General features: G+C 41.9%; 1 protein-coding gene across 1 annotated transcript; it reads left to right on the forward strand.

The window, feature by feature from the left end:
• Positions 1-5,715: 5,715 nt before the first annotated feature.
• TFAP2D (transcription factor AP-2 delta) lies at positions 5,716-52,644 on the forward strand. The gene is made up of 7 exons (XM_001509544.4): positions 5,716-6,247; positions 9,509-9,569; positions 19,125-19,290; positions 19,453-19,571; positions 27,752-27,893; positions 39,972-40,085; positions 52,425-52,644. The coding sequence occupies exons 1-7, from the start codon at positions 5,783-5,785 to the stop codon at positions 52,642-52,644; spliced, it is 1,287 nt and encodes a 428-aa protein (XP_001509594.2). The 5' UTR covers positions 5,716-5,782.
• The last annotated feature ends 19,445 nt before the right edge of the window (positions 52,645-72,089 follow it).

The following is a 72,089-nucleotide window of genomic DNA, read 5'->3' on the forward strand; positions in this document are numbered from 1 at the left end:
TGAGGCACAGAGAAGTTAACATCACACAACAGGCAAGTTGCAGAGCCAAAATTAGAACCCAGGTCCTCTAACTCCCAGGCCCGTGTTCTTTCCCTGGGCCATTCCTTCCCCAAACTGGAGTCTGGGTTCATTAACAATAATAATAATATTTGTGGTATTTGTTAAGTGCTTACTATGTGCCAGGCACTGTACTAAGCACTGGAAGGGAATACAAGCAAATTATGTTGGATACAGTCCCTGACCAACACCGAACTCACGGTCTTAATCTCCATTTTACAGATGAGGGAACTGAGGCACAGAGGAATGAAGTGTCTTTCCCAAGGTCACACAGCAGACAAGTGGTGGAGCAGGTATGAGAACCCATGACCTTCTGACTCCCAGGCCCGTACTCTATCCACCTAGGCTATGCTCAACAAACAAACAGAAGTGAATTCTGGGTCTCTATCCCAGGAGCAGTTACAGCCCAAAATGCATGGGCCTTTTCCAGATCCTGAAGTCATTTCAGGCAGAGGGAACTATCCCGGTAAAGTCATAGTCCAGTACTAGGCTACATCGTGCATTTTAAAATTCAGCACTGTGCAATGGGAAGGGAACTTTGGACTGTGATTTTTCCATCACACTGCAATCTCACATCTACCCAATCAGAGCAAAACAGAAATATATGTTAATTTTAATGAAAAGACTAGCTTTTGCAGCCGCTAATAAAATACATTGTGATTCAGTACATTACTTTTATGGTGATCCTCATACAAACACATATACACACACTTGACTCGGCTCAAATGTTTTCTTTAAAAAATGGGAGGGGAATAGTCATGCAAAACAACAGATGGAAAGAAAACTTGATCAATATGTGCTATGGTATCAATAAATTCCCTTTTTTTTTCTTCAGAGAGATCTGGTTTTGAGAATGGCAATCAGGATCTTGGGCTAAACCCAAGAAGAACATTTAGGGCCTTCCCTTAGGTTGTCTAAGAATACCAGTGTCCACAGGAAGAGACCCTCAGGAGAAGCACTGTGGCCTAATGGATAGAGCACAGGTCTGGGAGTCAGAAGGACCTGGGTTTTAGTCTCTGTCCCTCCATTTGTCTGCTGTGTGACTTTGGGCAAGTCACTATACTTCTCTGTTCCTCAGTTCATCTAAAAAATGGGGATTAAAACTGCAAATCCCATGTGGGACGTGGACTGTGTCCAAACTGATTACTCTGTATCTTCCCCAGTGCTTAGAACAGTGCCTGGCACATAGTAAGTGCTTTAAAAATATCATTTTTAAGACATTTTAGAAGTTCCAGCCCACTATCTCCATACTACTTGTGTTTGACCTTAGGAGCTCCAGCTCTTTGGGATTGGGTCTCAACAGCAAGCACATTCTTCACCAAGGAATCTGTCTCCTAGATCTTCAGGACCTTCAGTAGGCATCCCAGCCTCTTAGGACTAATCTAGGGGCTTCGTGATGTGGAGAAAGGGAGGATGGGAAGATGAGGCTGTTTCCAGCTGAGAGCTCCCCAGCTGGTTGTTGGTTCCGCCCGGCCCTTCTCCAATAATGATAATAATCATAATATTTGTTAAGTGTTTATAAAATAATTAGGCCCCGCATGGGGCTCACAATCTAAGGTGGAGGAACATTTGAGTCCCCATTTTACAGAGAGGGGACTGAGTCACAGAGAAGTTAAAGTGACTTGCCCAAGGTCACACAGCTGGTAAGTGGCAAAGTCGGGATTAGAACCCAGGCCCTCTGGCTCCTAGGCCCAGGTTCATTCCACTAAGTCACTTTGTTTCCCTAGCAGTAGACTCCCAACTGTTTCAAAGCTGATCCACATGGACAGTCGAAGCTAGACCTTTTCTATGGAGGAAACAGTCCTGGAAGTGGGGTGGGAAGTGGAGGGAAGGAGAAGTGGTGGGGCGGGAGGTGGGGGGGAGGAAGCAGAGTCTTGGCAGATGTCTGTCTATTAGGGTATTTGCAGGCGGGTATGAACTGAATCTCCACCCAAGGAGAGTAGTTTGCTCATTTCCTCCCTTAAGTGAACATTATGAAGAACAAAAGCAAACGCCAACAGCACGGAAGCTAAAAGGAGCTCCTGAACCGTCAGGGATGCACGCTGGATCTTTCAGGGTCAAGATGATCTGTGTCCAAAGCCACCTCTCACCCCCTAGGAGTGAGAGGCTTATTCATTTTTCCAGGCTCCTTCTCTTCCTTCCAGGTCTGTCTCTCTTACTCTCTCCTTCTCTTCCTCCTCTTCTCTTCATTAGGCCAAAATGGAAAAAAAATGAATAAATGAATAACTGCCCTGCTCCGACAGAGAGGGTCTTGTTTGAGAGTTCAGAGTCCACACCCTCTCTCGCCACCTCACACTCAACCACTCCCTAAGACAACGCATTTCCATTCTTGTCTGTGTATGGATGCCTTTGTCTATTTAGAAACAGAAAAGAATCCAAGAATCTGCTTGAAAAGATAATAATAATAATAGTGGTATTTGTTTAGGGCTTACTATGTGTCAGACACTGTCCTAAGCACTAGGGTGATACAAGCAAATTGGGTTGGACACAGTCCCTGTTCCACCTGAGGCTAACAGTCTTAATCCTCATTTTACAGATGAGGTAACTGAGGCACAGAGAAGTGAAGTGAGTTGCCCCAAGGTTACACAGCAGACAAGTGGCAGATCCGGGATTAGAACACAGGTCCTTCTGACTTCCAGGCCCGTGCTCTGGCCATGTAATGAACCTCCCAAACTTGGGTCAAAAAAAGAAAAAGGCCACATGCCCGTTCTCCTGTAGCTCACTAGGAAGACCCCTTTGCAGCTCAAGCACTTTAAAAGTGCTTCCCAGACTAAGCCCCCCTTTTTCTTCAGCTCCCCCTCCTCTCCCCATCGCCCCGAATCGCTCCCTTTGCTCTACTTCCCTCCCCGCCCCACAGCACTGGTGTATATATGCACATATCTATTTATTTATAGTCAATGCCTGTTCACTTGTTTTGATGTCTATACATCTATAATTCTATTCATCTATTTTGATGCAATTGATGCCCTTTTACTTGTTTTGATATCTGTCTCCCCCCTTCTAGACTGTGAACCAGTTGTGGGTAGGGATTCTCTCTCTTTGTTGCTGAATTGTACTCTCCAAGCTCTAGTACAATGCTCTGCACACAGTAAGCGCTCAGTAAATACGATTGAATGAATGAATGAAAAGCAAAACCAATGAAATGGTCATTACCAACGGATTCCACCCCCTCCCGCCTCGGAGCGTGTCTAGCCCAGAGAGGCTGTGGTTGGAGCTGGTTGGAGCTGGTCCTCAGCTCGCTGCGGGGTAGGGGGTGGGAGTGATGCTTAGTGGCAGCACCTTTGTGGTATGAGGGAGTCAACTTAATGCCTGCTGAAAATCGACCTGCCCCTGAATAACACAGCTCCATGGGGCCGTTAGTTCCTCCCTGTCCACTCTTGGGAAAATGAAACCTGGGAATTGCCTTGCTCGGGTTATTTTAGGAAGTCCCCTAAAACCCCAGACCGACCGGATATCTGATAGGGGAAAAGGGGAAACACCAGGGAAAACAATCGGGCTGGGGGGAGGGAGACAACGTTTACCTAAACACAAGCTTTTGTCATCCACCACCAGTCTGCTTATATTGAGAAATACATATCTCGTTTACGAGTTCTTTGTGGTGGCTTGTTGGAGTTATCCATCCTTGGCTTTATTATTCATATTTATTATTTTTATTATTATTATTACCAGGATTGTTTTTAAATTTGCCCAAGAAGTCTGAACCACTGTCCTAGGCTGCCTTTGAGAAGAGGGGAAAGGGTCCAAATTCGATGTAAATAAGGAGTCAGCAGCAGCATTATCTCCACTAAGCAAAAGCAGCACCCCAAAGTGTGCTATCTGGATCTGGGGGCAGCTTGGAAAGAAGCATAACCAATCGGAACGAACACTTACCCAGGAAAAAGGACGCTTTAATCCCTAAATATCTATTTCTGGGTCTCTACAAGGGTCTGGGCTCCAGCTCCAGCTTCACAATAAAATATGTGCAAAGGTTCTCCGCCGAGATGAGTCCCCACCTCAGACTGTATAGAAAAGCATGATAAAGGTTGGGAAAAACGGATAAAAATGTTGAAAGAACCTACAGTTCCTTATTAGGCGAAGATACAATATTTATTCCTTGTCTCCTGGGATGAATCTCTCCTTCCTATTGTCCTGCCAGTACTCAGTGCTGATGCTTAATTTTCAAAACTTCTATATTACCAAGGGACCTACGACATCAGCCAAAGAAATACTCAGCAAGTACAAAATCTGTTCCAGGGAGCTGCTTTTGTGCAGAGGGAAAATTCGGTTCCTACAGGTTTTTAAGTGGGTTCGAGGCGAGGAGCTATCTAATCGGGGCAAAGCCATCGCAATTTAGAGCCCTGTCGCTAGATCTTTTTTTTTTTTCCCTTAAAAAAATTGGAAAATACAAGAAGTTTGGATTTTTTTTCCGATTCTTTTTTGGAGGGGAAAATTACATCTTAAACGTTTCGGAGAAACCCAACATGTCAACTACCTTTCCGGGACTAGTCCACGATGCCGAGGTATTATATTATTATTTTTTTTTCTTCCCCCTGCGTGTGTGTGTGCGCGTGTGGCGGGAGCGGCGGCGGTGGCGGCGGCGGTGGCAGCGGCGGCTGCTTCCCTGGCTCTAATCTATATAGGACCGTTACATTTAATTATAATCTGTCTTTCGGATAATTTAAAGAAGAAAAGGGGAGAAAGTTCGTTATGACATCTGTCGCCAGAAAGGGCAAATCACTGCCACGTTAAAAAAAAAACAGTTGCCATAACGAAAAAAAAAATAATCCTAATAATAAAGGATGGTGGGGAGGGGGGGATGGAATTAGTGAGAGAGAAGGAATGAAGTAGTTATAGCCAGAGAGACAAAGTACCGTGTCTAGGAAGGAGGAAGGTGGGCATGGGGGTGGAGAGCTGCGGTCTCTTTTGTAATGGACTTTTTCAAGGAGGGAGAGGCGAAAAGAGGGGAACAGAAGACCAGTCCCTTCCCCATTAAAAAAAAAAACCATTTAAAAGACGCAGGGAGAGTTTAGTGCTTTTCCATTTTGGGGATAAAGGGTGCTTTGAAGCGCTAGCTACCAGCCCAGTGGTCCTGGCTATCGGGGGCGGGGGTGAGGGTTGGGGGAGGTGTGTGGAGTGGAGGTTTTGGTCTGGATGAATGGTCCGGGGTGATGTGGTGACGGTGGAGAGGAGGGAAAGGGTCAGATCTGTTCAGATGTCCCGGCTGAAATAGGTCCTCGCCATCTCTGAAGCCCAGAGAGCAAGACCTGAAGCCGGAGCGCCCGGTCCCTTTGCTCACGCAGGGCCGGAGCGCATTTGGAAGGGGGAGGGTGTGGGTGCGTGTCCGGTACCTATATAGAGTGGCTAGATCGTAGACCTTGTAGGGATGCCCATTCCCCCTCTTTTAGGGCTCTCATCGGAGAGGAGGGGCCCGGCCAAGCTGGAGAAGTAGGGACGTCTTGCCTTTGACTTTCTCTCCTCGAAGTGTCGGTTGTGGGTTGATTGTACAGCTATAAATACGGGTGTGAGTGTGTACGTGAGTGTGTGTGTGCACGCACCTCCAGACACATTCTTTCTCTCACAAACACGCGCGCGCACACACACACACACACATACGCACAGCCATCCCGGGTGCCGGGGAGAAGAGTTGCTCGGTGGTGGAAAAAGACGAACCTCAAGTTTTTTCGCTCTCTTTTTTCCCCCCTCTTCCATCCAGATACGTCACGACGGATCAAACAGCTACCGTTTGATGCAGCTTGGCTGTTTGGAGTCGGTAGCCAATTCCACCGTCGCCTATTCCTCCTCCTCTCCTCTAACTTATTCTACCACCGGCACCGAGTTCGCCTCCCCGTACTTCTCCACCAACCACCAGTATACCCCTCTCCACCACCAATCTTTCCACTACGAGTTCCAACACAGCCACCCTGCAGTCAACCCCGACGCCTACTCCCTCAACTCGCTCCACCACTCTCAGCAGTACTACCAGCAGATCCACCACGGGGAACCCACTGATTTTATTAACCTGCACAATGCCCGGGCGCTCAAGTCCTCTTGCTTGGACGAGCAAAGGCGAGAGTTGGGCTGCCTTGATGCTTACCGCCGCCACGACCTGTCTCTTATGAGCCACGGTTCCCAGTATGGGATGCACCCAGATCAAAGACTCCTACCCGGACCCAGCCTGGGGCTGGCCGCCTCGGGAGCAGAAGATTTACAGGTAAATAAGCATGCAGCGGATTTTTCTCCTCCCTCCCCCCCACCTCCTCCTCCTCCCCCCACATACTGCCTCTCCACCCACCCGCCCTTAATGGATGCCCCTTCAATCGTTTTGTTGGGTTTTTTTTTCCACTTCAGGAACTTTGAGGAACTCCCTCCCTCCTTCTCTCTCCCCTTCTGTCTCCCTAACACACACACACACACACACACACGCATACACGCACGCATTTAGAGAAATTGGTCACCATTCGGAGACGAATCATTCTCTCTCATTGGACAAAGTCAGTGTCACCTGGATTAATGTCCTTCTGCCAGGGACTCAAACCATGAATTTGCATTGGTTCACCGTGATCTAGGTCCCGAAACGCGAGAGGTCTCTCTCTGCAATCTTTATCCAACACGATCCAGTAAGAAGAGATTAGCTGGTGGCCATCCATATCATTCATAGACCCATCCTTCCCTCAATTCTGGTGTGTGAGAGTGTGTGTATATGCCAACCGTCCATCAAACAAAAAAAAAAGTGGGGGGGGGGGGAGAATGAGAAAAAAAATCTGTTCCTCATGCCCTGCGTTCAAACCGGTCCAAACTGCTCGGCAAACTTAAATAGCAATCACAGCGATCTCCTGAAGCAAAAAATAAAGACCAAACCAAAAGGCTCCATAAGCGGGTCTGGATGCGCATCTATTCTCCAGACGCAGGCGCACGACCAGAGGTGGGTCCGCCTTCGTGCCTAGACACCGTGCGATTTCAGAGCCAATGCACCAGGTCTTCTGACTCTCTAGATTAGGAAAAATAAATTTGAAAAATCGGCTCTGAATCTTATCACTGCATCTAACCCTCTCGCCCATCTCCACCCCCACCCTTCTCCAGATACCCGCACTCTACATTGGGGAGTAGCAACTTAACGGCCCGGGTGTAATTCTTTCTACCTCCTCCCTTAAAACAAACAAAATATGACCTTGAAAACAGCCTCATCTTCCATAACCCGGCTGCAAGGTACCGTACTCACATCCAGTCTTTTCTTCCATCTCCACAAATCTCACCCCGGTCTCCGTTCCCACAACGAGGGTTGGAGACTCGAAAAGCTGAAGTTTGGAGACGTAGGAGAGCCCTTGTTACGCACTGAAAATCGTTTCCCCTCATTTACCTCCGAGCAAGGGATTATTTTAAAATTAAAGAAAAAGCCTTTCTAGGCCTAACAAAAGAACTTTAGCCCTTCGGTCAGCGCGAAGGGGAGCCGAGGGGGCTCCCTAAACCTTGACTTTCTACATTTAAATTCACTCAATAATTTTATACGCTCAGGGGCATTTTTACATTTTCCACAGCGATCCCCTTATGTCTCGGGGAAAAAAAAAGGTGCCATTCAACGCTTAGCTCAACTAAAACCTATTTACTCCTTTTTATAACCGCGTCTGCTGCTGATTTTTTTGTATCTGTACAAATTTTTTTTCTGTGCGAGGCACAAAGCCTGCCATTTTTCAAAAGAGGGGATTAGAACATTTGCTAGAACCAGACAAAGAGCAAATCCTGTGCAAAAGAACACCGTAGTTTATCCAATTTTCGACTTAGTGCCATTCAACTGGTCATTTATGCAATGTCATCCGACCAAACAACATGTTTTACTTATGGGGGAGAAAAAAAAAGTTTGTTAAGCAGAGGGAAGCAGATTCGCTTCTTCTTGGAAAATAAACATCTTAACAATGCGCGAGAGTGGGGAAAAAGCAGTTTGTCGATTTGGAGTCATTCCATATCCCATTACCTCGAACATGTCTTAGAGTTTGGGACCCTCATCCCCCTCCCCTCTTGTTGTAACTGCAAGTCTCCCCCATGCCTTCTGGAACGAAGAAGGGTAAATCGAGGCGAGACCCGGGAAAGCAGCAAAACCTGGGTTTATTTTTTTTTCTTTTTACCAGCAGCAAGTTCATTTGGGGCTTCTTTCCATTTTCCTGGTCTTGGTTGGCAGAATGGAGAGAGAGAGAGAGAAAATCCCAGCTACTTTTTAAAGGGTTGGGGGAGAAAAGAGGGGGGACCCGGTCTCTCTCCTTTTAATTCTTCCTTTTAAAAACATTCATCAGCAGATGCCTCATTTCAAATGCAACAAATGTAAATATACTTTTCCCTGCACAGAATTTTAAGTGAACAGGCAATAGTTTGCGGGGCGGTTTAAGTCTGCCTGACAGATGCAAACAGTCTTGGGGCTTCAGCTCCACCTTTGAGGGGCCTAAAAAGATTTGCCATGGCCAACAAAGGAAACTGTCACACCTTTTCCCATCACCGCTCTAATTTATGCCCAGGCTCCAAGTTTTTCTTTTTTCATATTGATTTGATAATCACTTTAAGGCAGAACATTTAAAATGAGAAAGAGCCCGTGAGTGGGTTGAAAAGGAAAGGGGAAAGAGGGAGGGGGGTGTCCGAGAGTGGGAAGGGGGGGTAAGGGGTGTCTTACAGGCCTGCTTCAATATGGTGAAAATGGAGAGGCGAAAAGGAGCCAGGACTGTAAAGGTTGTTTTGTAAAGTAGGTTTTTATTATGCGCTGACTCTCTCTGCATTTACTAAATTCTTCACGGGCTGTTGGGTAGGTTAACACCCTTAAGGTCTCTTTCATGTCCAATACCTCGTTTGTTTGTAAAGGAAAATGAGGCTTTAACACATTTTCATTGAGCATAAGCTTTTTTTTTTATTTTTTTCCCCGACCTAAAAATAGGTGAACTGTCCCCCGAAGTATGGCTCAAAATATTTCTAAATCGGTAGTGGATCTGAAACAGAAAATGGGCAGAGGGAATATGGGGGCGAGTCGCCTGGGTGGGGTATTTTCCTTCGAGCTACAGTCATGTAGGTATTGCTTAGCAGCGCGACATTGGCCGCGCGTCGCACGGCCTTCTGTCTGCTCCATCTGGGTGTGGGATGTGGACCGCGATGGATGGCTCAGAGGGTAGCAGTTCGGGAGCTGGAGGCCCCCGGAGAGGAATGATAGCGCTTTGAAGCGAGTTTTTACTGTAGTAATTGTTGTTGTTGTTTTCATTCCCCATCCTTAAATGCACACCTCAGTGGCAACCGAATCCTGGAATGGCCAGATCAGTTTGGATTCCCCTTTCCTATCAACGGTGTTTGGTGACGTTCATGTTCATACTGAGAAATGCTGTTCAATCCTCATCGCCCTTCAAAAAACAAAACAAAACAAAAAATAGACATGGGTATTTGGTGGGAACCGGCCCAACCAGTTTTGACATCTATCTGTGTCTGTGTTTGATTTTTATTAAAGGGATCTGTGGAAGCTCAATGTGGGCTTGTTCTCAACGGACAAGGCGGGGTGATCAGAAGAGGTAAGATTCTGCATCCTTTTTTCTCCTCTCTCCTTTGCTCTAGTTTTTTTTTTTAAAGTAAATCTTGAGATCGCTTCTTTTTCGAATCGAAAAAAAAAAGCACATCAACAGTTCACCTTCCATGTTTTTTTCTAAGCCAGGGCTTTCAATGTGGGGAAGAGGATAAGGACTACACCAAAACCCAAGCAAACTCTTAAAAACTCTGGCAAATTTGTCTGAGAGCAGAAACCAGGCTGAAGTCCGAACCTGGTTCAGGCGATTTGGGGCCGGACAAATGATTTGCCCCAAGTGCAGATCCTGGAGAGAATCGCCTCCGGCTCCCTCCCCGCACCTCTCCGGAACACTATCTTGCCAAGCAGAATTTCGAGTTTTATTAAGCTCCCAAATGTGCCAGTCACCGCCTGTATATTTGCAGGCGATGGTGTTAAGTTGAGGCTGAAAGGGTGGTAAGCAAGGCGTCCAGGAAAGCTGCAGGGGAGGCTCGTCCAAACGCCACTCTCCATCTCCTAAGTGTCCTGAACATTTCTTTCTTCAAGGGGGAGGGGAGGGGGTGGTGTTAACCGGATGGGATAAAAGCTTTCCTCCCATCTGTTAACGAAAACATCTGAATCCAGAGTTACCAAGCTCCGAAGGGAAGCTTGGTCTGGAGAGAGCTTGTTCTCTCTCCCCACACCCCCTCCAGCTTTTCTGTTCAGCCTGAATAGCTCATTCCTTCTCTGACCCGCGCCTTGAGTTCTCCATCCTGACAAAGGGGACGTGGAGAGCCATGCCGACCTAGGTGTGGCATTAGTCAAAGATCACAGCTCGCTGCACGCGTGATCCGGGCCCAGTCTGGCAGCGAGTTCAATGGTCAAACCTCAGACAAGGGAGAGAGGCCAGCTGCTACTTCATCTTCCTAACGAACATGAATCCACTCCTCCGGACTCGATGCTGCAAGGGCAGATCTACCCTCCTCAGCCGTTTTCCAACGTTATGCCCTCGTGCCATGGCACTGAAATGCAGGGAAAAGGAGCGAGTGCGCTCTTTTGTGCTTTGAGGACGGAGGCGTTGTCCTGGGTTGGGATATAATTTTCCTTCAAATGGCTGATGGGGAGAGGGCCGAACCCTGCCAAACCCAGGGAGACATTTGAGCTCCTGCTAGATTCCCTCTCTTTCCGTTAAAGATAGAAGGAAGATTTTAAAATACGCCCCTTCGGGCCCCTCCCCAGATGCAAAAGAGGAACGCGGAGGTTGGAATTAGGGGGCCAACAAGCTTTACTTTAAGGAGATAAATCCTGAAACAGATCAAAGAATGGGATCTCGTAAATCACCCACGAGAGCAAACGGTGGGGTCCGTGGGAGGGACATGAAGGAATGAAATAGAGACAGGTAAGGCGTTTAGCCTGAAACAGAGGGGATAGTGGTGTGGCATCCTGCAAGGTAAGAGCTGGGCTTCCAAGGAGTCAGCTTGGAGAGGGCAGATGGTGCTGAAGGACAGCGCCACCGATCAGATTCCTTCGCCGCTACGGAGATAAGTGACTGTTGCAGTGTTTGGCTTTTCCCTGTCCTTCCCTTATCCTCCTCCTTTAAAAAAATAAACGTTGGCAGTAAGGCCAGGGTGATATCGATCGGAGCGCATAATGCAGCCGGGCAGGAAAATTATCAGCCTGCAGGAGGTTGGGCCATTCTACTGTATGGAACTTGTGCGCTGGAGGGCCACCACTTTGTCCTCTTAAGCCAGAAAGACACGAAAGGGATTTCTCTTGGGGCGGGGGGGACTGTTTCCTATATGTCCACCTCCAGGTAAGTGCCATCCCCATAAGATACTAAGATGGAAGGGCTATTATTTGCACCTCTTAACACTGGCTTCGAAACCCTTTACCGAAGAGAGAGGGAGAAGTTGGGACTATTTGACTGGACTCTACTCCCTCCGCTCCCCACCTCTTCTCCCTTTCATAAGCGTTCTCCAATTCTTGTCCAGAGGTCCAGTTATCATCGGGACCGAATGAGGCCAAGATGAGAACCACTGGGTTGATTTTATTTATTTTTTTTTTCAGGGAGCGGGGGGAATTAGTTTGTTGGGTTTTTTGGTGGCTTTTTTTTTTTTTTTTTTTTGGTCTTGAAAGCGATCGAGGTATTTAAGGATCGACAGAGATAGAAAGCAAAGGAAAATCTAGTACAAATGGAGAAAAGCTTCTAATAGGATCCTGCCGGGCATGCTGAGACCGATTTCCCTGAGGAATCTGGTTCCCCTGCAGCCAAATGGCCTAGTGATTTCAAGTTCGGGGGAGTGTGTGGTTCGAAGAGTGCTCGTCTCCCCTCTACCCTCCAAACAGACCCTGGGACGGAAGCAACTCTTTCGGCGCACCTGGAGTGAACCGCATTAGATCACTTTTTCTTTCCTGATCTTAAATCAGTAAGAGCAGACCCAATGAAGAGTTTGTGGGGCGGGGGGGGGGGGTGGTTAAGGGATGGGGGAGAAGAATACGAGGCTTTCCCACTCTTTTGAACCGCTTAATCCCGAATTCCAGTAGCATCCATTGATTTTACTCTCCACCCACCCTCGGTCGTAAAGCAGATTCGACATCCACAATCTTAGAATTTGCACCACTTTCCTCCCCATCCTCATTACCGACCATTTGAAATCTCTAAGATCTGTAGACTTGATCTCAAGGGGTTTCCAAAGGATTCCCCCCAAGAAGAAGAAGAAAACCTCCAAAGGCGCGGGGACGGTGGGGGTGACCTTTCTTTCCAGTTTGGGGGAGGCATCTTGAACATCGAAAAGTTGATCCTTCCTCTCTCAAAGAAGAGTCAAGTGACATTTCCCTGACATAGCCGGTGCGCGGTGCAGCTCTGCTTTTAATGAGGGTCGGTTAGAGAGCGGGTGTACACGAAGGTAGAGGCGGCGGAGAGGTAATTACTAGCTAGATAAAATATTTGCTGCCGAATGGGATGCAGTGAACCCTGTGCTATCACTTTCAGTTAATGGTGTGCGAGACGTAGCCCCGAGCTCCGCCACTCTAACCATCAGAACCAATAATCTTTACTTTACCTAGTGCTCTCGTATCGATAGCTTCTCTAGCCTCGGGCGCCCGCTTTGATATGTTAATATTTCTGAGTACCAAATTCTGCAGAGATCATATTAATGTTGTACAGACAGAGGGGAGCTTTGCCTTCGTTGAATATTCAGATACTCTGTTTCAAAAGACTTCTCTTGAAGAAATGAGGCGCCTATTTACAGTAGTCGACTGTGTTTTTAATCATTAAAAAAGAAAATCCACTCTTTCTCTCTTTTTCATGAATCTTCTCAGGCTTTTTTTACTGTTAGTAGAAATTCGCTTTCTCCTGTCATGTCCCAGGGTGAGTAAATTAGGAGTAATTGTAACCAAAGCCGCAACATCAAAAGTAGATAATGATGATGATGAAGATGATGATAATGATAATAATATAACATTAGAGTACCTTACTTCCCCAGCCCCGAATGAGAGATAGATTAAGAAGCCTGCTTTGGAATGATTTTCAAGAAGGAGATATCACCTCTAAATATTTGGAATTTTAAAAGGCAACACGGTGACACATGACCCTTTGTCGTTTTATGAAATCGTGATGGCAAACTCCAAAAAAGAGAGAGAGAGCGAGAGGAAAAGAATGAAAAAGAGGGTAAAAAGCTCTTGTTTCACTTTGTGATCATTCTGCCTTCCAGCCTCAGGCTAATTTCAGAAGCTTAAATACCGCTATAGCCCCTGGGCCACGAAAAGAGAGAGAGAGGGACCCAGGCTACCGGCAACCGCTCTATCTTGATTGCCCTTGGCAACATAAAATACAAACTACTTTGAATCAAAACATTTTTGGGGAATTAATATGATCTGAACTCTGCACGTTTTAAGAGATCTTGAGTTTGTCAAATCGCTTAGAGGTGACTGACACGAGAAGGCTGAGGCATTAATGCCTCGCTACAAACATTGTCAGATCTTATTTGATTAAAACAAAAATCTTTCCTTAAAAGCAACTCAGCATCAGGTCGTCCCAAATCTACTAATAGCATCCGAGCCAGGATGCTCCCTTCCTCACTTTCCTCCAGCGCGTGGGCCACCAGTGTAGCTGAGGGTCGGTGCGGATGTAGCAGTGACCCGATTAGGTTTCTCTGGTCCCCTTTCTGTTTCAGTTACCTCCCATCGCAAGGTCAGTTAGAGATTTTCAATTCCCAAACAATGGCAAGGGATCTTAGGCGCAACCAAGCTCTGGTTAGGATATAAGTGCAATCGTACCCTATTCGGATCAACTCCCTACTTCTCCAGAGGCACCGTTTGTTCAGCCGCGAATCTGAAAGAGGAGGGGGCGGGATACGCCTCGCCCTAGTCTCCCTACCCTAGGCCACAGGCCATAGGAACAGGTTATAAAATGTGCGCGTTCCCTATTGTAGGACGAAAGGAATATACTCTTGATGGGAAGATGCCACAGTGAGTAAAACCAATCTTCCATCCAGCCTGGTATTTTCCATTAGATTATAAATTCCTCGTGGCAGGGAAATGTGTCTGTAAACATGAGGGCAGGAACTGTGTCTATTTATTCTACTGTACTCTCCCCAACACTTAACACAGTGCTCTGCATAGAGTATGCACTGATGGGTTGATTTGGCTTCTCCCAAACGCTTAGTACAATCAGTAGGGGTTCAATAAAGTCCATTCGTATGACTACTATTGCTACAGATGCTACTAGAAGCAGCTTGGCTTAGCGGAAAGAGCACGGGCTTGGGAGTCAAAGGACGTGGGTTCTAATCCCGCCTCCACCACTTGTCTGCTGTGTCGTTGGGCAAGTCTCTTCGCTTCTCTGGGCCTCAGTTACCTCATCTGTCAAATAGGGATTAAAAATGTGAGCCCCACATGGAACAACCTGATTACCCCGTAACTACCCCAACGCTTAGAACAGTGTTTGGCACATGGTAAGCGCTTAACAAATGCCATAATTATTATTACTAGTGTTGGTGGTATTTGCAGACGATCACAATGACTCCCTTCTGTCTTGAGGGTCACTCCCACGGTTAGGGGGAGACCGTTTTACATCCCTAACTTTTCCTTCAAATACCTAATAATTCATCAAAGGTCTCTGAGTCATGGAGGTATTTGACCTTCCTCGAGCCTTCTCACCTATTTAATTTTTTCTTCCTACTTCTAGTCTGAAAATCGGCTCAGACTATAAACTTGCTTTCTTGGACCCATTCACTTGCCGGCAGGGACAGAGGGAGATTAAAACGAAAACATACCACCCTCTAAGAGACCCCAATATTCCGGCACTGTTTCTTTTCTTTTGTTCTGCCTCTCGATGCTCGTCTATTGAAGACGCGCGTGTGGACCCAGTAATCCTGTAATACCTAGAATCGCGTGCCGTCCTAATGGAGCGCAATTAAAAGCGTTGTCGCCGTATCAGGGGCCTATTTGAAGTCAATTAAATCCCCCTGATTGCTGTTTAATTACAATTAATAGCCCCTGCAGTTTCCACTGAGGGTGTATGTGTGTGTGTGTGTTGGGAAGTGGGAGACAGTATAATCTCAGCTAACACAAATACCTCCCGTAAATCTAGCTGCAGAACCTACAGAGGCAGGAAACTCCAGTAATCACTTACACATTTTTAATGTCAGAGAAAACGAGAGATCACTAGAGATGAAGAAAAAAAAATCCCTGCCGCTTGTATTTCTTTCATTTGAATTGTAAACATCTGTTTGGCTGTAAGGCGAACAGAACAGTGCGTTTGCTCCCAAGATTATCTCTAATTATGTCAGCCCCGCCGCCAGCCCGGCAGAGAGGGCTGAGAACAAGCGAGGCGCTTGGAGAGCAGAAACCAGTGAGGAGATATCATTGACCCTGCCTAGGAAAGAGCAAGGATGGAATGGGATGACTTTGGAACTGGTGGGGGTTTGGGAGGGAGGGGGCCATCTCCAGGGCAAATCTGGAGAGGGTGGAGTTAAGTATATTCCTCTCCTTTTTTTCTAGAAAAAAACTTCAAGGTTCCGGGAGAGAGTGAGGGAGAATAGCATTTATTGAGCTCCGACTGGGTGAAGTACACTGTATTAAGCTCATGTAGGAAGGAGGGAAGAGAAGGCGGAATGATACTGTTCCCCTCACCTTAAGATGCCCCTTCTGGTTCCCCCATCCTGTACCCCCCCAACCCTCCTCTCCTCCTTCTCCGGGGTCTGCTCTCAGCTCTTACTCCTCCTTTTGGGGGTTGGGTCACGTCCAGACACGAACAGAAAGAAAAGAGGTGTAAGAAAAACCTGGGAAAGGAGAAGAAATCTACTGCTGGTTGGCTTTCCCTCTAAAATCGAATCCGAAAACGCTTCGTTTAAGTACCCAAAAGCCCAATATTTTGATCTTTGACACCATTATTAAGTACTTTATTCACAGTATTTCACCGGATAAGCAAGATCCCAAGCATTCGGAGTAACACAATTACTGTAGGTCGCATTATTCCCTTCATTAGACTAGAAAGTCCTAGATTATCAAATGATGCCCTCTGGTAGCATACATATGCCATTTTAACGCCTTAACCCGAAAGGCGCGTTAAATTCAGTTGTATGTTTTAATGTTTTAGTGTTCCATCACTCCCAACGTGTTTGTCTCCACTGCCTATAGACAGTAAGCAAGCTCAATGTGGGCAGAGAAAAACTCTATTATACTCTTCCAAGCGCTTAGTACAGTGCTCTGTACACAGTAAGCGCTCAATAAATACTATTGGCTAGAGACAGGGACCATGTCTAATTCCCACCTAACATTAAAAATTAATTTACAACGCTTTCTACAGTGCTCCGCGCCCAGTAGGAGTTTAATAAATACGATTACCATTACCACTGCTTTTACTTGTATGGGATTTCCCAAGAAAGTCACCATTCTTTTCTACTATTCTAATTCTTTTCTAATACCTGCATCTGAATGCCCACGCCCTGCGAACTAGGGGACACTTATGTCCTGTTTATCCGCTTTTATTACATGAACTGTTAATTTGCAGATACTGAGAACTGACTGCACTTGATAAATTACAGGAGGAGTGTTAGCGGGGGTGGTGGAAGATTAACTGGAAAGGAAGATTTCAGTTTCTTCACTGAGAAGTTGTATGACTTAGTGGAAAGAGCACGAGCTTGGGAGTCATAGGATCTGGGTTCCTACCCCGCCGCAGTGTGACCTTGGGCAAGTCACTTAATTTCTCTGTGCGTCAGTTCCCTCATCTGCAAAATGGGATAGGTCGTTGTGGGAAGGGAATGTGTCTGTTATGTTGTTATATTGTACTCTCCCAGGCGCTTAGTACAATGTTCTATGCATAGTAAGCTCCCAATAAATACGATTGTCTGACTCCCTCCTACTTAGAATATGAGCCTCCTGTGGGTTCTCATTAGCTTATGTCTATCCTATTGCTGAGTACAGCGTTTGGCATATAGTAAGCGCTTAACAATTGTTATTATTGTTATTGTTATTATTATTAATTTTACTGTCAACTTCATCAGTTGCTAAATCTTCGGGGGAGTAAGAGAGATTCCCCAAAGCTGCGAAAGTAATAAAAAGCAAAGGAAGAAAAATTCCCATTAAAGATTCTGCGCCATAAAAAAATACGATCCAAACAGCTCAAGTGGCTGCCAATAGCTAATACAAAATAAGTCCTTAGTCAATGTGCTGGCATGTGTGTATAAAATGTACTCTAAATACACGATATATAGAACATAGCCACTGAGCACTGTGCAAACACAGGCCATAGCCATGTGGGAGAGCTGGTTCGTAATAAGAAAAGTAATATATGTATGAATCGACGAAATGGTGAATTATTCGTCTTAGTTTTTAAGTTCTCGTAGCTCTCTGGATCCATTCAAACAGCCCAGCAAGGTTGTTTTTCAAGAGAGACACAATCTTCTATAATCCGAAGGCAATCACTCCACCTCACTTCCCTCCCCCTCACCCCCATCTTCTAGAGCAAACGAGTGGACGAGACGGCACTGGGATGTAATCCAAATGTCCTTAGACCAGCGTTTAGAACAGTGCTCGGCACATAGTAAGCGCTTAACAAATACCATCATCATCATATAGGATTGTGACAGTTAAATGTACCCGACTGTCCAAGAGAATACGGATGTGTCTACGTGTGTTCATGTGAGAGTTGCTTTAATATTGTGATTTTCAGGCATTCCTCAAAACGTTAGGGGTGAAAACCGGCCGAATTCGCCCAGCTGGACATGCAGTACCTGGAGCCGAAAGTCGTCATCGTAGCAGCCTAAAAGCGGCGGGGGGCTTTGCAAGGGAGGATTGGCGGGGGGACGGTTCTTTTCTATCTCTCTCATTTACTTCTATCCTTCTGCCACGGACCACATCCAGGGAAAGGAATGTCAAGCTGACCTCAAACCCCGGAGTTCAGGATGTTTTCACTCCTGAGGTGCTGACAGCTCTGGGGACCGAGATCTGAGAGTGTTTGACGCCCGGGACACTACTGAACCTGATCTAAAAATTCTACTCTAATCCTGGCCCTCCGCCCCGTCGGGAATGTCGAGGGAAGAGAGGGAGGGAGGGAAGGAGAGAAGGGTGGAAAGAAAGGAGGAGAAACCAGGTCGCCCCGGCTCCAAGAAGCAGAGAAAGGCGAGCTAAAGAAGCTTTGTATGTTTCTACCAGTCCGGATCCTGCCCATGGCACAAGTAGGATCAGAGAGGAAATGTGAGGTGTGAGATTGTAAATCCTGAAAGACGATGGGGAGGGAGGGAGATGGGTGAGTACCAACTAGAACATCGCAGATTTGCCCTGCTTCTCATGCCTAGCTGATAGTGGGTTGTAGAGTTGGGGATCATTACCAAGCCTTTGTCCAGCACCCCGAGACTGCACCCGGGTGTCTTCCCCGACTTCGGCTGGCCCGCATCCACTCAGAAAAAAAAAAAAGAACAAGAATTCGGAGACAAAATCTCCAACCCGTTCGGCCCCGCTTGTTAGCCTTGTTTGGAGGGAACTAGGACAAATTCCAACATTCTAACCCCGTTCGGTCTCCCACAGTGTCCCTTGGATCCCTCCCTCCCGCCCCATCCTAGCGGGTATCCATGGCGCAGGTCTTAGCTCTTTTTTGGCAAGAAGCCCGGGGACGGGAATTCAACCCCAAATCTGGGCTCAGGACTCCCCCGCGTTTCCTAGGTCAATAAGAGATGGGGTCTTCCAGAGAGAAAGAAATAGTTAAGAAACATCCTCTGCTTGACCAGGAAGAACTGGCCTAAACTGGCCTCGTGGACAGTCTTCGCTCTCCAGGGAAATCCTGAGGTTAGTTGAGGAGCGTTTCAGGCTTCAATTTTTTGAAATGCTTGGTCCTCCAGAGGAGTGTGTCCATTGGACAGCCAAACACGAAATTGTGTTAGACTTGTTCACAACTTTCAGAGGATGATTTGGGAGGGGTTGTGTCATAGATGCGAAACAGTGATCATTGAGGGAAACAACTTGGTTTATGGAAGGCTTACCCTGGGTGCACTGGTCCCCCAAGTTGAGAGAAAAGTCTCCCTAAGTCACTGTCAGACCCTTTACTAGCTGATACTTTATTTGCCTTGGTTTTGTTTTTGTTTTCAAGGTGGGACCTGTGTGGTAAACCCCACAGATTTGTTTTGCTCTGTCCCTGGCCGCTTGTCTCTACTCAGCTCCACTTCTAAATATAAAGTGACCATCGCTGAAGTCAAGAGGCGCCTGTCCCCACCCGAGTGCCTCAATGCCTCTCTCCTAGGGGGCATTTTGAGAAGGTAAGACCAATTAATGTGGGGCCAAATACACGCACACATATTATTGCTTACCTTCCTACACACACACACACACACACACACACACACACTTATTCTCTGGATCCCTAACTAGATTAAAAACTTCTTTTTTAAAAAATGTTGGTTTGGTTTCTTTTCTGACAGAGCAAAATCTAAGAATGGGGGACGCTGTTTGAGAGAAAAATTGGACAGGTTGGGTTTGAATTTGCCAGCAGGTCGAAGGAAAGCAGCCAATGTCACCCTCCTGACTTCCTTAGTAGAAGGTAAGGTTTTGTGTTCCAGCCAGGTAACATCAAGGTTTGGTATTTTTTGGTACTGGTGTCCTTAGAAGATTTTCTTCTTGTTTGTCAAATATCAAGTCTTACTCACTATTTCACTGCCATTTTATTCCTTTACTGTGTTCTAACCAGGGGCAGGCAGAGACCTCTTTCACCAATCAGAAATCTTGTCTCCACTCAGGAGGCTTAAAGTTTTGCAGGTGATTGTATCCAAAGGTTTTTTGACAAGAGATAGAAATAAGGCTCTCCCAATCATTTTGAAGAGTCTGAACAGAACATGTACAAAGCACCTTCAAGGCTTGGTAATGTCTCTTTGATATATGAAGAAATTAGTGGCTTTGTAAGAGTGTGAGAGCATTTAAGCAGACTCTAGGAACAGAAAGAAGAAGAAATGTTTGTGTGCATACTTCAATTTTTGTCTCTTACTACCCTTCACAGCCCAATTTTTGAGCCCAATTTTGAGCACTCCACTTTACCACTTCTTGGCATCCTTCTCCTCAGAGACACATCAGCAGGTCCCCTTTAAAATATTTCACATTTTTAGAAACCTTTAAGAGTGTCAAAGATTTGACAGCCAAAATTTTCCATATTTTAAAACGCTCCTGATAATAGTAATAACAATGATATTTGTTAAGCCCTTACTATGTGCCAAGCACTGTACTAAGCGCTGGGGTAGATACAAGGTAATCAGGCTGTTCCAAGTGAACTCACAACCTAATCCCATTTTTACAGGTGAGGTAACTGAGGCACAGATAAGTTAAGTGACTTGCCCAAGATCACAAAGTAGACAAATGGCAGAGTCAGAATTAGAACCCAAGACCCCTGACACTCAAGTCGAGGTACCAGGGGAAGTTATGAAATTTATTTCGGTTTGAGCCTTAAGGCTTCATTGTCTCCACAAAATCAGTGCTTCATGTCTGCTTTTGTATCTTGCCAAGAGAAGTGAAAGATGATACCACCCATTTTTTAAAAATATGAAATTGTCAAAAAGAAGGCCAACCCATCATAAAATGGGATAGGGAATTGTTGAGTGAAATCTCAATTTTCACTCTTTTATGGTGAATATAAAGAATTAAATAACCCAAAACCAACCAGGTGTGGAGATTTCCTCTTTCCCAAGAGGGGGTACCTCATCAGGACCTCTGTAGCTGACACAGATATAAAACTACAGCTCCTTTCTCTTTTTCTCCTTTAATCTGTTTCCCATGTCCCTTCTCCCATTTTATTCCACCCCATCCTGATATGATCTAGCCCAGTTTATTCCATCCCCCAAGCTACTAACTCTAACCAAGAGAAAGCTCAGAGGAGGTGGATGAGAAAAAGTTCCAAGATGTAAAAGTCTACCCTTCCTCACTGAAAAATATCAGGAAAGCTCCATGTGGCTCCTTTCACCTGTCAAGGTGTTTAAACTCCTGTGGGCAGGGAATGTGCATTCCAACTCCGGTGTATTGTAGTCTCCAAAGCTTTTAGTACTGTGTCCTGCACAAAGTAAACACTCAATAAAAGCCACTTGATTGATAAGTTTTATCAGTTAGCCTTACTTGGCTTTAACTCTACAACTGTTCCTTTCAATCAGTCAAAGTTTCCTAGTTCTTTGTCTGAAGCTACCCCACGGTTGTGGGGAGGCAACAAAAGGGAGAAGATATGAGACAGATGCCATTCAACTGGCAGGTTAAATTTCCAATTCATCCATTCATTCATTCAGTCGTATTTATTGAACTTTTCCTGTGTACAGAGCACTGTACTGAGTGCTTGGGAGAGTACAATATAACAATAGGCACATTCTCTGTCCACATGACTAGAGGAAATGCCTTCATTCTAATGAGGAATGAAGTGAATAATTTCTAAATTAAATCTCATCATGTTTCTCTTTAATTTGGTTTTGAGATGAGTTATCACACATGCATGATTAATAAATTTCTACTACTCTTTAGAATATCTATCTCGGTGTGAATGCTGTAGTATTGCTCCTTGTGGCCCCCGATTTTCTTCCCAAGGTAGTGAGAGCAGGCAGGGCTGAGTGAGACCTATGTTGGCTTTCCCAGCACAAACAAGTTCAGTTGAGAGGGGGCGACTTTGGAAGTAGATTACATTTGATTGTGAACAATGGAAGATTGTTATGTTGGGCCCAAAGGTAGGATCTGTTAGTTAGCTGTGCCCTCACCCCACCCAAGCTGGTTTCCTGAACAACTGTGGCAGCCAATCAATGAATTAATCAATCAGCCAAGTTAGAACCTGTGTTTCTCACACTCTTAAAGGCTGCCAGCAATAAAGCTGAGAAGAAGACAAAGGAGAATTTCCTCCAACTTTTTGTCCACTGAGTAAGTCTTCCCTTAAGAGTGGATATTTGGGATTATTAGGTGTAATTCATTTACTAAATAATATAGAGTCATTCTTTTTCTTCTTTCAGATGGAAGGAAGATGATTTTTCTTCAGTTAAATTTGTTTAGGGATATTGAAGGCCTCCTGGTATCTCCTTATGAGGTTGAAAGAGAGAGAGTGAGGGAATCAGAGAGAGAAAGAAAGAAAGAAAAGTCAGTGAGTTCTACTATCCTGGAGGATTGCACTTAATGAGCTTGGTTTTTAGTTGTGTATTTTTATGGATTAGTCCTCACAACATAACTATGAAAATGGTGAATACTATGGGCTTTAATGGGGAGAGTCTATTTTTTATGTATATTTTGTCTTTTTGAGTTGATATCTTTTTACTTAGTGAGGACAATTGTATCCTCCTCTTCATGCAAACTGAGGAGATGCAGCAATAACACACCAGGAAGGGACCTTAAAATGGTAGTTATGATTTACCCTCCTTCAAGCAACCCTCCTGATCAGTCCCACCACATCTGGTCTTAATTCCCAACTCTGTAAAATGGGGGCTTACATTTGTCTCTCTCTCTCACAGTAGACTTGTTAGTATTTCACTTTTCCAGCTCTTGAAAGGCTATGGAAAGGATAAGCAATAATGTCCTCAGTAGCTGCTAATAAATTCTTAACTATGTTCAGTAAATAATTGTGCAATTGGTAGATGATTCATTCAACTTGATAAAGTGTGTGAAAACAACATTTTGAGGTTCCTTATTTAACGTGTGTGCTCCTAGGTCAATCTTGTGTGGGGTTGTGTAGATACATATTTGTATACAGTGTTTGTATACATATGTTCTTATGTTCAGAGATAACGCTGTTCAAGATTCTATTTCTATGCATGCAGTTGTTCTTGAAAAGACAAGTGTTTATGTATATAGCACTTCTGAATGGGCCAGATCCCTCAAGGACTTTATTCGTTTTCTGTAGTCTCATCAGATAAAAAGTAAAGTTTGACTAATCATAACTTTTTAAATATAATGTTACTTAAAGACAGTTGCAAACTAATGAAAGGGAACCATGTTTTCTGGGTATTTGCTAGTTATTGTTCAGTGAGTGATCAGGTAAATCCAGTGTATTGGTAGTCTAAGATTTATTTTTGGAATGAGGCTTAAAAAACGAAGGAAGAGAAGGCTAGGAAGACTAGAGAATTGGGGATTAGATTTTTACAAAGATACAATATTTGAACTTGTTCCAGTTGTGTAATGATTGAAAAATTCCTTGATGGTTTATTTGAAATAATATGAAAATCCCACATCAAGTCCTCATCAATGGTCCAAGCTCGTTTGTCCTTTTAAAACTGATTAACCCTCCTGGGTTTATATAAACAATCACTCTATTTGAATTTCTAGAGGTGAGCATTTTGACCCAAAGGACACATTTATCCTATGTATATAACAATTTCTGTATCTATCCATATGTATCCTTCACAAGTAAACAAAATGCCACTGACAGTGTGATTCGATAATGGGTAGGAGTATATTCATAAAGACCACAACCAGTTCTACAGTTCTGCTTTTTTTGCGTGACCCACAGTACCACTACTAATAATAATTGTGGACCAATCACTGAGTACAGTGTTAGTAAGGAGCTTGAGTAAAGATAAGATAAAAATCAACTCAGATATAGTCCTTGTCCCATATGGGGCTCACAGTCTAAATAAATCTAATAATCATAGATTAGACAAACTATTCCTGTTAAAGTGCCCCATAAATTCCTCCAGCACCCAAATCATATTTTATTTCTAAAACTTTCTACTTTCTTCAACTTGTCCTCTAACCTGGCGGTATGGTGTTAATCACAGATTTAGTGGCATCCTGAGTATTGTATAAGATTTCTTTATTCATTCATTTCTGACTTCCTACCTGAAGATGGGAGACAGGAGGTAGCATTTTAACTATGTATCAGTATGCCTTCACTTGCCACTGCTTTTGATGTAGAGGGGTTGTGCATCAGATAACAATGCTATCTTGTACACAACAGAAAGCAATAAACATAATTGGAGGAGGGAAGGATCTGGTTGTCAGTGTAAATGTAAATAGCAGCTGTTCTGTTCAAACTGTTTTTAAACTACCACTCGGTGAGATATTTTGCATAAAATAGGCCAGATCCTTAAGAAACAGGTTTTAGCATGAATTTCAAATGGCATGCTGCTAACCTCCTGCTTGTTCTGTTTCACTTCTCCCCCTTCTGAGTAAAATAGTAGAGGAAAACAAACTATTCAGGCACTAAAAATGAAATTAAATATCTATTCTGTGTTCAATGCCTAATGAATGCCTAATGAAGAATAAATATATACAGATAAACATGTATCCCTGAACTTCACATCTAAAAATGACACTGCTGGCAGTGGTGTCAATCATGAGAAGATGTGGCTGAAAATAATAAGGGCATTTGTTAAGTGCTTGCTATGTAGATACAAGACATTCAGATTGGGCATAGTCCCTCTCCCACATGGGACTCACAGTTAAAGTAGAGGGAGTAGGATTTGATCCCCATTTTACTGACAAGGTCCAGAGACGTTAAATGGCTTGCTCAAGGTCACACAGTAGAGAAGAGGTGGAGCTTGGATTGGAATCCAGGTCCTCTGAGCCCCGGGCCCGTGCTCTTTCTACTAGGCCATGATGCCTTCTATGCTGCTGGTTGATTCTGATTATATGTGGGTTTTCTTTGATACAACTTTAAATACTTTTGATAGAGTTTGTCTATCTTTGTCTTGTGGATCACAGGATGATGTCTTTTCTCAGATTACGTTACACTCCTTCCAATTGTCCATCCCAGAGAAGGCCTATGGCTGCCCTCTTTTTACTGCATCTATGGCTTTCCCATATTAAATGTTTCACAGTGCCTTTTTGACATTTTTCCTGTCAAACGTACTTTCAGGTAGGTTTCATGTTCCACTTCAGTGCTGGTGACTTGTCTGAGTTCATTCTTGGGTGTGGTTGTATTGGAAACCAGAATTTACATGAAGATAGGAGGGCATCATTCCTAGCCCCAATCAGGAACAGCAGCATGGCCCATCTCCACCACATATCTACTGTGGGACCTTGGGCAAGTCCCTTAACCTCTCTGTGATTTAGCCATCTCATCTGTAAAATGAGAATAAGACTTGGGGTACACAGATTGTATTCAACCTGATTAGCTTGTATATACTCCAGTGTTTGATATAGTGCATGGCTTAACTAATACTGTGGAAAAAAAAAGCAAGTCTACTCAAGTAGAACTCAACAACATGTTGCTGTCACCCCAGCAATATTTCTTTCCTATTCAAAAATGCCATGGAAGGTGAAATTCACCTATGAGGGCAGATATGTGACTTAGAGTAACACCGAAATATCATGACTGAAAGATCTGATATGCTTGGTTATACCACAGTAAATGTTTCCTTAGAATTAGCGCAAATTCTTAGGACAGAGTTTTAAAGTTTTGGGAGTTGGAAGGAGAAAAAAACTTTGCAAAAATCAAGGAAAGGAAATCTGTTTCAAATATTTCTTCATAAAACAATAATAATTTGTCATGAAATTTTTCCTCACCTAGTGACTTCTGTGACATATAGTCATTCTCTATAGATTTGACAGCTTCAAAAAACAAGAATTTGGTTTGGTTCCCTACTCCCCCCCCCTTTTTTTTTTCAATAAATTTCCAAATTTAGGTAAAGCTATTTCTTACTTAGGTTCAGACCCTCACTCCTCAGAAACAACATTTAGCCTAACAGATACCCACATTCTATTTCCCTTTCATTCCCTCTGCTTTTCAATGCTTATTTATTCGGTGTTTTTGTGAGTTTTTGCCACAGAAACTGTCTTTATTTTGCAAGGGTAATTCTTAGTTATTTTAACTTGTTGGCATTTCAATTCTCATGTAATTAAAAAGTCTCACTTATAATTGTGAACTATGGGGTCACAAATCTTATTTTGTGGCTTTTATATTCCTTTTTAAAGCATCACATACTGTGATTCTCTTCAAAGAGCTAATTTAGCACTGACAGTGCATATGAAGTTGCCAGATAACTCACTAAAACTTTCTTGAAAAAAAAATAAGCATTTTATATTTGAATTTCTATGCTATTTTTATTCATAGTCCTAATTTGATCATTTGATTGTGTTTTTGAGCATCTTTGGCAAATCATTAGCGTTTCCAAAATGCACCAACTTCTTTATTATATCTTTATGGGTTGCACTAGATGTTGAAGAAGCCACATGTTGCTTATCAAGAAGTTTGAGCTACGTTAGAAATAGGGCATAGAAAATAGAAATTTGATGCCATTTCCCAAACTCTCAGGAAATCCAGGTTCAGCTGGTGAGAGGAACAAGATGTACATGTTTGCTCATGTATCCTTACAGTTTTAGTTGTAAAAGGAACTGTTTATCAGGATAGTTTTGTGACATTTTTAATTGTTCAGGTAATGCCACCAAAGATATTTTTTTTTAATATATATTAGTTTCTACCCCAAACACAAACTCGAGCTCCTTATGCCATCAAATTCAAATTAGGCCTATTTTGATTTTTCTTGCTTCTGGGAGTATAATTTCTGTCTTCAATGAGGATGGGGTTATCCACCTGAAAACAACAGACACACACACACATGGAGACACAGAAATACATACCAGTTCTTGTTTTAATAAAAGAAGACTGGAGAGTAAGTTACTTGTGGGCAGGGATCATGTTTACCAATTCTACTGTATTCTCCCAAGAGTTTAGTACAGGCTCTGCACAGTAAGTGCTCAATTACTACCACTGATTGATTGATAGAGTGTATTAAGTGGCAGAGAATTGGTAATGGTAGCTCCAAGGGAAAACTATCTTTGGGGAATTCTCTTTGTCCCTCTCTACTCACACTGGAGGATTATCTGATGTCAAGCCTAGGGTCAGATCTAGATTAGGGGGAGAAGGTTATTGAGAGTGTTGTATCCCCTTTGGGGATCAAGGTAGAGGACTAAACTGAATCCCCAGGGTCTCTGTAAAGTAGCCCCAATTCCAGTGGTTAAGATTGAGTGACTGATTGGACACATCTTTTTAGATTGGAGATGATTTGGGTAGGATTGGGTCTCTAAGGCCTCCTCCAGACTGGATTAGAGCCCCTCTTCACCCCTCTCCACCCTCCACCCTAGCTCACACCCAAGTTCTCAAGGCTGTATGAAAATCGAAGTCATCACATTGAGAAGAGGGGAGGGTGGCAAGCAGCATGGTTAGCATATAGAGTACAGGCCTAAGAGTCAGAAGGATCTGGGTTCTAATCCCAGTTCTGACACTCCTCTGCTATGTGACCTTGTGCAAGTCATGTCACTTCTCTGTGCCTCAGTTATCTCATCTGTAAAATGGGGTTCAAGACTGTGAGCCTCATATGGGACATGTACTGTGTCCAATCTGATTAGCTGTATCTTCCCCAGAATTTAGAGTAGTGCCTGGTGAATAGTAAAGTGCTTAACAAATACCATTAAAAAAAAAGGCAGGGCTATGGGCTTCCAGGTGTTCACTATTGGCTCCCATGGGAAATCTGTGAAAGCACTATAAAGAAAACTGGGTGTTCTTAAGGCCCAACTCTTGGATGGAGAGTTGAACATTGTGTATCCTAATCCTAGCTTCTCCCTTCACTGAGCATACTGAGGGAACTTGCAGGGTAAGTAATTAATCGTCTCTAGGTTTCAGTTTCCATGTTTGGTCAGTAACCCATATTCCAGGTTGCACAAAAGGAGATTGACTCAGAAAAGGTCTGCCTGACAGGGGCATTTTGATAAATGTGAGGACCTGGTGTTAGCAATGGATTTGAGTAAAGACAATTGACTTGTTTTGTCGTCCAACAGGGGAAGCTTTGCACTTGGCCCGGGATTTTGGCTACACTTGTGAAACAGAGTTTCCAGCCAAGGCGGTAGGAGAGCACCTCGCCAGGCAGCACATGGAGCAGAAAGAACAGACAGCAAGGAAAAAGATGATTCTAGCAACAAAGTAAGCTGAACGGGAAGAAAATCAAACATCCGTTCCTCTTTGGAATGTCTGTTCAAGTAGGAATGGTGGGAAGTAATTTAGGAATGTGCCCGTATGCATGGGGGACCATGGCAGCAGCCACCTCCAGTAAACAATGAAGGGAAATGTTCTCTTTATCCCATGAAAGAGTTTTAGATTTGCCCTCCTCTAGCTATAAAATTCACTGCCTCATCCTGGAAAAGTTGTAAAGAAGATAACTTTCCTGGAAATATGTTCCAGAACCTTCAGATCATTTTTTTTTGCAATTGTTAAGCACTTAGTATGTGCTGGACATTGTACTAAGTTCTGGGATAGGTACAAGATAATCAGGTTGGACACAGCCCCTGGCCCTTCACAATCTAAACACCCATTTGACAGAGATGAGGAAACTGAGCAAAGAGAAGTTCAGTGTCTGCCCAGTGTAACATAGTAGATAAGTGGCAGAGCCAGGATTAGAACCCAAGAGAAGCAGCATGGCTTAGAAGAAATAGCACAGGCTTGAGAGTCAGAGGATGTGGGTTCTAATCCCGGATCCACCACTAGTCTGCTGTGTGACCTTGGGCAAGCCACATAACTTCTCTGTGCGGCAATTACTTCATCTGTAAAATAGGGATTAAGACTGTGAGCCCCACATGGAATGATCTGATTAACTTGTATCTTCCCCAGTGCTTAGAACAATGCTTGGCACATAGTAAGGACTTAAAAATACCATAATTATTATTAATTATTATTATTATTGAATTATTAAGTCCCCGGCTCCTAGATCCTCTTTCCACTAGGTAATGCTGCTTCTCCATTTTCTAAGGAATTCTGAACCGTGGAAAAAGAGGGACTACTTTCCTTCTCAAGCAGAGTGGGCAATTGTGATCAGGTTCTCTTGCTAATTGTAGATTGTGCAGCTGGAGTGAGTCTATTATAACCCATTCATCTACTGCTAAGTGCCATCATTTTACAATGAGGAGAAGTAGGACTGCAGTTGTACCCATTCCAAAGGATAGCTGTGACTTTTTTCCCCCTGGCACTTTTTGAAGCAACCAATCAATCAGTCATATTTATTGAGCACTTATTGTGTGCAGAACACTGTACTAAGGACTTCGGAGTCCAGCGCTTAAAACAGTGCTTTGCACATAGTAAGTGCTTAACAAATGCCACATCATTATTATTATTATTACAATACAACAGTTTTGATAGGCACTTTCCCTGCCCACAACGGGCCTACAGTCTGGTGGGGGGGCAGGGGAGAGAAGCAGCGTGGCTCAGTGGAAAGAGCATGGGCTTTGGAGTCAGGGCTCATGAGTTCAAATCCCAGCTCTGCCACTTGTCGGCTGTGTGACGGTGGGCAAGTCACTTAACTTCTCTGTGCCTCAGTTCCCTCATCTGTAAAATGGGGATTAAGACTGTGAGCCCCACGTGGGACAACCTGATTCCCCTATGTCTATCCTAGCGCTTAGAACGGTGCTCGGCACATAGTAAGCGCTTAACAAATACCAACATTATTATTATTATTATTAACTGAATTATCTTAAGTGGTGATTATTCCCATACTTGGGCATCTGTTGATATGATGCTGGGTCCTCAAATCAACCTGTTCCACAGAGACTCAAGAATGGGGAAGGAGTTGGAAATTGAAACTAAATTCTGAAATACAGAAAATATAAACACAAATATGAATTTAACAACAATACCACGTTCAATATGCTCACTGTTACCACAGTTTGTTGGACCATCTTTATGCAGATTATTTCCCTCTAACAGAAAATAGGTAACCTGAGAAATAGAAGTGAGCAGAGATGTTATCTCCCTAGAGGAAAACTCCAAGAGTCTCTTTGAGAATGGGCTGTACTGATCACAGAGAGGGAGGGGCAAGGGAACTGAAGGGAGTGAGATGTGAGTAATGACAGGAGATGATCTCCGGTTTGTATGTCCTGGAGTCTGCTAAAATTTGCTAGACCAGGGCTTCTTAATTTCTCCTCAATGCAGGTCATCTATATAATTTATTTCTGTCTCTCCCAGCTTCCACTATACCTGTTATTCCACTACCTTCCACTATGTCTGTTACTCCACTACTTCCCTTAGGAGACAACACAAGCTGTGACTCAGTTTCCTCAGAAGCTCAGAGAATACGCTGATGATCTGAATGCTAAAAGGCAGGCATAGTGAAAAATGGGGTTCAGTAAGATGGTGATTTGCCTTAGACCCAAGTTTGGAAGCATTGGCAAAACAACTCTGAGAGAAGGCAAATCTTCTAATTGCTGGCATAGGGTGATATCTAGTGTCTGTTGCCTCCTAGCCTCCAATCAAGAACAGACAGGCAAATCATTTTTCTTTTTGCCCTGCAGTGATCTAAAGAAATATTTACCCAGTAAGGAGCAAACTTTCCACCACTAGAGTCAAGAATCTTTCCAAGGAATCAATAGAGTCAAGATTTCCAGGGAATCAAGAATCTCTTTAATATTTCTAAAGAGTTAAATTTTCTTAATGTTGGCAAAGGGCACTGGGAATGTTTCAAATGCTAGCCATAATATGAGAGTAAATTGAATTTTTTTGTTGTTGTTGCTTTTGTTTTTCTAATAAAGCTCCTTTAAAGAGAGCTCAAAGTGCTTCATAGTCAGTCTTTTCTTGCCCTTAGAGATATGGACAATTTGTTCATTCATCCAATAGTATTTATTGAGCGCTTACTGTGTACTAAATGCTTGGGAGAGTACAATTGTCCTCACAGTATAGAAGAACAAATGGAGACCCAGAGAGAAGTATTCAACCAGCAGGGGAGGAATTAGGTTTCTGAGGGTACCTTATAGTAGAGCTGTTTTTTCTCTATGGGGCCTGTGAGAGAGATTAATTTGCATGTGCTAACCCAATCGGGTTATCGAAGTGATTACCATCTTTATAAGAAACATTGGTCAGCCTTATGTAAAACATATTTAGAATTTGACGTTTCATTTGAAATTCAGGTAGCTGCCCAAAAACTCTTCTGAGTCTCTGCACAGTATTCTTTCTACAGGATTAATCTTCCTAGACCCGAGTAAGAGCTTCTTTATCTTAATAATAATAATAAGGGCATTTGTTAAGCATTTACTATGTGCCAAGCACTATTATAAGTACTGGGTGGGGTGATACAAGGTAATCAGATTGCCCCTCATGGGGATCACAGCCTTAATCCCCATTTTACAGATGAGGGAATTGAGGTCCAGAGAAGTTCAGTGACTTGCCCAAGGTCATACAGCAGACAAATGGCAGAGTTGGAATTAGAATCCATGGCCTCTGACTCCCAAGCCCTGGCTCCTTCCACTGAACCACTCTGCTTCTTGAAAGCACCATTACTATCATCATCATCATCATTATTATTATGAATGGTCACATTTGGACAGATCCCAAAAATATTAATACACATAAGCTGGAAGTTTTTAAGTGCAGGTCAATCGTTCAGTTGTATTTATTGAGCATATTTATTGAGAAATTACTGTGTGTAGAACACTCTACTACGAGTTTTGGGAAAGCCAGTCTTCTGTGGAAACCATCTGAATCCATCAGGGGTCTTGGATCCAGAAATGTTGCTTTCTACCCTAATATTTTTTAAAATAAAAAATTATGTTTATAGAAATTCAGCATGACCTAGTGAAAAAAGCATAGACTTGGGAGTCAGGGGACCCGAGTTCTAATCCCACCTCCATCACTTGTCTGCTATATGACTTTGGTCAAATCAGTTAACTTCTCTCTCTAATTCCCTAATCTGTAAAATGGGAATTCAATACCTATTCTCTCTCCTACTTAAGCTGTGAGTCCCAGGTGGGATCTGACTGCCTTATATCTACCCCAGTGCTTACTACAGTGCTTGGCACATAGTACTTAACATATACCACAATTAATTTTATTATCATTGGCCCCATCAAAATTAAAAAGTTAATCTCTTAAGCAAGTCATTTTTGACTCTCCACACTTTAATTTCTTTCCCTCTAACTTAACAAAACCACTGAGCCAGACAAGGCATTTTGAGGTTTTATTGAATTGGATAAGCCTCATGTATAAGGGAACCATCGAGGTAGTGATATTATAATAATTCATTCAATCATTTACTCATTCATTCAGTCATTTATTGAGTACTTACTGTATGCAGAACACTTTACTAAGCGCTTGGAGTGTACAATTTGGCAACAGATAGGGACAACCCCTGCCGAACAACAGGAGCACTTACTGTGTGCAAAGCACTGTAGTAAGCACTTATAATAGTCATAAGTAACGGTATTTGTTAAGCACTTATTATGTGCCAAGAACTGTGCTAAGCACTGAGCTAGAGCATTTATAATATAAGCAGATGGGACACAGTACTCATCCCCTACAGAGTTCACAGTCTCAGGGGAGGGAACACAGGTATCCTACCCACATTTTCCTCATTTAAAATGCAGAGAAGTTAAGTGACTTGACCAGATTCACATAGAAGGCAAGTGGCAGAGCCAGAATTCAAACTCAGGCCCCCTGATGTCCACTAGGTTATGAAAAACATATCTAAGTGAACTTTGTCCAGAAACCAGAAGTTCTTTAGTAATCATGATTTTATTCATTCACCCAGTGCCTGCATGAGCTCCATAGGGAACATCATTATTCCTACCCTTCTGCCAGGAATCATCATTTGAGATTTGTACAGTAACCATCCATTATGTCAGGCCAAAGCCACAGGCACCATGTCAGTTGGAAATGTGAGATGAACCGGGGAAATAGGGGAAGAAAGACAAGGTTGTGGTGTGGGAACCACCAAGGTCATTTTGGGGGATACTCAGATTTCTTTTTGTTTCTAGGATAGTCAGAACCTGCACTTCACTAGTATTGGAGCTAATTCCAGGAAGCAATGGGTTTCAGAGAGGTGTGCTTGGGCACATTTAAAAGTATTTTAGCTAATAAGCCATTTGACTTCCATTAAAAATGGAAAATTCCATTTCTGATAACAAAACAACTGAATAATAATTGTGGTATTTAAGTGATTACCATGTGCTAAGCACTGGAGTAGAATCAAGATAATCAGGTTGGATTCAGTTCCTTTCCCACTTGGGGCTCACAGTCTTAATCCCCATTTTGCAGATGAGAGAACTGAGTCACAGAGAAGTTAAGTGAGCTGCCCAAGGTCACACAGTAGACATGTGGAAGAACCAGGATTAGAACCCATGTCCTCTAACTCCTACGCCCGTGCTTTTTCCACTAGGTTCTTTCCACTAGGTCATGCTTCTTCTCTTGCTACCTTTCTGTTGACTTCCCTGCTTCCTTGGTCCCTATGAATGCTGGAGAATTTTTAAAATGGTATTTGATAAGCACTTACTATGTGTCAAGGACTGTTAGAAGCTCTGCCATACCTCCAGTGGTTGCCTATCAACCTCCACTCCAAACAAAAACTTCTCACTCTAGGCTTCAAGGCTCTCCATCACCTTGCCCCTTCCTACCTCTCCTCCCTTCTCTCTTTCTACTGCCCACCCCACATGCTCCGCTCCTCTGCCGCCCACCTCCTCACCATCCCTCGGTCTCGCCCATCCCGCCATCGACCCCTGGGCCAGGTCCTCCCGCGGTCCTGGAACGCCCTCCCTCCTCACCTCTGCCAAACTGATTCTCTTCCCCTCTTCAAAACCCTACTTACAGCTCACCTCCTCCAAGAGGCCTTCCCAGACTGAGCTCCCCTTCTCCCTCTACTCCCTCTACCGCCCCCCTACACCTCTCCACAGCTTAACCCTCTTTTCCCTCCATTTCCCTCTGCTCCTCCCCCTGTCCCTTCCCATCCCCTCAGCGCTGGGGGGGAGAACAGTCTGCTCAATTGTATATATTTTCATTACCCTATTTATTTTGTTAATGGAATGTACATCGCCTTGATTCTATTTAGTTGCCATTGTTTTTACGAGATGTTCTTCCCCTTGACTCTATTTATTGCCATTGCTCTTGTCTGTCTGTCTCCCCCATTAGACTGTAAGCCCGTCAAAGGGCAGGGACTGTCTCTATCCGTTGCCGACTTGTTCATTCCAAGCTCTTAGTATAGTGCTCTGCACATAGTAAGCGCTCAATAAATACTATTGAATGAATGAATACAAGTTAATCAGGTTGGATGGAGTCCCTGTCCCATGTGGACCTCACAGTCTAAGAAAGAGGAAAAAGAGGATCCTTTCAAAGACTCAACTCATAAAAAGTTTCTTGGTTTCAGTGCACTCTGTTGGTTAAAGTATGGTGTCTGAGATTTAGTTTTACTGTATCTTTACAGTGTTTTCCCGTCGTCCTTATTTTTGGTTTCCCAATTTCATCTCACTTTATAGAATCTCCATATCCTTCCTAGTATACCTGTGTTAAGATGAGCATGGCTTCAGTGTTAGGAAACTGACTTGATTCCCATGCTTCATTATGATTCTGTCTTGCCATTTGACATTGACAGTATAGTCCATGAATGATGCTGATGGAACTTGCTTGTTGTCCTACTGCTTCCTGGATTCTTCCATTCTTTACACAGGGTCTTTCAAACTCAACTCTCTATATTAAAAAAAAGAGGATCAGTAATCCTTCTTCATCCTGGTGCTGGTGATATTGGGTCCAGAAATAGCCAAACTCTGAGTGGCACAACTAATCCAAAAGATAAAGTGAAATTTTGTGGCTGCCAACTGAGGCAGGGAAGGTATAGCAGATGAGCAGAGGAAGAAACAGGGGATTGGAGTCATTTGTGCTGGACCATTTTGTTTCTGGCTAGGGATTCCTTACCCCCTTTCTGTGTGTGTGTGTGTGTGTGTGTGTGTGTGTGTCATTTCTTAAGCACTTACTATGTGCCAGGCACTGTACTAAGTACTGGGGTAGTTACAAGGCAATTGGGTCCCACAGAGAGCTCACAGTCTAAGTAGGAGTGAAAACAGGTATGGAATCCCCATTTTGCAGCTGAGGGAAGTGAGACACAGAGAAGCTGAGTGACTGCCCAAGGTCACATAGCAGGCAAGTGGCAGAGCTGGAATTAGATCCAGGCCCTTCTGACTCCCAGGCCTGTGATCTATCCACTAGGCCATGCTGCTTCTATTCCTCTTCTCTTGTTACCCTTCCTCCTCTCGGTCTCTTCTCTTTCCCAGCTTCTCTTGACCAACCAAACTAAACTCACCAGTCACTCCCTGCTCTTTCGATTTGGCCTAAATCAAACATTACCTCAGGTAAGAGTGTTTGGGAACTGACACAGTTCATTATTTCAACTTTTGAACATTTTATTCAGGAAACCCATGCCAGGCCCAGTTTTGAAAAAAGCAAGAGAGGCAGTTTCAGAGTGCTTGGCCAATACATCACTCAGCCAGTGGTACTTGTTGAGTGCTTAATAATAATGTCGGTATTTGTTAAGTGCTTACTATGTGCAAAGCACTGTTCTAAGTGCTGAGGGGTTACAAGATGATCAGGTTGTCCCACGTGGGGCTCACAGTTTTCATCCCCATTTTCCAGATGAGGTCACTGAGGCACAGAGAAGTGAAGTGACTTGCCCACAGTCACACAGCCGGCAAGCGGCGGAGGTGGGATTCGAACGCATGACCTCTGACTCCACAGCCCGGTCTCTTTCCACTGAGCCATGCTGCTTTATGTGTGCAGATCACTAAACTAAGTGCCTGGGAAAGAGTAGACTCATTCCCTACTCACAAGAAGCTTATAGTCTTGAGGGGGAAGATGAAATGACAATTAATTCAATTCAATCATATTTATTGAGCATTTATTGTGTGCAGAGCACTGTACTAAGCGACTGGAAAGTACAATACAGCAATAAAGAGAGATAATCCCTGCCCACAGTGAGCTCAAAGCCTAGAGGACCCCTTCTTACTCTTGTTGTTCTTGGGCACTCTGTATGTTTGTGTATTTGTGTGTGTGTGTGTGCGTGCATACTACTTTGACGTGTCACAATCAACTCAGAATTAATCAATTTTGCAAATTAATATTGCCTCACTTCCTCTTTCATCCAGCTCCACCCACACTTGGTTGTTGTTTTAGTCCTTTAGTCAGGAAAAATGTTCTTTTGCTTAATATTTTCTTTGTACACACTAAACTCCCTTCCTCTGAAAAATCGAGAAGGGCAAGGGACAGGAGGATTTAAGAATCTTAGCAGAAACAGTGTTCTGGTTTATATATGAGATACAGCCTCAAATCAATGTCAAACAGATAAGAATTCAAGGATGGGGAAAAGAAGCATACCATTTACAACATAAGAATGAGAAGCACTTTCATAGAACCAGTCTATAATGATAATTATGGTATTTGTTAAGCAGTTACTATGTCAGGCACTATTCTAAGCTCTGGGGTAGATACAAGGTAATCAGGTTGGACACAGTCCCTGTCCCACATAGAAGTCACAGTCTTAATCTTCATTTTACAGATGAGGGAACTGAGGCACAGAGAAGTTAAGTGACTTGCCCAAGGCCACAAAACAAACTAGTGGTGGAGCTGGGATTAGAACCAATGAGCATATGCTCTTTGCAAATTCTGTTGGAGTAGTTTCCAAATCTCCTTAGAGTTAGAGGGAAAAAGTATTCATTTAGATATTTGAGGTGGTCAGAATCAAACTCAGTTGATTGAGTGAGCATACATGGAATGTTGAGAGCAGCTTCCTCTAAGCTGCCGGACTGAGACATTCAGATCCAAAACACTGGCATATCTAGAATTTTTAAAATTGCAGCTTGGATTGCCGATTTGCAATGGCAGCAGATTGGATCGCATATTTATTCTTCACCTCGATGAAAGCATATTTGGTTTTATATGGCTATATTGCCAAGTAAATAATCATATGAAGGGCCCATTGATTTGTGCAGTTAGTCTTGTATTTCCATTTTGTTTCCAGTGTTTTGTTGATGAATCAAATATTTTGGAGTAATTAGACACTTTTTTTAAACTATTTTATAAATGTTCTTCCCAAAGGATTTGGGGGATCATTTCACAAGAGCCAAGTTTAGACTGTTTCACTGATTAAAAACTTAAAGGGCCTTGAAGAAGAGCAGACATGGGGTCTCCTGCCGTGATCCTCTTAAGAGGGGTTCATGCTGTTCCTTTAGCAAATGTTAGCAAGAAATCCTGCTCGCCTTTCATACTAGTGATAGTGATGTCAACTACTGCAGGAGAAATATAAAATCCTGAACTGGGACAACAGCAAGAAACTGAAGCAGAAGGTTATTTAGGCCGTGTGTCACTCTAAAACTTCCACACTTGAAATGTTTTTTTAAAATCTTCATGAACTCATGTGTCTCTAATGATAGTGATGAAAATAACAAACTTTGCATTCGAACTTCAAGACAAAGATCAGACTCAACTCCAATATTTAAACCCCCAAACTGGAGGTAGTTTATGATGTTAAAAAATAATACTTTTAGTAACACCTATATGTATGTATCCCAGTAAAATATCTTGCAATTCTCGTGGGAAAATTGTTTAGAAACTCACTGCTCTGAGGAAGAACCTGACAATGAACAATAAACTAAGCAATGGCCCATAACTATGAATTCTCAGTCTTTCCTGTGCGATAGTTTGGTAGAGACCCTTAGTTTATTAAACTGGTAAACCTTTAAACTAAATTCACTTGGTTAACACCTCAGCTAATTATGCATCCAGTTTTCTAAATTGTACCTGCTACCTAAATCATCTGTTTGAAGATTATAATACTGTAAAGATGCTTTGCAGATACATCCAAATTATTAATCCCACTGGATTTTTCTTTTAATTTGGTCTTAAAATTTCCAACTTTCTTTTTCATAATAAGGAGATACCAGGTAGTAGCTCAAATGCGTATCCTAAAAGAGTTGAATATTAGTATTGGGGTTTTTATTTTTACTGTTATCTATATATTCAGAGCCTATTTTTCTGAGGTCTTGAGCCTGAGAGAGTCTGTGAAAATTTGTCTAATGAAATTATGTAAAATACAAAAAGGAAAAATGCAGGGCAGACAAAAATATCTCAATGTGTATTCCATACCATATCAACTATGACTGAGATAGTCAGGAAAGACAGGATATTCCAGAAACATACAAGTATACTTCATGATAAAATTGGGTTATGTTCCTTGAAAATGTAGTTGTGTTGTGAATGGTTGCATTGTGAGTTGCATTTCAAATAAACTGTAATGAACTCTAATGTGCTCCAGAACCCCTAAAAATAATGTGAAATTCTAGATTGTAACTTCTTTGATGTCATAGATCATGTATAATAATTTTATTATGCTTTCTCAAGCACTTAATTCAGCAATCTGTACACAACTGATAATAAATTCTATTGATAAAGTTTTAAAAAATCTTTAATGTAATTCAAAGCATAACATCACAATATTAAATTAAAAGTTGTAATGATTAAGTATATAGGAGACTACAGAAATAGAAGCCTATTTGGCTGATTAGTGGTTTTTTTATTTTTAACAAGTCATTTGTCCAGTGAAGATTGATAAACTTTCTTCTTTTTAAAGCATCTTGTAATGGGGCTAGCTTCTTGTGACCATTTGAATTCCCTTTTGCATTAGGTTATTTATAAAATCATGTTTATAAATGAATATTTATTTGAAAGAGATGCAAGACTTTTTAATCATGAGGTTTTAGCTGATTGTGGAGGGACTATACTTTCATCTGTCAGCATCTTGCAATGTCCTCATTGGATTACAGTTATTTTGAATGAGATGCAATGAATTTATCAACTTCTGCATTATTCAATTCTAAGTTCTAAATTCTAAGTTCTAAGTTCAATTAGAGAAGCAGTGTGGCTCAGTGGAAAGAACATGGGCTTTGGAGTCAGAGGTCAAGAGTTCGAATCACAGCTCTGCCACTTGTCAACTGTGTGACTGTGGGCAAGTCACTTAACTTCTCTGAGCCTCAGTTACCTCATCTGTAAAATGGGGATTAAGAGTGTGAGCCCCACGTGGGACAACCTGATTCCCCTGTGTCTACCCCAGCGCTTAGAACAGTGCTCGGCACATAGTAAGCGCTTAACAAATACCAACATAAGTTAAGTTGCCTCCCCAATTCTATATATTTCTTTTGCTGTTGCTATCTGCTCAGAGGTCTTTTCAACTCCTGGAGAATCTGACAAACAGTAGGTAGAGCTTACTCAAAGATCTAGTCATTGTTGATTGCTTAAATACATTCCAGAGTTGGAGTGAGAGAGGGCTTTCCTTCTTGTAGCCTCCAGTCAGAACATCAAGCCAATTGGGAATACACTGGGGTAAACCATCAATTAATACATGTTGAATCCCCAGAATAAGCAGCATGGCCTGGGGGAAAGAGAACAGGCCTGGGAGTCAGAAGGACCTGGGTTCTAATCCAGGCTCTGCCACTTTGCTTTGTGACCTTGGCCAAGTCACTTAACTTTTCTGTGCCTCAGTTACCTCATCTGTAAAATGGGGATCGAGACTGTGGGCCCCTTGTTGGTACAGGGACCTTGTCTAACCTGATCAGCTTGAATCTACCACAGAGCCTAGAACAGTGCTTGACACAGAGTAAAGCACTTAACAAATACTATCATCAATAATTGCATAGTGAGGTGGTTGTAATCCAGAGTGACATCAAACAGTATAGGTTGAATCCCCAGAACGATTGTATGGTGAGGTGGTTGTAACCCAGGGTATACCTGTAATATGTATTGTTTAATGATACTTAACAGTTTATTATTTATTCCTATTATTTTGAAATAATGGTGTGCCCCTAGTGGCCAGGTTTAAACAAGGTATAATGTAAGGCTAATTAATCAATCAATGTTATTTACAAAGTGCTTACTAGGTACAGAGTACTATTCTAAATGCTTGGGAGAGTACAATATAAAAGAGTTGGTAGAGACATTCACTTCCCACAAGGAGCTTAAAGACAGGAAATTTTGTTAAAATCATTCCAATTCCAGTGTCTATTCTCCAATTTTCATTTCTGTATAGATCTAGTTAAATATGTGATGATGGGAGAATGTGATGGTCGGTTTCTAAAACTTTGGTCAGTGATTTCTAAAATGTAGACAATGTCACAATCTTGAGTTATTCTGTAAATCACTCTAGGATAACATACATATAAAATCTAGGATTTGAGATGAGTAACTTTTCCATTCCTTACTCTCTTGTTTTAGACAAATTTGTAAAGAATTCCAGGACTTATTGAGTCAAGACAGATCACCCCTGGGATCTTCCAGACCCACTCCAATATTAGACCTCGACATCCAGAGACATCTAACACATTTCAGGTAAGGCTCTTCTTTTGCTCTTTCACTTTGAGATTGTGGAATCTGATATTATTTGAAATTCCTGGGGTTTCTTCTTAAAAAGTAAATCCTTTTCTCATCGTTCATGTGTTTTTTGTTGTTGTTGTTGTTTTAACCCCAGATGTTGAAATGAGACAACTTTATTTAATGAAGATTGGACTGAGCCAGGTTGAGTTGTCCACTGGGCACATATTTTAAAATCACTTTTCAAAGTTTAAATTGGAGGGAATGGTGAATCAAGAAGCATTTTGGGAGTGAAAATTCTGATTTTTTTCCAAGCTACAGTCTTGCCTATTAGCAATGTTAGTAATTAGGCAATGTTCTCAAGCCTTTGATAAGTAAGTGGATATCTTTACTCCTTAATTGCCAAGAGAGGAATGAAGAAATAGAGGGATATCCTGATTTGAACTGTCATAACAAATAACAGAGGGTGGGAAAACTTAAATGTCAAGAACTGACACACATTAGTGGTTTACCAATGAACATTAGCTACAGCTGGAAGCTTTTAGGTTAGACCATCTATTATGGAGTCTTCTGAAGGCCCTTGAGACAAGGAGAAGCATATGACACAGCGTATTATTCTGGGCACTCAACATAACATGATGTCACGTATGCCATTTTGCAGAAGAACTGAGTTGGTCTGACTTAGTGTTTCGTCCCAAAGGGCCCCTGCTCCTCCCACATTCTGAAACCTCAGTGTTCCCTTCCCGGGTCTTTCTGAACGTGGACACAGCTTCCAAGCAATGGAATTTGGCTGTAGGAGCTGCAGACAAAAGCATGGTGCCAAATCTGCCCCAGACAGGGGACTAGCCAGCTGAAAACTGGACTGTCCAGTATAAAAACAGATGCTTGGCCACTTATTGACAATGCATCTTGGTTTAACTGGGGCAGTCCTTATTTATGTAGGCTATTCGAGACAATTTTTGAAAAATTGAGATAAATATCCCAGAATTGGGAATGTCCTCATTAACCTATCCAGTCGTCCTGACAATGACCTGAAGCTGCTCTTGCTCACTTAAAACACTTGAATTTTCATATATGATCTCAATTAGCTTAGGTTTCAGAACTTCCAGAATCCCACAGACCTCTAATCCCACATTACTATCTTTCCACCCTCTTGCGGTTGTCGAGAGAAGGATGAGATGCATAAGCTAAGTGAGAAGATCCAATGACCATGTTTTCCACAAAAATAGTGTGATTTAGTAATTTAGTTTCAATATAAGGAAATATTGTCCCCTGACAATGAGGACTAAATCTGTGGAATTTCCTTCCCCAGGTGTCTTTTAAAAATCTTCCTTTTCCTAAGGTTGGACAGGGAAAGTCACTCAGTAATGAGATGAATGCTTTGTTTGTGAAATTCTTTTCTGTTCTTTTGAAGCAATATGAGTGTGAATAAGGGCCATTTCACTAGTCATTAACTTTTAATCCCTACCAATACAGTGTTAGGTTAGAGGTAATCTAGAAGTGGAGTATTCCACAAAAAAGATATATTCATAATGCCTCCAGGAGGAGACCTTCAAAAACCATCTTTTCCCTTTTTCAAATGTAGAAATGCACATTTTTTAAACACAAGAGCCATTTTCCCAAAATGACAGCTTGTTGAGTATTAGATGTATGCCCAGTGTATACAAGACCCTCCTGAGATGGAATGTATGGTTTTGTGCCATAGTACAGTTTTCATTCCTATGATCCTTAGTTGCTTTCCAATCTAAGCAATGTAGCATTCTCATTCTACTAGTCCATGCTTCTCATAGGGACCTAGAGAAGGGTGAACTAACTTCAGTCCAGAAAGATGATTGATTGAAGGCTTGGGAGGATTACCAAAGTGAAGAGACCAACATTCTTTTAGCCCCAAGTTCATGGTAGTCATCGTCAGTGTTAACATCATCATCATCAACATCATAATTATTTTCAAGTGCCTGTGATACGCAGAATAATATGTTAATGTTTTAGAATTATCGGAGGAAAAATTTAGAGAACTCACAAGCTTCAGTAGAAAGACACTTTCATTATCATCAACCATATTCATTTCTTGCTCTTGAGGTATTTATAGATGGTCAACTAGATTTACAGCTCAAATTAACCTATTTAAAGATTAGCCTAGAATCTCATTGATTCTGTCTGTCCTCTTAGAATACTGTGAAAGACAAAGATTCTGAGGTGAAATACCATTAATCACTTTATTCACAGTTGTCTTGGTTGGGCTACAGCTTGGCTTTTTCAAAGTTGTTCTATTCCAGCAATGAGGACCCAAGTTAAAACTTGTCTTGGTGGCAAAACAAGCAAAAGAGTAAGATTTATGGGGGAGCTGAATTGAAAAGTAGCAATTTCTCATTGGGTTTCAGTTGGAAATACATATTTGGGATTATTTTTTCCCCTCCTTGTTCAGCATTTCTTGTAAAAGGGAGGCAGGAGGAAGGGTGCTGAGGACATTCTGCTTAATTGAGTGAAGTGAAAACTGTGCTATAGTCACTCCAAATTTCCTGAATTAGGTGATATGGCTTACTCATATTCAGGTGGATGATCTTTGACTTCTTTACTTGAGGTCTGCTTTCAGCATCCTGGGCTGGGTCATGGAGGGCAGGTGTCGGGTCTGGAAGGCAAAACTTGGAATGATTCCAAAGAAGTTAGAGTTAAAGTCAGAGTTGCTCAATAAACCATGAGTACAATTTTGTGGTACAAAATGGACACCATTCTTTTGGATGAACAGAAATAATGTGACCTGTAGTCTCCGTGGTGTCTGTTCTCCCAAGAATCAATCAATAATGGTGATTATTGAGCATTTACTATATGCAGAACAGTGTACTAAATTAACAGACATGTTGTGTACCCGCCCCCCGCCAAAAAAAAAACAAGCTTACAGTTTAGAGGATTGACTTTTTCCATCAAATTGAAGGAAATTGATTTATTAGTTATTATTTCTGGAGTACCATCAGGTAGTACCTACTGGCCGACAAAACACAGCATCCAACACATTGGTTATCTCCGGGGATTAGTTTGAATTTGATTGACATTGGTAGAAGGTACTGCAGGCCCAGATACACAGGAATAGCAAACAATTCCTGCTACTGTGTCCATGTGTAAGAATGGACTCTACTAAGGTGGATACCCTAAATTCAGGAAATGTCAGGAAGCTGATTTTCTTCTAAATTGCTCCTTGTGGGCAGATTATGTGTCCTCCAACTCTGTTGTACTCTCCCAAGCACTTAATATGATGCTTTACCCACAGTAAGCACTCAGTAAAGACCACTGATGGATCAATTGATTGCTGAAAACGAGACTTATGTTACTTTTCTCTTTTTCCCTCATTTCACAAGTCCAATAAGGTGAGGACACTATCAGTCATCCAAGGATGAGATTTAATCTTCTGGGTCCTCATTCTCATTCTGTACTGAGTCATAGTGTCACTTGTGAAGCATCTGACTGCTTTCTACCTCGAACGTCTAATCTATTCATTCAGTCAATAGTATTTATTGAGCACTTACTATGTGCAGAGCACTCTACTGAGTGCTTGGAATGTACAATTCAGCAACAGATGGAGACAATCCCTGCCCAATGACGGGCTTACAGTCTAATTTATAAAATGATGTATTTTTGTAATTGTGGAAAATCAGAAAGAACCTTAAAAAATCACCAGAATTAACTAGGAATTCCAGAGTTGGAACAATTTTAGCCCTAATAGAGCATACTAAGGAAAAGTAGCAGCCACCATCTTGAAGGTGAAGAATGATCTTGATTTTTTTCCCCTAGGCCATAAGGGAAGAGTTTGTCCAGTTATGAGTCTAGAGGTGACAACAGTTCCCCTCCTCCTAGCTCTTGCTTCTTCACTTCCATTTCCTTCTCTTCCAACTTTTTATCCATCCTAGTGGAGAGTATCCCTACTGCTGCAGGTGGCTTATATGGCTGTTGGGAGAGAGGGTCTCTTATGCCCACTTCAGAATGCAGAGATGCATGTCCTCTGTAGGGAAGCAGAGGATCTAATTGAACAGAACTTGTCTCTATCTGTTGCCGAATTGTACATTCCAAGAGCTTAGTACAGTGCTCTACACATAGTAAGCGCTCAAAAAATACTAATGAATGAACAGAACCATCATTTACAACCTGATATTGGCTCCTCCCTCTCTCATTCAAGGTCACCTTCCTCTGACCCTCATTCCAGACTGCAGATCCACTGGTACTGTGACATATCCTTCACTCTGGCTCATAGACATGGCACAATAAGACTCCAAGCTCAGCACTTTCTATAAAGGAGTTTGCAAATACCTAAAAGTTGAGCTACCACTTTGGACACTTCCTTGACCTATCTAACAGTAGTAAGAGCATCACTTATTTCTGCCTTTGCTGTTGAAGTTGAGGAGGAGGAGGAGGAGCTGCCAAGTTCAGCTCCCCAAGCAGACACCACAGTGATACCCACTCTCCAAGTTTAATGTTTTGAAAAATGTTCCTCAGACAGTTTAATCCAGTTTTCACTCAGGAAGAGAGTAATCTGTGGTTTTAAAACTCAGATGATTAAAAAAGAGAGGCTATGTAACCATAATAGGAAAGACTTTCTGCAAGAGGGTGTATGGAGGGTATTAATAGATCTTAGTATGTCATTAGTCAAGGCATATGTGTGCAGAGCACTGTACTAAGCACTTGAGAGAGTACAATATAACAGAGATAGACACATTCCCTGCCTACATTCACCTATGAAAAAAGGTTTGTGTTCTTTTTCCTGGAAATTTCTTCTGATATTCTAAAACAGTAGCTAGTGTTTTCTCTAAAAATAATTTTCAGATTGGTACTCCAAAGTACTTGGGTGCAGCTTCATTTCATAGTAGGGGAGGGGAGGCTACCAGTTTTTAACATCATCTAGGTGGGGAGTCAGGGAAAAGTGAGAAGAAAGAAAAGAGCAGGAGAAGGAATTATGGGAAATAGCAACAGAGTATGGAGGAATGGGACTTTCCAGGCTACTTAGATGTACCTAGTTACCATCATCTGATATTATGCTCTTCTTTAGGCATTCTTTCTTGGTAGCACTATTGAATTTCAATGCCAGTATTTCTTACAGCATGCTATTGCTTCAAAGCAATGTTGTAAAGTCTTCTGGGGCTTCAACACCTCTCTCCCTCTCCTCCCTAGTCTTTGATTCACTTGAATAAAGTGATTAAAGTCCATTATACTTTAGCAGTAGATAATGGCAGATTATAATTGGGTGCTTACTAGATGCCAAGCAGTGCTGGGGTAGATACTCAGTAATTACATCAAACAACTTCTTGTCTCACACAGGCTAAGAGCTAGGGAAAACAGGTAATATTATTTTATCAGTAAGGAAACTGAGACACAGGGAGGGCAAGTGATTTGAAGTCAGAGGCACAGCTGGGAGTAAAAAAATAAGTCTCCCGCCTTCCAGACCTGTGCTCTTTCAGCTAGGCCATGCTCCCTTTATTTAACATAGATAACATATGTAGTATGTTAGGATATGAAAGACAAGCCTTGTAAAATTAAAAATGTATATACATAAACTAATTAAAATATTTTGTTATTGGCATATAATTTTACATGGTTATTTAATCGTAACTATGTTCATCATATTTTTCATCCCTGGCCACTTTTTTTGGAGTTAGGAAAAACATATCAAAATTTACATTATTTCTTCATGGAATAAGAAACATCTTGGAACATCTTGGAATGGAACATCTTGTTCAGCTCTCTTTTGTTTGGCAATCTATTTCCATATCAATTTTGGAGAAAAATGAATTACCTAAGAAGTTAGGGGAAATCTTATTCTCCGGTGAGCTTTCAGACTAGGAAAAACACTGACATGTTTGTGATGAATTTGTACTATCATGCTTAGAAACAGGAGAATAGAAGACTCAACTGGTTGGCTTTTATTCAAGCCTTAGGAAGCTGAGATTCTTGGACTACAACTATCACAATGTGGGGATATTTAATAATTTTGAAAATATTAAGGGAAATCATAGTAATAGTAATGAAACACAAAAGAACATAAAAAAATTTCAATTTCTTTGCATGACAATATTGACTCCTCACACTCTTTTGCAACCACATAAAATGAGGTTAATCAGTAGAAAAGCTCTTCTGAATAGAGGAGCAGCGTGGCTCAGTGGAAAGAGCCCGGGCTTTGGAGTCAGAGGTCATGAGTTCGAATCCCAGCTCTGCCACTTGTCAGCTGTGTGACTGTGGGCAAGTCACTTAACTTCTCTGTGCCTCAGTTACCTCATCTGTAAAATGGGGATTAAGAGTGTGAGCCCCACGTGGGACATCCTGATTCCCCTGTGTCTACCCCAGCGCTTAGAACAGTGCTCGGCACATAGTAAGCACTTAACAAATACCAATATTATTATTATTAATTTAAAGGATACCCCAGGAAAGATATGCTTAGGTCACTTTTTTACATATTGTTTTATGCAATTTAGATAGGGAAATGACAGAAACCTTGGGCTTCTAAAAATAGTGTCTGGACATCTAGATGAGAAGACTCTGTGTGTGTGTGTGTGTGTGTGTGTGTGTGTGTGTGTGTAGATTGGGGATGGGGAGAAAAGGGGGAAACTGCAGTTTTGATAGTTAATTGAAGAACCACTCTGAGCAAACCCAGAATGTGAGGTCCCCAGTAACTGTTCAAGCTGGTAGGATTTTTTCATGAAGTAGCAACTCTAGTTTGACTGCCAGGACCCACTCCCTCCCCTGCCCCCCGCCCAACTCCTCTCTTCCAATTCCCCACACTTAAGAGAGGATCAGTTTTATCTGCTGCAGGACAGGTTGAGTTGATAGAGCTGATCGGAGATTGTCTAGCTTGAGGCACAGCTACAGGAATGCAGGAGGGGTTCAAGATAATCTCAGTAGGCAAGAACTAAATTTGGAAAATTATCCATTCACCACTGAATCATATTATTGCTTCCTTGTAAAAACAGGGATCAAAACTGAAAAAACCTGAGCTTTCACTGTCTCATTATGACCCTAAAGTCCTCAACTTTTCTAGAATTTATGGCTATTTAGCTGGACCATACTTTAGTAAGACAAGATATAATACTGCTCTCTTAAGGATTTTCATTAAAAAGATTTTTACAGAAATATACTAAGGATTTTCATCATTATTGGTACCCCTATTATTATGAATAGATGATATTTGAAGGTATTTGTGAGACCATACAACTAGTAATACCACTTCACAATAGCAAGGATAGGGAATATCTTTTTACAGAGAAAAATTAAAGTTACTTTTCAAGCTGGTTTCTAGAAAGTTGCCATTTTCCAAAAACAAAGGAATTCATGGTTGTAAGAAAATTCATACTTAAAGCATTCTTCTAGTTTGTAGTGTATCAGGATCTTTCTATTCTTTGTTTCTTTCAGCCAATTTCTCATCAAGACATAGCCCCAATGCTTTACATAGGTTTGGCAGGCACTACGAAGTGGCATACTTTTGCTGGAAAACTCCAGAGGAACATTGTTTCCTTTTTTATTATAAAATGTAGTCATTATTCCCTGGCCGTGACCCGCTGCATCTCTGTGTCATGCCAGCAGGCTATGCTAAAGGGCCGAATGAGAGAGAGTCTTGGCTGACATGGTTTATAGAGGTGAAAAACTTCACAGGAATTAATTGTCTGCTATTCTTCAGAGTTGGGTTGGCCCAGTCTAATGTTTCCATTTAAGGGGCAAGTGAAGAAACAGAATGGAAAATTAAACCTGCTTCCTAAGAGCAACTCTGTTGTATTGTACTTTGTGAAATATTGAGTACAGTGCTCGGCCCATAGACAGTAGTAAATAAATGCTATTGATTAAGTGACAAGTGGCACTCTGCTAGAACCCTGTGCCCTTATGCTTGATCAAATTTACAAAACATGAAATATCTGGGATTGGGTTGGAACAATACTTTCGACTCTCTTTTCAGGAAAAGGCTCTTTCAGAAGTACCATCCTTTATTTTGCATGAGCTGTGTAATGAACAACAACTCTTGAAGTTGTCTTCCTGTAAGTCAGTCCCTGATCCACTACAACAAATCCTAGAATTAATCTTCAAAGTCCTCAACAACACTTAACTGTGGTCCACAGCTATTTCTAGTAAGAAGTTTGGTAACTCTGTACCCATGGGTTGCATTTAAACTGGAAGTTTTTCTGTCAAAGATAAGCTTTTGAGGCTCCCAAGATTTTGGCTGGTCTTGAGTCCATTTTCAGATTATTTCCATCGGTCAATTTTAATTTCCTACTGTTCAGTTTCACCATCTAGAATGGCTGGGAAACACTTAAAATATTCATGTAATTATACTTTGTCTTTTATACCATCTTTCCTCTTAAAGTCAATATCAGAGTGACTGAAGGAGGGGATCAGAAGGGCTCTAAGAGCTCAGTGTCTTAAATAGCAACTGACACTGAGAGTTTTGTGGCAGTAGAGGAGGCGTCGCTAAGGTCCTATAATTCTAGTCTTCCTCTAGAGCATTTCCTTCAATCCCCTGGAGGATTCTAAGACTCTGGCTTTTTCCTCTCCCCTCTCCCAAATTCTATACCCCAGGGAGTCACATTCCTGAGGCTAGAGTGCCATCTTAATAGCCCAGACTCGTAATAGCAGGGTTGAACTGAATCAGTGCAAGGAGATGGCTTACGAGCAGAAAGAAATGCAAGGAATCATAATTAAACGGATAAGTAAAAGAGTGGTTTTAAAGACAATGCCGAAAATCAATGCAGTGAACATTAACTGTTAATCACATTTTCTGTAAAATGATCAGATGTCATAAAGTACAGTTCATCTGGCATGTCTCAGCAGGTGTTTCCATTGCTTGAAGTCATTTGGCTGTGCCTTTCTGCTCCTTGGTGTGAGAATAATAAAAATAAAATGAAATAAATGAGCTGGAATCCAGAGGTGCAGAGAAACAGCAAGCAGAGAAAATTAGCTTGCAAATCTTGCTTTCTTTAAAAGTTCCATACACACACACACACATAAATAAATAAATAAACCAAAACCCTTGGCAATGTTCTTTTACCTTAAGCTCAGTTAGCTTTGAACAAAAATATTCAGTTTGATCTGAAACCCAAAATCTGGCCTCCTTTTTGTCACTCTGGAGCCAAGAGTTTTTCAACAGTCTCCCCCGACCTTTTCTTTTCGTAGCCTTTTCATCTTGTTCATCAGGATTGGTAGGAATTTGATCCTGGTCCTGGAAAGGGGGAAACTTTCTGAGTGAAATGTCCGAGAAAATCAATCACTTTGTTAAATCTTTGCAAATTGAAAACCAAGAAACCAAGAGGGGACAATCCTGCTTGCAGTGGTTCAGTTATCTCCCCATAGGGCTGTGGTCCCCAGAGTTTAGGCTCATTCATCTAGGGAATCAGAAGCTTGGGGCCATGCCCTTTATAATGAAAATAATTGTGGTATTCTTAAACATTTACTATGTGCCAAGCAGCGTGATATGCTCTGTGATTGATTCAGTCAGATCAGACATAGTTCCCATTCCAAATGGGGCTCAAGAGAAAGGGAGAACAGGTCCCCATTTTACAGATGAATAAACTGAGAGGAAGAGAAGGTTAAGTGATTTGCCCAAGGTCACAAAGGGTTAGAATCTAGATCTCCTGAATTTCAGTCCTGTGCTCTTTCCATTAGGCCATGCTGCATCTCACTCTGAGAGAGGGTAACTCATCTCTGCATCAAGATAAGAAAAAAATCTAGATTTCCTCACTTAGTAGAATGCTCCATTTGGGTTAAGATTCCCTTTCTTCACTTCATTATGACAGACCAGTGAGACACTGGAGTAATAGACATCTTTTTCTATAATTCTTTAAAAGTAGTACAGATGTTCTTCTGGCATGGATATGGTACAATCCTCTTTGTCACTTGATACCAGAAAAGGCTCTTTGGGGGGTAAGAAAAAAGCAAAAACAAATCCCAGTCCTACTTTTCTTATTGGCATAAATACAAGCAGGCTGTTTTTCAATGATGTAAAAGAAAACTCTTTTTTGTGGTATTTGTTAAGATCTTAGTGTTTGTCATTGTTCGAAGTGCTGGTAGGTACAAGATATTTAGGTTGGACACAGTCCCTGTCTTGAATGGGGCTCACAGTCTAGGAGGGAGAACAGGAATTTAATCCCCATTTTACAGTTGAGGAAGCTGAGATACAAAGAAGTTAAGTGACATGCCCAAGGTCACACAGTAAGCAGCTGACAGAGGAGAGGTTAGAACCCAGATCTTCTGAGTCCCAGGCCCATTCTTTTTCCACTAAGCCATGCTGCCTCTCACTGCACTCAAAGCCTCTCCCTACTCATGACTCCACCAAGGCTTTCTCCACAGGAAATCAAAACAGGGTCTGTTTTGCTGGGTATCACCAAACCAGCCTAAAATTACCGTTCACCCTAGTTTTGCTACCCAAAGCTGTTATGGGATTAAAAATTCCCTTTGGGATACAGTTGAGAGTTCCAGGGAGGCTCCAGAGACCGTGGTTGAACCAGAATGAAACAAGATCCAAGTTGGGATCTGATTAGTAACGCAAATGTGAAAAGATTGCAACAGAAAATACTGTCATAGTTTGCAAAGTAATGTCTACAGTCACTGAGGTTCAAGGGTGGCAGGGTCAAGCTGAGTGTTTAATTAACAAAAGTCAGATGCCTTTTGCTAGGCCACACAGTTTCCTGCCTTAGAGATTTGCTTAGGGAAAAGACTGAAATATGGTTTATTCAATCAATCAACTACATTAATTGAGCTCTTACTCTGGGCAGACCGCTCTACTGAGCACTTGGAAGAGAAGAATAGAGTTAGTAGAAACATTTTAGTAGATGAGTAACGTAGACATGAAGAGGAGCATGATGTAGTGGAAAAAGCACGAACTGAGAGACAGAGGAACCAGGATTCCAGTTTTACCTCTGCCACTAGCCAGCTGTATGACTTTAGGCAAGTCACTAAAGTTAGTGTGCCCAAGTTTTTTCCTATTTAAAATAGAGATTAAGTACCTGATCTCCCTCCCACTTAGACTTTGAGCCACATGTGGGACAGGGGTGGTGTCCAACATGATTGTATTGGATTAATCCCAGAAGTAGCATTATGTAGTGGATAGAGCAGAGGCCTGGGAGTTAGAAGGTCATGGGTTCTAATTCTGACTCTACCACTTATCTCCTGTGTGACCTTGGGCAAGTTACTTCACTTCTCTGTGCTTCACTTGCCTCATCTGTAAAATGGGGATTGAGACTGTGAGTCACACATAGGACAGGGACTGTGTCCCACCTGATTTGCTCATATCCACTCCAGTGCTTAGGACAGTGTCTAGCACATGATGTGGTGGATAGTCCACAGGCCAGGAGTCAGAAGGTCATGGGTTCTAACCCCAGCTCCGCCACATGTCTGCTATGTGTTACCTTGGGCAAATCACTTCACTTATCTGTGCCTTGGTTACCTCAGTTGTAAAGTGAGGATAGAGACTGTGAGTCCCACGTGGGACAGTGTCTGGGTCACTGTTTCATTTTTATGATTGACCAATTTAGTTGAAGGGTTTTTGATGTTCAGTCTTTCTTTGCTTCAAAATTAACAGCTTGTCATCACAAATTTACTTAGTCTAATATTGATCGTACATTCACCTTTGATACGCTAAAGCAGATATACATGGAGCGTGTTTTCCTTACTAAGAAAACTTTATCTTCAGAATATTTGAAAAGTTGTTTGAGGCATTTAGTCTTAAAATATATCCAGAGTTGCTCCAACATAGTACAGAACAGCAAATGTTACACATTTGCTACTCAAATAGCTAGACCAATAAAAGATTTGATTAGTTCCTTAAGACATAGCTGTGTTAGTTATTGTCTGTCTGAGTCTGGCCTTCCTCTGAAAGCATAAAGAAGGGAGGAGGCACTGCACCTAGAAAAGGACATATTTCACAGGGACAACATGGCCTAGTACATAGAGCACAGGCCTGGGATTCAGAAGGACTTGGGTTCTAATCCTGGTCCCATCACTTGTCTGCTGTGTGCCTTTGGGCAAGTCACTTCACTACTCTGCGCCTCAGTTACCTCATCTGTAAAATGGGGATTAAGACTGTGAGCCCCATGTGGGACAGGGACTGTGTCCAACCTGACAAACTTGTATCTAGCCCAGCACTTAGAACAGTGGTTGACATGTAGTAAACTCTTAACAAATACCATCATCATCATCATCATCATCATCATCAGTGGATATGTTTTTTTTAAAAAATCACATAATCCCATTAAAGTTGAATATTTCATTGCTATGCCACTCTTGCACTCTGTAGGTGAAAAACAAGCCATGTTGAACAATAACCGGTCAGGTACTGTCTTACAATCACACCCCACACTCAAACGCTTTGTCTTTCTTTTCTCTCCTCATGTCTAGTTTGATCACTCACGGCTTTGGGACTCCAGCAATATGTGCGGCCCTAAGCACTTTCCAAACTGTCCTTAGTGAAATGCTGAACTACTTGGAAAAGCACACAGCACACAAAAACGGCGGAGCAGCAGATTCTGGCCAAGGACACTCCAACTCGGAGAAGGCCCCCCTGCGGAAAACTTCAGAGGCTGCCGTGAAAGAGGGCAAAACAGAAAAGACAGACTAGCTACATCAAACAGAATCTATTTCCATAGAGTCTTGCTGCTGATATTTTTTTTTAACATATATATCATTGAGGGTGATTAATCTCCAGTGGACCAAGTCTCTTTCCCCTTATCCCTCCAAAAGTAAAAACAAAAAAAGAAAAAAAAAACAAAAAAAAAAGAAAAGAAAGAAAAAAAGAAATGAAACAAATATAAAAATGTCAAAAGCTAAAAAAAAAAAGGAAATGGAAAACAGCAGTGTAATTGTGTGATGAAACTGTCACTTTTTAATTTTATGTTGCGATAATCTCCTTTTGTGCACGTATTTTATTGTTCTGAATGATACACATCACAATTTTTCAGCACTTCTGGACTTTGGAGAGGCAGCACGTGCTTTTTCACAAGCTAACTGATGCACTTTCTTATCCAAACAACCAAGTTAGGGATCAGGAAGCATGTCAGTCTGGGAAATAACACCAGCTTTCACGACTCTTGCCGTTCTCAACCTGACCCTTGTAACAGTAGAGTGACGCTTTCCCCCAAAAGAAACCGATCCAGCAATCAATCCATCAGTAAATGTTTGGAAAACTGAAAAGGAAAGTCATGAATCTTTTTCTTAGGTTCTAACAGCAGTCCTCCTGACAGTTGTCCCAACAATTTAGCTCTCAATATGCCTTGGACAGTACTGCTTAATTCCACAGCCTTCTCTGGAATTCAGATCCAGGAACTCAAGATGGGGTCCGATCTTGAGCAGCAACATGGCCTAGTGGATAGAGCATGGGCCTGGGAGTCAGAAGGTCTTGGGTTTTAATACTAGCTCCACCGCTAGTCTGCTGTGTGACCTTAGGCAAGTCACTGGACTTCTCTGGGCCTCAGTTCCCGCATCTGTAAAGAGGGGATTAAGACTGTGAGCCCTGTGTGGGACCAGGACTGTGGCTTACCCAACTATCTTGTATGTACCCCAGGCTTAGAACAGTGCCTGGCATATAGTAAGTGCTTTACAAATACCATAATTATTATTATTATTGTTATCCCAGAGCTCATCTTTAGATAGGGCTCCAGTCACTGAGATTGAAAGATCAGGCATAGGGGAAGAACATCGCGACTCTAAGATCTGTCTGAGGCCCATTAGAAAGGGTAAGCATATACAGGTGTGGAATTTCTATTTAAGAACACTGGAGACTGTTCTGTTACTTGGATGTGGTTGATGTAGGGACTGTTTGGAGACTGGGAGGTGACCTGGATGACGTCTGAAGTTTCCTCCCAGCCCAAGGAGTTGATTGATAACTGTCTGGCCATGAGGAGGACAGTAACTCTCCTAACTCCTTGCCCTCCACCTTCCATTCGCAGAGTTGAGCTTCAACACTGCAGCAGACCCTTTCCAAGAACAAAAATATTCAGATGTGTGTTCAAAAAGGGAGAAAGAGAATAATCAGAGGAGTGTTTGCCTTTTAAGATGCTTCCTTTTTTCACAGCTTGTTCCAATAGTTAGGTTGCCTTTTTGTAAAGCAGCTGAAAACAAGGGGTTTTCCACCCACTCTGAACTACATGACAGCCACAGAGACTGCAAGCTAATTGGCGAACAGTTTTACCGACATATTCAGAGTTTATAAAGATACCTGATGGCACATAAAATTCATTGTATTCATCCTTCCAGTGATGGCATATTTTGGACTTTTCAGTCAAATAAACTCTAGGACATTCTGCTTGTGAAGAATTCAATCAATCTCTCTTGAATAAGTGTTTGGTGTTTCAAAAATGAAAACAAAACAGTTTTCTATCAAGAACATTTACACTCACTTCATGACCTGTGTCCCCAAAATTCTTGACCCAGGTCAATGAGATTCCTTGGTGATATTTTTTCACTGTTTCAATTTTATAACAGTTTGGAGCAGGGGTACAAAAAGGGCTTACCTTTGAAAAGTGCTTTCCCCTCAATACCTTCAAACTTTGCCCAAGAAAAAAGCACCTCATTCAGCTAGGTTTGCAGTTCCACAGGATTGTTCCACATCTAAATAAAGGTTTTGAGTGGCAGTATACTTGGAATAGCTCATATGTGGTTGGTCAGGGAGTGCACTTTCGTGGAAGAGTTTACCCTTAACCTATTTTGCAGTCTTGATTTTGCCATTATTCTCATCATGGAAGAAAAAAAGAAAAACTGCAGATGTCAAAAACAGTCATTTTATTTCCAGGGCAAAATTCTTAGTCCCAAGCACTTAATACTGTGTTCTGCACACAGTAAGTGCTCAGTAAATACTATTGATTAATTGATTAATGATAACTTCCTCAGTTTGCATAATTTACAAACAATGTCTTTCAGTTCAGTTTCTTACTAGAAAATCTAGAGCTTGGGGCAGTAATACGAGTTTACTGCACTCAATGATTAATGTTGCCATTAGAGACTTTACTTTTGCTTTTTCAAACTCTTGTTAATGTTTTTGACAGTAACATGGCAAGTACATTTTTAACTACTATAAAAAGGCATGCCTAATATCCCTGTGTTATAGTTTGACAAGACATTTTCCCTACACAATCCCATCTCTTTTCCATTAAAGGAATGAAACAATCATACTCATTGTTTCTTAGTTACCATATAATTAGTCCAGAACAACTAAAAGTGCTTCTGGCTTCATTTTTTAAAACACTAGATTATATTAATCCAACCTAATTCGTGATTATATTTAATTGTCTTTACCGGATGAGGACACATATTGCTAATGTAGCACACTGTCTCAAAATAGAATGATTAAAAAATGAATTACAGTCAGAAAAAGAGTTTATAATCCAGAATAAAAAGAAAGAAGTTTGGCCTAGTGGATTGAGCATGGGCCTGGGAGTCAGAAGGATCTGGGTTCTAATCCCTGCTCCACCTTGTTTGCTGAGTGATCTTGGGCAAGGCACTTCACTTCTCTGTGCCTCAGTTAACTCACCTGTAAAATGGGGATTAAGACTGTGAACCCCATGTGGGACAGAGATTGTGTCCAACGTGCCTAACATATCTATCCCAGCACTTAATATAGTGCCTAGTACATAGTAAGTAACCAATACCATCAGAAAAAAAAATTAAGAAAAAATAAAAACATGAGTAAGCGAATGGGCTCCAACATGAATCAACAAAGTTACATTCAATGACCAAGGAGGAATCTTTAAAATAAGCAAATTAAAGTTTCAAATGGATCTGTAGTGACCATTTTTTGCCTTTGTAATGTTTTAAAAAAGGAAAATAGAGCTGAGGAGAATCTCACCTATTAAAAAAGGCTTTTGACCTATATAATTTACTTAAAATCAATCTAGAAAATACCAACCACTTCATATAAAAGTCCTCATGTAGCATGCAAAAATTTCTCTCTCTCTCTCTCTCTCCTTCCCATATACACATATATAAATGTATATATGAAGATTTATAGTTTCAAGGTTCTTTTTGGGGTAGTCCAAAAACTCATTTCAAACACTTTAGCCATGGCTATTCCTGTATTTAATACTTTAATTTTACTTATACAAGCTTTGAAAGCCTGAAATAAGAAATGGAGTTGTTGGGGATAGGGAGAAAGCTTGTTTATGTTTTTTCTTCCTACAAATAACTTAAACATTCATACAAGTCTGTCACAACCCCAGTTTCTTTTTCTCTTGAACTCTACACACAGTAAGCACTCAATAAATTTCATTGATTGATTGACTGAACTGCAGTGGGAGTTTCTGCTGTTAGGATCCAGGACATGAAATTTACAGTGAGACCATTAATTGGTACCAGGACAGGTAATATTTTGTTTTGGAGGAATCTAAGTAACACAAAGTGACCAGAAGCTTTTCATTTTCAAGGAGATTACAACTTTGCAAGCCTCACAGTTGCCCACTACCTTTTTTTAAATCACCTTGAACTTAAAAGGACAAATGGTCAAGTAGATCATCAATAAATCATCAATATGATGAATAGTTAAGATGATGAAGTCATGTTTCTCCATACTCCCCTCTCTAATTCCTCTACCTCCCTTGGATCTTTCAATTACAAGGCAATCAAAAAACAAGCAACAATAATAAAATATAAATGGGGGGAATTAGCATTTTCTTGTCTAAGGAAACAAAACTTTTCTTACAAGAAAACAGAAACAACAATAATAAGAATAGAATTGTGGTGTTTCTTTAGGTGTTTACTATGTACCAAGAAATGTAAGTGCTGGAATAGATACTAGATAATCATGTTGGACTAAATCCCTGTCCCACATGGGATTCACAATTTAAGGGGGAAGGAGAATAGATATTGAAACCTTATTTTATAGCTGAGGAAACTGAAGCACAGAGAAGTTAAGTGACTTGCCCAAGGTCACACAGCCAGCAAGTAGTGGAGCTAGGATTAGAACCCAGGTCCTTTGACTCCTATGCCTGTGCTTTTTCCATTTCTTGGAACCCTTCACGGGTTAAGTTCACTCTTTCAGTCACCTATCCAGTAGATGTAATTGCTAACAAACCACCCACACAGATGAATAAGTTTCACACATGTAATCTGTCGGATACAATTGGTGTTGGTGATATAGTGTGAGAGGAAGCATACAGAACTTCAGAGGTTTGCCCGGAGCTTAAGCAAACCACTTTGATCTGAAAATCAGTCTCCTGCTCTCACAAGAATTTCTCTTAAGGTTTCCAAAATTTCTTGGTTCTAGGCTGTACAAATAGAAATTTCTGATCACACCTCAATTCATGTCTATCTTTTGCTAGATGAAAATCAACTAGGCCAATGTAGTCATGAAATGAAATGGAACAAACTGGAAAGGAGAGGAAGAGAGAGAGTGAATGTGAGACAGAGAAAAAACAGTAATGAAATGTTTAAAATGCTGAATATCAAAATAGAATCATTCCAGATTGAGGTTTTCAATAATACTCAGACCTGCTCTTCCATCACCATACTACCCATAATCTTACTTTTAAATAATTCATTTAGAGGATTATCTGACCTTCTAAATAAATCTTTCATATTTGAAAATGATGTCACTGAATATGAATATTATCATGTGATCAAGTATAGCCCTGGATCTTGTGGCATCAACTCTTTCTACTTACAATACGGGGTATGTCAGCAGATTACAATATGTAAAGTTATTGTACAGCTGCTATTATCCCACACAGCTATCTTTTCTATTCTTCCACTTAGCACCTTTTCCCCAAAGTCTCTGTTCCAAAAGAGCTGCAACCAAATCCATGCATAACTTTCACAAGTCAATCAGTCAGTCAGTCTTATTTATTGAGCATTTATTATGTACAGAGTACTGTACTAAGTGCTTGGGCAAGCACAGTACAACAGAATTAGGAGACATTCCCTTTCATTCATTCAATAGTATTTATTGAGCGCTTACTGTGTGCAGAACACTGTATTAAGTGCTTGGAATGTATAATTCAGCAACAAGTACTCCCACAACAAGTCTAGAGGGGGATTGTGTCATTGTGCCAATAAGAATCACAAACAAGGAGCAGATGAAGTCAATTAATTAGTGGTATTTACTGAGTGCTTACTACATGCAGAACAGGCGGCAGAGTACAGTAGAACAGAATTAAGTCTATGAAATGAAGATAGCATTCCACTCCTCTTAGAGGAAATAAAACAGGCAAGAAGTGAGAACAAAACACAAGTGTATTAGAAGTTCTACAGGTGTTTCCAAGCTTACTTTGCAGAGAACTGAATGGTTACTAGAACTTCAAAAACTGAAATTCAAAAGTAAATCAGTATAATACTGAAAACAGATTCCTAAACTCTTGCTTGGCTTTATGTTTTAAAACAAGATGAAGTATTCATGGAGATTCAAAATGTTTCATTCTCATAAGTGAAGCATTAATCCCCTCTAAACTGTAAATTTGTTATTGGCAGGGAATGTGTCTGCCAACTCTGTTGAATCATACTCTTCTAAGTGCTTAGTACAGTGTTCTGCACATAGTAAGCACTTGAGAAATACCATTGATGATGATTAATTTTTGAAGGTTTCTTTTAAAACCAAAAGCCTCACACATAATGACTAAAACTTTGAAAAGTCTATTTTTTTCCTTCTCTTAATCTATATATTGACCCAGCCAAGCATAAACATTTTTCTAGGAAAGTTTACATGGTAGGATCACTTCTTTTAGTGTCAGGAAAGCTTTTTTTGTTTTTAATTTTGTTTTTCCTTTAATTGCTGTTGAATTCTATTCTAGGGATGAGGTAATTTTACAAACTGTAAATAGAATGTATGGGTATTTACAGCCTGTCATTCCTCAAAAATGAACTGGATTGTTATCTAATGATTTTATTTAAGGCATATAGAAATTTCATTTAAACAAGCAATAAATCCTACTACCCTAAAATAATCATAATTATATTATTCTAGAACAAAGTCCTTCAATCCACTGTCTAGATTTTATCAGTTAAAAATCATTTATTTATCTGAGTTAGTGTAGACAGGATAATGGTTTCTCTGGAAGTTATTAATTTTATTTATCATAATAGAATGTTAAAAAAACCCTCTGCAAACATTTTCCCCAACTGATTGCATTTTGAAAGACATGCCCACATTTATGAATGACAGAGCAATGATAAATCAAAAGGCAGTGAGCAACTATTCTCTAAAGAAATACAGTTCCTGTGCTAAAACTCATGCTTTCAATGTGTATTCAAACTATTTCCTCCATAGCCTGACATCTTCAGTCCAGCCTAATTCTAATTTCATGGCTGTATATTGTAGCTCTAGTGAATTTGTGGATTGTATCGTATTAAGCGCTTGTTTATAGACCAACAATGTTCTCAAGTGTTGATTGGTTTCTGTTTCCAACCATGAAAACTTAGCCCATTCTATATTTCCATAGAATCAATCCATTTCACTGACTGGTGGAAAGATCCACATTTTATTGAAAATAAAACTTGTTTTGAAATAAATGTACAATGAGTGAAAATGTTTTCTGTCAGTTCAAGCCTCTGAGCACCAATTAGATAAACTGACACCTGAACATGGGAGCTCTACAGAGGACAGCTCTGATCTGATATCATTGTAATTTCCCCAGTGCTTAGCACAGTGCTTGGTTTATGGTGAACATTTAACAAATACCCTGATGATGATGCTCAGGATGGAGGCTGTCAAGTGAGAGGCACCTTTCTTCACCCTGTTCCTCCCTTTCCCTAGCTCACAGTCACACTGTCAGTCACCCCATGAGCTGGCTTTAGTGACCTCTCTACAACATCTCCCAGACCCTATGACAGTCCTGACTTCTATCCACTGACCCCCTCTGCCAGTGGGATAAAAAGCAGTCACTTGAAATATGAAAAAAATCAACCTATAAAGGTTAATCAGATCCTTAACAAAGATGGAAACATTCATTGGCAAATAACTCACCAGGAAAAGATATCTCTTACTGTGGGCAGGGCTCCAAAACCTCCCAAACCGATCAATCAGCAATTAGTTAGCCATTCATTACAGTATATTCTGTGTGTTGTGCACTTTACTAAAGGCTTAGGAGAGTACAATAGAGTTAGTAGATAATCCCCCAAAGATTTTGCAATCTAGCAGGAAAGGCTGATATGAATTAAATTTTACATACTTTACTATTTACACTTATTCATTTACCCATCTTTCAATTCTCTTTTTCCTCCTTCCTAAAAGTAATTTTATATCTGTCCCCCATTGGGTTGTATACTTACTGAGGGCAGAAATCATGACTTTTGCTTCTTGTTCTCACCCCAAATCTGAGTACATGTTTGACAAATATACCTTTGATTTACTGAATGCTGCTTTAGTTGCTGCTGTTAGGCAAGTATCAGCTAATGCCTGCATCCAGCTATTGTTCTTTGTAGAGGTCTGAATCCCTCTATGTCACTGAAGCAAGTGGAGTTGCAAAGGAAACAGTGTGAAATGTGGCCTAGTGCAAAGACCATGGGACAGGGAGTCAGCAGGACTTGGGTTCTATTCCTGGTTCTGCCGCATGTCTGCTGTGTGACCTGGAGCAAGTCACTTAACTTGTCTTTCCCTCAGTTACCTCTTCTATAAACTGGGGATAAACTGCATGAGCCCCTTGTGGGACATGGACTGTATCCAACCTGACAATACTCTATCTACCTCAGTGCTTAGTACAGTGCCTGGCACGTAGTAAGTGCTTAACAAATACCATTAAAAAAATATGATAGGTTAGTTGAGAGGTAAGCACTCAAGAGTTGTCTGCCCAGAGTTGGTAGCTGAAGCCAAGTAAGCTGATGAGTTCCCAAAGAAAGTGAGTGTAGTATGAGGGGAGTTGGGGACTCAAAGCAGAGCCTTGTGAAAGAAAGACAAGTAGAGGCTCAGGGGAACTCCAATGAGCAAAAGCTGGAGGGAAGGGTCAAAGAAGTAGGAAGAGAACTAGATTAGTGCCCCCTCAGTAAAAGTGAGGCCTGATTAAGTTTCAAGGAGAAGAGAGTGGTCCACAGTATCAAAAACAGCCAAGTGGTCAAGGAGGATCAGGATAGAGAATATCCCTTTGAACTTGGCTAATAGGAGGTCACTGGTGGCCTTAGAGAGTGCAGTCTTGGTGGATCAAGAAGAGAGCTGGGGAGGCAAAGTGAAGGCATCACAGGTATGGGACTCATCCAGAAATTTGGATAAAAATGGGAACAAGAAGATGAGATGATTGAAGGGGGCTGTGGGATCAAGTGAAGGATTTTGTAGTATGGGAGAGACATGCATGTATGAAAGTAGAGGGGAAGGAGCCAACATGTCAATGAATTCTTTGTATTGTACTCTCCTAAGTGCTTAGTTCTTAGTTATGTTAGTTATGTTATCCATAAATAATACTGATTGAATGATTGAAAATAGCAGTGAGGAGGGGGAGGTTAATGGGAGCTTAGACCAGGTCTGCTAGTCCTTTAAGTGGCTAGTACTGTGTCATTTGTAGAAGCCATACCTTATCCAATGCTACACTTATGCTCACAGGCTTTTCTTCTGGCATCACATGTCTAGGCAGACATGCATTTTCATAAGGACAATCCCTAACTCTGCTGCAGCTGAAATCCAGTGTGCTCAGTAAGAACGCTCACCGTGACAGAACTGAGTGTTCTGATGAAGACAGTGATGCCAATGATACTTTTAAAGAAGTAGAGAAACAGTATGGCCGAGCGGAAAGAGCACAGGCCTGGGAGTCTGAGTCTGTCAGTAAATCGTCTTATTGAGCACTTATTGCATACAGAGCGCTGTATTAAGCACTTGGGAATACAATAAAACAATAAACAGGCACCTTCCCTTCCAACAGCAAGCTTACAGTCTAGAGGAGTCTGAGTGTCTGAGTCAGTCAATCGTAACACTGAGCGCTTATTGTATAGAGAGTGCAGTACTAAGCACTTGGGAGAGTAGAATAAAACAACAGACACCTTCCCTGACAACAGCAAGCTTACAGTCTAGGGGGGGAGAGAGGCATTAATATAATAAATGAAAGCTACAGATAGGTATATAAGTGCTATGGGACTTGAAGGAGACATGAATAGAGGGAGCAAGTCAAGGTGACGCAAGAGGGAATGGGAGAAGAGGACAGAGGACCTGGGTTCTAATTCCTCCGCCACTTGTCTGATGTGTGACCTTGGGCAAGTCATTTATCTTCTCTGTGCCTCGGTCACCTCATCTGTAAAATAGGGATTAAGACAGTGAGCCCCATGTGGGACATGGACTGTTTCACTTGATTATTTTGTATCTACTTCAGCGCTTAATACAGTGTCCGGTACAAAATAGGCACCTAAGAACTACTATTAAAAATAAAGGGAGAACTATTGTCACTCCTTTCCCAGGGGCAAAAGTAGAGAACTGTATCAGAATATACCGTGTCTCTTCTTCAGAATTCCCAAATCTTTGTTAATGCACTTTCTTCATGAGTTAGGGATAGACATTGTGTATTCTACTGCCCTCTACTGGAATATTGTGCACGTGTCAGGCCTACCCCTTCGTTGAAATTTGTCCGTTTATGACTTTGCAGCTGCGTATCTCCACAGCCCTCCAGGGTTTTTTAGTGTTCTCTATCCTAAATGCTTGATGCTACATGGAAAACAACTCAGGAGGCCACGTGAAGAAAACACGTTTGGCTGGTAGTCAGAGACTACCAACAGAGAAACAATTTCTACAATGCATTTCTAAAATACACCCAGGCTTACAGAGTGGGGTTGTTTCCTTGTGAAACTCTGCTTTAAGGAAACTCATGCTGCATAGTTCTCGCCTTTCCAACGCTGTGCGTCTGCACCCAAGGATCTTCTTCCAAAAACATAGCATGTCAAGCTTAAACAGGCTTGTGCTGTTGGAAGAATATTCACTAATTCCCTAACCACATTCCAACCGAAACACTGTGAAAACCCAATTTGTGGCAGAACTGAGTTTACTCTTCTGGGACAGTGGGATAAAGATTGTAAGCTCCTTGCAAGGAGGAATCATGTCTACCAATTCTACTGTACTGTATTATTCCAAATGCTTAGCACAGTACTCTACATGCGGTTAGTACTCAATAAACATCGTTGTTTGGTTAATTAATAAAATCAGTCTTACTGAAGGAGGCAGTCATGAAGAATTCACCAACTGACAGGTGCTGATGGGTGCCACTTGTCACTGCCACCAAATATAAACAACCAGGTTAGCTAATCCACAAATGCACAAGAAAATTGAAAAGGTAGAATGTTGTGGAGTAAGCCCAAGATGACAAGAGGGGAGACTCAAGAATTCTTCATCAAAATAAGAACACTTGATTTAGAACAAATCCTTGAACTGTTCTATGCCTCTGTTTCCCCAACTGTAATAGGGAAAATGATAGGTGGTAGGAATACTAAGCGATAAATGAAGGACTTTAGGTGAACACTTTTAGTGCCTGGAAAAAAAATGCATTATTTTTTAAGATGAAACTTTGCCACCAATTTTTCTGAACTACAAATTGCTTGAAAACTAAGTGGTTGTAAATTTTGGTAAGTAATAATTTTTTTCTACCCCTGTTAGAGAATAAGCTACTTGTGGGCAGTGAACGTATCACCTTCTTGTTTTGTATTTCCCAAGCATTTAGTACAGCGCATTATGTGAGATGGATACTCAAAAAAAGCTAATATCACCACTGCTATTGTCTGACTACTCTGATTTTCCCTGCTGTCTACTTTGGGGTCACTATAATGCTTTTGGAATCATAAATTAGCACAGAGATCAAAGTTCCTAGTATAGTGTTCATCCAAAAAAGGTAAGCAATAATTTTAACTAATAACTAATCCTTTTTCTTTTCCTTAGACATTAATCAAAGCCCACTTTGGGTGCCTCTCCAGTGAGAAAAGAATCCAAGCAGATTAGATATTTAATCAATGTAAACAGACTTTGATAAAAGAAATAGAGCTCTCTCTAGGTTGGGAAAGATATATGGAAAGAAGAGACTTTACAGGAATGTCTCCATCCCTACAGCACTAAGTAGCACCTGTCTATAAAGTCCCCCAACTTCAGTTTCTGGGAACATTATTGAGGACTCTTACTCTATTACCCTCATTCCCAGTTCATAGCTGTCATCAAGGATACTGATTCAAGGTCTATCTTGGGCTGCACACTCTACTTGATGCTGAGGGACTTTACAAGAGAAGAACATGATGAACCCCTGCCTTCCGGGGGCTTACAACCTAACAGTGGAGCCAAATTGGTAAATTTAGGGCTAAGTACACAAGCAGTGACAGGGCTTTGACCAGAGTAGCTCCTCAGCAGTTTTGGGGAATGTCAGTCAATCAATCAGGAACAGAAATGGATTCACAGTGGGATTGTAGTTGGTCTGTGGGTGCTTCTTCCTCTGACTGTAAGCTTCATATGGACAGGACTGTGTCCACCAATTCTATTGCACTTTCCCAAGCACTTAGCAATGCAACAAGTAAGCACTAAATATATACCACTGATTGAGTGACTGATACTCATCCCCAGGTCCTTGTCATTCAGGAAAAGGAGAAAAAGGATTATAATAATAATTATGATATTATTAAGCACTTACTATGTGCCAAGCACTTTACTAAATGCTGGGACAGATATAAACAAATCAGGTTGGACACAGTCCCTATCCCACATGGGCTTCACAGAGTCAATCCCCATTTTACAGATAGGTAATTGAGGCACAAAGAAGTGAAGTGACTTGTCCAAAGTCACACAGCAGACAAGTGGCGGAGCTGGGATTAGAAGCCCTGATCTTCTGACTCTCAGGCCCATGCTCTAGCCACTACACCATGCTGCTGTTTCTCACTCCTTCTAGGTACCCAATATGTAGCTTAACAATCCCTGCTCCTCTGAAGATTGGAAAAAAAACCCCACACCATTTTCTTTGTCTGCCCATTAGATTTCCAACTCCTGGGAAAGCTTTTGTTTCCTTAGATCCAGCTTTGTTTTTAAAACACATCCCTAATCGTTTGAGAAGCTGATAGTGGACGGGATTGTTTTTTCTTAGACTGTGAGCCTCACATATTTGTTACATTATAGGCTCCAACTAGCTTGTTGTACACTGGCAAATACTCAAATGCTGATGGTGATGATCACTGAAGGCCCCTGCCTACTCTATTATTTAATAATAATAATGGTATGTGTTAAGCGCTTAATGTGTGCCAGGGAGTACTTCATGATTCAGCAAGCACGGTCAAGTTTCCCATCCAACCACCTCTGAACACCTTCTACTGAACACCGGAGGAAGTGACTAAGTTGGAATTCCCCATACTTCAGCCTGCACTTCAACTCAAATAGAGAGTAAACAGCAAAGTTTGAGGATAGATAAAGGACAACTCTAGAACAACAAAACAAAGTCCTCACTCCCCCTCCAGGGCCAGGGCCAGGGGTGCCCAGTTCCCCAGTTCCCTTTCTCAGACGCACCCTGGAGCTCTGCTGCAGCAGGGCAGACAACTCCCCGGGCAGGTGTGGTCATGCCCAGCCGGAGGCACATGAGGTCTAGGCCTGAAAATTCCTTGAGCTGTAGGGCGGAGGAATCCGAGCCCCCATCCAAAGGAGCTGCAGGGCAACCTGGTTGCCCGAGCCTCCCTGACTGGGGGGAAGCAGTGTGGCCTAGTGGAAAGAGACAACCTGGGAGTCAGAAGGACCTGCGTTCTAATCTCGGCTCTTCCGGATCTGCTGGATGACCTTAGGCAAGTCACTTCACTTCTCTGGGCCTCTGAGCCTGATTACAAGATAATCAGGTTGAACACAGTCCCTGTCCCACAGGAGACTCACAGTCTTAATCTCCATTTTACATTTTGCCTCATCTTTAAAGTGGGGATGAAGATTGAGACCCATGCGGGACAGGGACTGTGTCCAATCTGACAACCTTGTATCTACCCCGGCATTTAGTACAGTGCCTGGCATATAGTAAGCACTTACAAATACCATTTAAAAAAACTCTCATCAACTTGTTCTCAGTCTTTCTCTCACTTCCTCTCTCTCTCTACCCAACTCCTCTTTGCCAAATCACATCCCTCCTGTCCTTAAAAATCCCTCTTTCCTTTGTCTTTTTCTCTCATTCTTTCTACTAATCTCTCTGTTTTAATGCTTACTTAGTGGGGTGGGCACACAGGTATGGATCTGTCTGCATGGCCATGGGAGAGGTAAGCTTACCCATAAGAGTGATTTCTTCTGTGCTCCATGAGGTGACCTGGGATAAGAGTAGATTGCCAGTCAATGGGGTTGGGAAGGCTAGAGGTAGGAGAGAGAATGGAGAATTCTGCTCTCTAAACCCCAAGCCACCACCCATTACAGCCAGGTGACAAAGTAAAGGTCAGAAAACCAAGAGGAATGAAAAACAATGGAAGAAGCTCCTTTCTGCTTCTTCCTCCAAGAGAACTCCCCTGGTGCCATATTGCCAGGTTGATAGGGCATGCCTTCCTCTGTACAAATTACATATTATAAATTACTTATTTATTCATATCAATATCTGTCTCCCCTCTGGACCGTAAGTTCATTATGAGCAGTGACCGTCTGCTAATTTTGTTGTATTGTACTTTCCCAAGCACTTAGCATAATGTTCTGTACATATTAAGTGCTCAATAAATATGACTGATTGACTACAATTAAATGAATGAATAAATGAATTGATCGACTCATTGATAGAGGCCCAAACTTAGAAAAAATGATGGGCAAAATCCCAAAGGAGCAGGATGAGGAAGATGTTGTATTAGACTACTGTGTCAGCCTTCTCTCTGACCTCCCTTCCTCCTCTCTTGCCCCGCTCCAGTCTATTCTTCACTCCGCTGCCCGGCTCATCTTCCTGCAGAAACGATCTGGGCATGTCACTCCCCTTCTTAAACAACTCCAGTGGTTGCCTATCAACCTCCGCTCCAAACAAAAACTCCTCACTCTAGGCTTCAAGGCTCTACATCACCTTGCCCCTTCCTACCTCTCCTCCCTTCTCTCTTTCTACCACCCACCCCGCACACTCCGCTCCTCTGCCGCCCACCTCCTCACCGTCCCTCGGTCTCGCCTATCTCGCTGTCGACCCCTGGGCCACGTCCTCCCGCGGTCCTGGAACGCCCTCCCTCCTCACCTCCGCCAAACTGATTCTCTTCCCCTCTTCAAAACCCTACTTAAAACTCACCTCCTCCAAGAGGCCTTCCCAGACTGAGCTCCTCTTCTCCCTCTACTCCCTCTGCCACCCCCCCTTTACCTCTCCGCAGCTAAACCCTCTTTTTCCCCTTTTCCCTCTGCTCCTCCACCTCTCCCTTCCCATCCCCACAGCACTGTACTCGTCCACTCAACTGTATATATTTCCATTAACTAGTTGCCATTGTTTTTACGAGATGTTCTTCCCCTTGACTCTATTTATCACCATTGTTCTTGTCTGTCCGTCTCCCCCGATTAGACTGTAAGCCCGTCAAACGGCAGGGACTGTCTCTATCTGTTGCCGACTTGTTCATCCCAAGCGCTTAGTACAGTGCTCTGCACATAGTAAGTGCTCAATAAATACTCTTGAATGAATGAATGAATGAATGAATGTTGTAGACCCCTCTCAGTGCCACAGAGCAGCCCCAGCCCACATGAAACTTTACAGTGTTACCTGACAACTCTGTGTCTATCAATCAATTAATAAATAAATCATATTTATTAAGCACTTACTCTTTATAGAACAGTACTAAGTGCTTGGGAGAGTAAAATAGAGTTGCTAGACATGTTCCCTGTCCACAAGGAGTTTATAATCTAGCTGGGGAGTGGACTCTAGAATAATTTACAAGTTGGGGGTTAAAGGGGATGGACTCCTTCCTTTTTCGGGGCAGGAGCTTCCCAGCTGCCTTCAATAAATCAATTAATCAATGGTATTTACTGAGTACAGAGCACTGTTCTAAGTGCTTGGGGGAGTACAAAATAATAGAGTTGGTAGACATATTCCCTACCCACAAGCTATAGCCTAGAGATCTTGTCTTGTCATGCTGTCGAGTTGTCTTCAACCCATAGTGACACTATGAGCACATCTCTTCCAGAATGCCCCACCTCCATCTGCAATCGTAGAATTTTCTTGGTAAAAATGCAGAAGTGGTTTACCAGTGTTGCCTAGAGATCTAGTGCCCTTTTATTTATTTTTTTTGGCATTTGTTAGCATTTATTATGTGCCAGGCACTGTATTAAGCGCTAGGGTAGTTACAAGATAATCAGGTTGGACACAGTCCCTGTCCTATAGGAGACTCACAGTCTTAATCCCCATTTTAGAGGTGAGGCAACTGAGGCACAGAGAAGTTAAGTCACTTCCCCAAAGTCAAATAGAAGACAGGTGGTCGAGCCGGGGTTAGAACCCTGGTCCTTCTGACTGCCAGGCTTACGCTCTATCCACTAGGCCACACTAACTTTAACTCTAACCCTCATCCTCTGCACTAGTAATCTATTTGAGCTGCTTCATTCCAGCCTGCCTCCCATCAAAGCTGGTCCCTTTGTTCAAAGTGCTCACCCTTGAAATTCTAGCTACAATACTCCACGCCCATTCACTGTACCTCAGCCAGGTGATCAAATTTTTACTTTTCAGATCTTTCCAAATGTTTCAGCTGCTCAAGCCTATATAAACAAATAACCATCTTCAAACAGCCTCTGTATATTAGCACAAGTTGTTGGGTGTCATAAAATGATTCATTTAGGGTGGGAAGAAGCTTCTGGTTAGATATTCATTTGCAACTTTCAGTTGAAAAATGGGAGGGGATTTCCATTCTCCTTTGGGATATTTTCTCTGGCAAGGATTAATGGTATTTATTGTTTATGATACTCCCAGTGAATGAAGCATTTGCTAATCTGTAAGACAAAGACAAGAAGCGTTTACGTTGCTAGGCAAAAATATTTCCATCTGAATGCACAATAGAAGAACTATTCAAATGAAGTTTCATCAGTATTTTTAGAATGCTAGTAGTTCAGGTAGAGAAGAGAAATTCCTCAGAGTTATAGATTGTGCTCCTTTACTCAGAGAGTAAAGCATGTGGACCCCCACATCACCTTGTTCAAAAAGCGTGGCTCCAGGAGTCCTGGGATGTGATGCTAACTCTTTCAGGCATTCAGTGACTAAGCTTGAAAGAGGAAAAAATGACATTTATTTGGATTTTAAAAAAATCAAACTTACATGTTCCTTAAATTGAATCATCCTCATTTCACAAGGACTTGCCACTAGAATTTTTTTTGGAAATTTTTTGAGATTGCCTGGAAAGTGTTTGATTTCAGTCCATGCAGATGGGATGTATCTGACGCATGACTGCATTCTCTTATATATCTAATGATTGGCCCATAATTGAATTTTATTGGCAGCTGTTACATGGAGGTTCTGGTTCAATCTGTTGATACTTGAGATTGCTCAGAAAATTTTCTAGCTAAGGGATAATGTATCATTTATCTGATAGCATATGGAGTTTAATCTTCTTCTCAGGTTGCCCTGAAAAGAGAAACAGCATTGCCAGAGAGGCAGGGTGGCCTAGTGGAAAGAACAAGGGTCTGGGAACCAGAGGACCTGGGTTTTCATTCTGGCTTTGCCACTTGTCTGCTGTGTAACTTGGGGCAAGTTACTTAACTTCTCTGTACCTCGGTTACTTCATCTGTAAAATGGGGATTAAGACTGTGAACCTCATGTGGGACATGGACTCTGCCCAACCTGGTTATCTTGCATTTACCCAGTGCTTAATACAATGCATGGCACATAGTAACTGCTTAACAAATACCATTCGAAAACATCACACCCTCTTGAGGTAGAGTCATTTTTAGAATACTTTCACTGTTTACTCAGTAATAATATTTTTTTATCGAGCTTTCACTGGATTGGGTGCAATCACTGTGTACCATAATAGTTTCTTGGGAAAGAAATGACATGTTCATCGCCCACAAGGGATCACACTCCAATGACAGTGCTCAGCTGCACTAATTGCTGCTACTGCCATTGCTGGGTTTTGTGTCCGGTGTCCGATCAATCAATCAATCAACCATATTTATTGAGTGCTTACCAACAGACACATTCCCACCCACAACGAGCTCAGGGAAATATCCAGCCATGAGCAAATTAGATAATTTGCCTCTAACTAGCCAATTAATTTCAATTTCGCTTGGAAAGTCCCAAAGATTTCTCAAAAAAATCAGTCACTAAGCTGTCATATTGAGGTGGGGATCTTGGCTATTGTGTGTCCCACAAAGTGGAGTGGATACTGAAAGTCAGAATGACGGCTGTAGATAAAACAATGTGGGGATTTTAGCAGGAAAAAATACATACCAACTCTACTTCTCTGCTCTACTCCGCCTGTGGCTCCTGAAAGGAATATTGGCGCTCTTGACTGATCCCTGGGTAATGAGGTGATGCTGAGTTCAGGGTAGTCAACAATTGCCACTGAAAAAACAGACTCTGGAAAACACATAATCTCATGCTTGCTAGGTCGACCTGCAGTGGGACATGAGAGTGTCATACGGCCATCATTTTGCATGTGTCACCTGATTAATCCAGAATCACCCCAAAATTAATGATAATAATAATAATAATCATTGTGGTATTTGTTAAGTGCTCACCCTTTGCCAGACACTGTACTAAGCACTGGGGTGAATACAAGCAAATTGGGTTGGACACAGTCCCTGTCCCACATTGAGTTCACAGTCTTAGTCCCCATTTTACAGATGAGGCAACTGAGACGCAGAGGAAGTGAAGTGACTTGCCCAAGGCCACACAGCAAACAAGTGGCAGAGCCAGGATTAGAACTCATGACCTTCTGACTCTCAGGCCCATGCTCTATCCAATACACCATGCCTCTTGGGAGACTGATTCTTACCCATTGCTCAAGGGTCTGTGTGAACTTGGATGCCACATTCCAGCTGGGGGACCCAGCAGAGGAAACTATGGCAGAGGGAAGATGGGCTGCAAGTCAGTGTACTGTATACAGTCATACCAGTCACCAATCAAGTTAGATGCTTTTACTATTGCTGAACAAGCAGCCAAAGGCTTATAAATATGAATCTGTCTGACAGGGATGTGATATTTTTTTTCCCTAGAGAGTTCGCTTAGGGCAACTCAAGAAAACCTTTCCTCTTCTTCCTTTCTCCATCCTCTAAAGACCAGCAAGCAGTCAACAATAGACTGTAAGCTCATCGTGGGCAGGAAATGTGTCTGCTTATCATTATTTTGTACTCTCCCAAGTGCTTAATACCGTGCTTTGCACACAGTATGTGCTTAAATATGATTGATTGAACAATAGTTTGCCTCCATGTTGTTATCTTTTACCCATTCCACACACATTTTTGGGGCAGCCAATGGCTGGCATCATTCCAGTGGGAGAACAAGGGAAAGGAGGGTGAAGCCTTGAGGTCCCCATGGATCCTTGCTCCAGTGACCACTTGGACTGTCCTACTCCCTCAGCCACCTCCACTCCATTGACAGAACTAAAATAGAAACAGCATGGCCTAATCAATAGAGCATGGGACTGGGAGTCAGAAGGACCTGGGTTCCAATCCTGGCTCTGCTACCTAGGGCAAGTGACCTTGGGCAAGTCACTTCATTTCTCTGTGCCTCAGTTACTTCATCTGTAAAATGGGGATTAAGACTGTGAGACCCAGATGGGACATGGAGTGTGTCTAACCCAATCATCTTGTATCTACCCCAGCACTTAGTACACTGCCCGGCACATAGTAAGTGCTTAACAAATACCAAAATAATAATAATATATTATAGTTATTATACAATACAAGCAAGGGCTTGGGAGTCAGAGGACGTGGATTCTAATCCTGGCTCTGCCACTTGTCTGCTGCGTGACCTTGGGCAAATCACTTAACTTGTCTGTAAAATGGGGATTAAAAGTGTGAGCCCCACGTGGGACAACTTGATTACCCTGTATCTACCACAGTGCTTAAAACAGTGCTTGGCACATAGTAAGGGCTTAGTAAATATCATTATTATATATTCTTATAGTATATTATATTATTATTATTAAGACTACAGCCCAATTTTCTGTCAAGGGGTCATTCACCAAGATCATATTGTCTTCCTTCTACTTAGACCATGAACCCAGTGTGGGACAGAAACTGATCCATCC

Source organism: Ornithorhynchus anatinus, chromosome X1 (genome assembly GCF_004115215.2).
Source record: "Ornithorhynchus anatinus isolate Pmale09 chromosome X1, mOrnAna1.pri.v4, whole genome shotgun sequence".
Taxonomy (NCBI): domain Eukaryota; kingdom Metazoa; phylum Chordata; class Mammalia; order Monotremata; family Ornithorhynchidae; genus Ornithorhynchus; species Ornithorhynchus anatinus.

What these genes read in the sequence shown, in the direction of transcription:
- TFAP2D (XM_001509544.4), top strand. Translation starts at nt 5,783, where the DNA reads ATGCAGCTTGGCTGTTTGGAGTCGGTAGCCAATTCCACCGTCGCCTAT. An exon ending in CCTGACTTCCTTAGTAGAAG is followed by an intron (nt 19,572 to 27,751) that starts GTAAGGTTTTGT and finishes GTCGTCCAACAG; the next exon opens with GGGAAGCTTTGCACTTGGCC. An exon ending in AGACATCTAACACATTTCAG is followed by an intron (nt 40,086 to 52,424) that starts GTAAGGCTCTTC and finishes CCTCATGTCTAG; the next exon opens with TTTGATCACTCACGGCTTTG.